The following is a 71142-nucleotide window of genomic DNA, read 5'->3' as shown; positions in this document are numbered from 1 at the left end:
TCTGACACCTTTAACCTCTTAACTCCCGCCTGAACCCAGAGCATTTTCTCCAGTTCAGCTTTACCCAAATCCTGTAGGCCAGTGTAACGCCTCATTTGAAAGACCTACAAAACTCATCTAAATGGATCTTTTTCCTCACGGCATCACATTTTTTTCCATCTTTTTTGGGGGGGGGGGTTTTCAACTCATTTTGGAACTTTATCATTTTTTCATCACTTTTTGTCAAATTTGTCATTTTTTGTCGTTTTTTGTCATCATTTAGTCGTTTTTTGTCGTTTTTTGTCATCATTTAGTCGTTTTTTGTCGTTTTTTGTCGTTTTTTGTAAAAAAGAAAAAAATGTTTTTTGTCGTTTTTTTGTCGTTTTTTTGTTTTTTGTCGTTTTTTTTTGTTTATTTTTTTTTTGTCATTTTTTGTTGTTTTTTGTCGTTTTTTTTTGTTTATTTTATTTTTTTTGTCATTTTTTTGTCATTTTTTTTCGTTTTTTTTGTTTTTTGTCGTTTTTTTTGTCGTTTTTTGTCGTTTTTGTCGTTTTTTGTCATTTTTTTGTCATTTTTTTTGTTTTGTTTTTTTTTTTTGTCGTTTTTTGTTTGTTTTTTTGTCGTTTTTTGTCGGGTTTTTTTCGTTTTTTGTCATTTTTTTGTCATTTTATTGTCATTTTTTCGTCACTTTTTCGTCAAAACAAACAGGAGACGTCACAGACCCCGCCCACCTGCAGATAAAGCCTAGTCCTGGTCCTGCTCCCGGTCTCGTACCAGTCGAAGTGGTCCCTGTAGCCTTGGATGTTCTGGTCTACCTCTGTCTCTGTTTATGACCTGGCTTTAGTCTAGTCTGGTCCTGGTCTTAGTCCTGGTCCTGGTCCTGGTCTTAGTCCTGGTCTTAGTCCCGGTCCCGGTCCCGTACCAGTCGAAGTGGTCCCTGTAGCCTTGGATGTTCTGGTCTACCTCTGTCTCTGTGTGTGGGCTGGCTTTAGTCTAGTCTGGTCCTGGTTCTGGTCTTAGTCCTGGTCCTGGTCCTGGTCCTGGTCCTGGTCCCAGTCTCGTACCAGTCGAAGTGGTCCCTGTAGCCTTGGATGTTCTGGTCTACCTCTGTCTCTGTGTGTGGGCTCTCTTTAGTCTAGTCTGGTCCTGGTTCTGGTCTTAGTCCTGGTCTTAGTCCCGGTCCTGCTCACGTACCAGTCGAAGTGGTCCCTGTAGCCTTGGATGTTCTGGTCCACCTCTGTCTCTGTGTGTGGGCTCTCTTTAGTCTAGTCTGGTCCTGGTCCTGGTCCTGGTCCTAGTCCTGGTCTTAGTCCTGGTCTTAGTCCTGGTCTTAGTCCTGGTCTTAGTCCTGGTCTTAGTCCTGGTCTTAGTCCTGGTCTTGGTCTTAGTCCTGGTCCTGCTCCCGGTCTCGTACCAGTCGAAGTGGTCCCTGTAGCCCTGGATGTTCTGGTCTACCTCTGTCTCTGTGTGTGGGCTCTCTTTAGTCTAGTCTGGTCCTGGTCTTAGTCCTGGTCTTAGTCCTGGTCCTGGTCCTGCTCTCGGTCTCGTACCAGTCGAAGTGGTCCCTGTAGCCCTGGATCCCGTGCGCGGCGCTCAGGCAGCTGTAAAGGCGCCGCGCTCCGCCGTCGCCCGCAGACGTGACTCGCTCCGGGCCGCGGCTCAGGACCACGCCCTTCCGGCTGCAGCGGATCCGCCCCGGGGTCTCGTCCACAAACATCTGGGAGGAACACGAGGGGGAGCAGATGTTTAAGTCAGGCTGGTCTCCCTGAAGCAGCTCCATCCATTTTTTAATCAGATTTTTTGATTTTTTTTTTATCACATTTTTGTCACATTTATGTCATTTTTTGTCATTTTTTTTTTCATGTTTTTGTCAAATTTTTCTCATATTTTTGTCATTTTTTTGCAATTTTTTCGTCACATTTTTATCACATTTTTGTCACATTTTTGTCTAATTTTTTAACATGTTTTTATCATTTTTTTGTTGGGTATTCAACTCATTTTTGTCACTTTTTTGTCATTTTTGTCATTTTTTCGTCAATTTTTTATCATTTTTTTGTCTAATTTTTATCAGATTTTTGTCATTTTTTGGTCAGATTTATGTCATTTCTTTTGTCTAATTTTAATATTTTTTCGTCACATTTTTATCACATTTTTGTCAAATTTTTATTATATTTTTGTCATTTTTTTGTCATTTTTTTTCATACTTTTGTAATTTTTTTGGTTATTTTTGTCATTTTTTTGTTATTTTTTGTCCCATTTTTGTCAAATTTATGTCATTTTTTCGTCAATTTTTTTCACTTTTTTTTCACTTTTTTGTCTAATTTTTATTATATTTTTGTCATTTTTTTGTCCATTTGTTAATCAGTTTTTTGACCTTTTTTGGCAAATTTTTTATCAGATTTTTGAAAAAAATGTATCACATTTTTGTCATATTTATGTCTAATTTTTATTATATTTTTGTCATTTTATTGTTGGGTATTCAACTCATTTTTGTCACTTTTTTGGTCATTTTTTTGTCAATGTTTTCTCACTTTTTCTCACATTTCCATCATTGTTTTCGTCTCAGTTTTGTTGCTATTTTCACACCTTTTTTCCAGAAGCTTTTGGATTGGGGTAAAGCCAAACTGGAGAAAATGTGCTCAGTTCAGGTGGGAGTTAAGGGGCGCCCAGAGAGGGACCTACTCTTGCGCCTCATCTGGTTAATACTAACTCTCTTCTCGTTCATTCTCAATGGTAAATATGGATGCAGTACACTTTTTGACCACTAGCGTGAAATTGGGGGCGCTGTTTCCCTCCGTTCACAAAGACACGTCGAGATAAACAGACGACAAAGGTGACAAAAATGAGTTGAATACCCAACAAAAAAATGACAAATATATGATAAAAATGAGACAAAAAATTGACAAAAAATTACAAAAAAATGACATAAATGTAACAAAAAAATTACAAAAATGTGACAAAAATGTGATAAAAAAATGGACAAAAAATGACGAAAAAGTGACAAAAAATGGATTAAAAAATTGACAAAAAAATTGACAAAAAAATTACAAAAAAAGACAAAAATGTGAAAAAAAATGACAAAAAAATGACTAAAATGTGACAAAAAATAAAAAAAATGAACCAAAAAATGAACAAAAAAATGACGAAAAAGTGGCAAAAATGGGACAAAAATGGGATGAAAAAATGACGAAAAAAATGACAAAAATGTGATAAAATGGACAAAAAATCACGAAAAAGTGACAAAAAATGGATTAAAAAATGGACAAAAAAATGGACAAAAAAATTACAAAAAAAGACAAAAATGTGACAAAAAATAAAAAAAAAATGAACAAAAAAACGAACAAAAAAATGACGAAAAAAATGACAAAAATGTGATAAAAATGGACAAAAAAATGACGAAAAATGGACAAAAAATGGACAAAAAAAATACAAAAAATGACAAAAATATGACAAAAATGTGATGAAAAAAATACAAAAAAATGACTAAAATGTGACAAAAAATTACCAAAAAAATACAAAAAATGTGATAAAAATGGATAACAAATGGACAAAAAATGACGAAAAAATGACAAAAAATGACCAAAAAAATTGCAAAAAAACGAAAAAAAATTACAAAGTAAATGACAAAAAAAAAGACAAAAATGTGACAAAAATGGGATGAAAAAATGACCAAAAAAATGACAAAAAAGCTACAAAATGAGTTGAATACCCAACAAAAAAATGATGTAAAACCAATCTGACGACGTGAGGAAAAAGATCGGTTGAGGCGGGAGTTCAGAGGTTCAGGTTCACATTTCACTAAAGTGGTTTATTCTTTGCATTGGTCAGTTTTACCGTCTTCCCCGACTCCTGTGTGAGTCTGCGGTCGCCGTGGGTGACCTGCGTGAGTGTGCGGTCGCCGTGGTTACCTGCGGGAGCTCGTGGAACAGCGGGTGCCCCTCCCTCAGCGCCCGGGACACGGCGCGCAGCACTCGGGGCAGGTCGGTCCCGAACGTGCGGAAGACGACGGCGAAGTCGACGCCCTCCGAGGTCAGATCGACCAGCAGCTGGAAGAACGAGGGGAGGAGCCAGTGGTAGCGGCGGCCATCTTCCCCCAGGACGCTCAGGTCTGGGTCGGGCTGGGCGTCCGGAGGCCAGCGCAGCAGCTCCAGATGTTCCTCCAGGACGGCCCTGAAGCGCCGCCCGGTGGAGGACGAGGTGAACGCAGGCGTCCGGCCGAACTGAGAGAAGTAGCTCACGGCGCCTCCACACGGGGGCAGCAGCGAGGGCCGGTCGCTCAGCCACTCCCACTGACCTGCACAGAAGAAGAAGAAGAAGATAAAAGCAGAATCTCACCAACAAAACAACAAACATCCTGAAAATGTAACTGAAATTCTACACCACATTTAAGACAAACTTTATGGAATCAGTTTCAGCCAAAACCTGAGCGGAAAGTTTGGTCAAAATGGAGTAAAATATGTCGACCGATATGAGTTTGTCTGAGGCCGATATTTTTCCAAATGTCGATATAATCCTGAAGCTCCTGTGCCAGTGTTGAACTGTGACAGCAGAGGGCGCTGTGTGAGAGGCAGAAGGCGGCTCCTTTACGTGAACCGAGAGGAACTTTTTCCTCACGTCAGATTTTTTTTCCATAATTTTTTTGTTGGGTTTTCAACTCATTTTTGTAACTTTTTTGTCATTTTTTAATCACATTTTTGTGTTTATTTTTTGTCACATTTTGTCACCTTTTTTGTTTGTTTTTTTGTCTTTTTTTTTTCTTTTTTTTGTCATTTTTTCGTCCATTTTTATCAAATTTTTATCATTTTTTCGTCACATTTTTATCATTTTTTCGTCACATTTTTGAAAAAGATTCGTCCATTTTTTATCAATTTTTTATCATTTTTTTGTCACATTTTTGTCCTTTTTTCGTCACATTTTTATCATTTTTTCGTCACATTTTTGAAAAAGATTCGTCCATTTTTTATCAATTTTTTATCATTTTTTTGTCACATTTTTGTCCTTTTTTCGTCACATTTTTATCATTTTTTCGTCCATTTTTTAAATCAAATTTTTATCATTTTTTTGTCAATTTTTTTATCAATTTTTAATAATTTTTTGTCAGATTTTTGTCATTTTTTTGTCAAATTTTTGGCCATTTTTTAATCAAATTTTTTATCATTTTTTTGTCAGATTTTTGTCATTTTTTATCACATTTTTAACATTTTTTCGTCCATTTTTTATCACATTTTTGTAATTTTTTGTAATTTTTTTAGTCATTTTTTTGTCAATTCCTTGTGACATTTTTGCCACTTTTTCATAAATTTTTCGTCACTTTTTTGCCACTTTGTTTTCTCACATTTCCATCATTGTTTTCGTCTCAGTTTTGTTGCTATTTTCTCACCTTTTTCCCAGAAGCTTTTGGATTGGGGTAAAGCCAAACTGGAGAAAACGTGCTCGGTTCAGGCGGGAGTTAAAGGGTTAAAGTCCTTCCTGTTTAGTTGGTTCTACAGATACAACGATCCAGGATTTCCAAACAAACATGTTATTCTTATGAGCCAAACTACAAACTTCTTCAAAGACGTGGGCGGGATCTCATTTCCCGGTGGGCGTGACTGACAGACGGGATCAGCCAATGAGAGAAGAGCTGGATCAGACACAGGAGGAAACAGGAGGAAGCTTTTTCCAGAACGAGGGCGAACTCTTTCCATCAGAAATCGGCTTTAGATCGGCCGATATTGTAAAATACCCAAGTATCGTCCGATCTCGAAGAAAAAGTGGGACGTGTAGATTTAATGCTTCTGTGGGAAGTGAATGTTTTTCACTTTTGAAGCCCTGTTCTCTGGGAAAAGGCGGAACATTCTCCTTTAGGAAAGACAAAAGACAAAGCCACAGGAAAAACAGCTATTGTTGTGTGTCGGATGCCCTCCCGCGCTCCTGTGTTTATCTGTGACGTCAGAGAGAAATGATCAAGGGAAACGTTTGAGCTGGAGGTTTTACTCTCTCCATCAAGACAGAATCATCAGCAGTGACCTCTGACCTCTGACACTCTGACCCCTGACCTCAGAGCCGGGCTGTGGCTGGACAGCTCTGGGTTTAACCTCTTAACTCCCACCTGCACGGGTCACATTTTCTACAGTTTGGCATCAAAAAGCTTCTTGGGAAAAAAGCACCAAAACAGCCACAAAAAATGAGAAGGAAACAAGGATGTAAACATGACAAAAATGTGACAAAAAATCAACAAAAATGTGGCAAAAATTCAACAAAAATTCAATAAAAAAGTGACAAAAATTCTACAAAAAATCAACAAAAAATCAATTAAAAAGTGACAAAAATTCTACAAAAAATCAATAAAAAAGTGACAAAAATTCAACAAAAAAGTGACAAAAATTCAAAAAAAATTCAACAAAAAAGTGACAAAAATTCTACAAAAAATCAACAAAAAATCAATAAAAAAGTGACAAAAATTCTACAAAAAATCAATAAAAAAGTGACAAAAATTCAATAAAAAAGTGACAAAAATTCAATAAAAAAGTGACAAAAATTCAACAAAAAAGTGACAAAAATTCAACAAAAATTCAACAAAAAAGTGACAAAAATTCAACAAAAATTCAACAAAAAAGTGACAAAAATTCAAAAAAAATTCAATAAAAAAGTGACAAAAATTCAATAAAAAAGTGACAAAAATTCAACAAAAATTCAACAAAAAAGTGACAAAAATTCAAAAAAAATTCAATAAAAAAGTGACAAAAATTCAAAAAAAATTCAATAAAAAAGTGACAAAAATTAAACAAAAAAAGTGACAAAAATTAAATAAAAATGTGACAAAAATTCTATAAAAACCTTTCAAATGAGGCGTTACACAGGCCTATATAACAGCCAAAGAGGACAGAATGCATGTGGTTCAGGCGGGTGGTAAGAAGTTAAAGTCATTTTTTCAAGTAGATGTTTTTGTTTTTACCTTTATGGACTCGGCCCCACGTGACCCCCGGGAGGTACCCGTCCAGCGCCGCCTCCGTGCCCTGTCCCGTCACCGAGTCCGACACCAGCACCGTGTTATTCAGGTCAATGTGGAGAACCAGCCTCCGCCGAGAGGACCGCGGGGACACCGGGGGAGAGGACCGAGAGGACCGCGGGGACACCGGGGGAGAGGACCGAGAGGACACCGGGACCCGCTCCTCCTCCTCCTCCCGGGCGCTGTCGCCGTTCGGCAGGTCCATAGACACCGGAACACTCGGGTAAAGTTTGAAAAGCACCGGAGAAACCCTGGTCCTGGTCCGCGGCTCGAGCTCCCGGAGAAACACCGGCGCAAACTGGTTTGTTTACTTCCGCGTTACGTCTTATTCGAGCGTCACGCGGAAGGAGGAGCTCCACAGCGCCCCCAGCGGGAACTGCAGGAACCAGCAGGAAGATACAGTGGAGACGTCACTGACACCGACACAAAGGGGAAAAGTGAAGCGAGTTTTCTGATATTTTCTGTTTTCAAATAAAAGATGTTTTATGGAGAAAATGGCCGAAATTGTGGCCAGAGGCAGGTTTAAATGTGTGTTTTTGTTTTGACATATTACTTACAAAGATTTTTTTCCCCCTAAAGGTTCAGTTTTGGAATAAAAAACAAAATGTGACAAAAATTCAATAAAAATGTGACAAAAATTCAACAAAAATGTGACAAAAATGCGACAAAAATTCAACAAAAATGTGACAAAAATGTGACAAAAAAAAGACACAAATTCAACAAAAATGTGACAAAAATTCAACAAAAAAAAGACAAAAATTCAACAAAAATGTGACAAAAACAACCAAAAAGTGACAAAAATTCAACAAAAATGTGACAAAAATTGAACAAAAATGTGACAAAAATTGAACAAAAATGTGACAAAAATTCAACAAAAATGTGACAAAAATTCAACAAAAAAATGACAAAAATTGAACAAAAATGTGACAAAAATTCAACAAAAAGTGAAAATAATTCAAAAAAAATGTGACAAAAATTCAATAAAAATGTGACAAAAATTCAACAAAAATGTGACAAAAATTCAACAAAAATGTGACAAAAGTTCAACAAAAAACGTGACAAAAATTTAACAAAAAGTGACAAAAATTCAACAAAAAAGTGACAAAAATTCAACAAAAATGTGACAAAAAATCAACAAAAATGCAACAAAAATGCAACAAAATGTGACAAAAAATCAACAAAAATGCAACAAAAATGTGACAAAAATTCAACAAAAATTCAACAAAAATGTGACAAAAATTCAACAAAAATTCTACAAAAAAATGACAAAAATTCAACAAAAATGTGACAAAAATTCAACAAAAATGTGACAAAAATTCAACAAAAATTCAACAAAAATGTGACAAAAATGTGACAAAAATTCGACAAAAATGTGACAAAAATTCAACAAAAATGTGACAAAAATGTGACAAAAATTCAACAAAAATGTGACAAAAATTTAACAAAAATGTGACAAAAATGTGACAAAAATTCAACAAAAATGTGACAAAAATTCAATAAAAAAGTGACAAAAATTCAACAGAAAAAAAGACAAAAATTCAACAAAAATTGACAAAAATTCAACAAAAATGTGACAAAAATGTGACAAAAATTCAGCAAAAATTCAGCAAAAAAGTGACAAAAATTCAAGAAAAATTCAAGAAAAATGCGACAAAAATGTGACAAAAATGTGACAAAAAAGTGACAAAAATTCAAGAAAAATTCAAGAAAAATGCGACAAAAATTCAACAAAAACGTGACAAAAATTCTACAAAAAATGACAAAAATTCTACAAAAAATGACAAAAATTCAACCAAAATGTGACAAAAATTCAACCAAAATGTGACAAAAATTCAACAAAAATGTGACAAAAATTCAACAAAAAAATGACAAAAATTCAACAAAAATGTGAAAAAATTCAACAAAAAATCAACAAAAATGTGACAAAAAAGTGACAAAAATTCAAGAAAAATGTGACAAAAAATCAACAAAAAATTACAAAAATTCACACAAAAAATTACAAAAACAAATGAAAAAAATAAATAAAAGAATAACAAAAACAAAGAAGACACAACAAGGACAAATGCCGGCAGTAAGTCAGACCTGTTCCCGGTGTGTGTGGGTCTCCGCAGGGCTGCCCTTTGTCACCAGTTCTGTTCATTACCTCATGTTTGCAGACGATGTTGCTCTGTGGGACCTTCAGCTGCCCTGGGGCGGATCTGCACCTCCAAATCCGAGGCCGTGGACCTTCATGTCAGTGTTTTCTCTTAATGTAAGTGAGTGTTCAAGGACGGGGAAACTCAGGACATGTGAGATAAAGTTTAATCATTTCCAGAGTCGTTCAGATACTTTTAAAAATCATTTAAGTGAAACAAAACAGAAACACAGCCGGTGTTTGAGCAAAGAGTTTATTTATATTAACCGTTTACGTCTCCACAGCAGCGCTTCTCCATCAGACACGTCACACAAACAAAGGAAATCATGGCAGAGCCTCAGAGTCTCAGATCCTCAGACCCTCAGACCTTCAGACCCTCAGAGTCCCGGCCCCGGACGCTCCATGCTGCGCTCGGGCCGCGGCTTCCACAGGAGAAAACTACAGGAGTACAAAAAAACGAACCAAAAAAAAACAAACGAAAACACCCAAAGAAGCTTTTCCTGCGTAAAAAAAAAGAGAAAACTCCGAACGCTCAGAAGGTTTGAAGGCGAGACGCGGCACGAGGAAATAACTCAGAGCGAAACGTCTGCTGCAGATCACGGACATAAATATGACACGACGACAAGTTTTATATAAAAATAAGGAGTTTTTAAAAGGAAAAATGGACAAAATGGCGACGAAATCTGAATAAAGTCAGAGCCGGGTTTAAATGTGTGGTTTTTATTTTATGATCAGGACCAACGGTTTGTTCAGATTTTGGATTTGGTTTAGTTTTTCAATGAATGAACTCCCGCCTGGACCGAGCACTTTTTCTCCAGCTTTACCCCAATCCAAAAGCGTCTGGAAAAAAGGTGTGAAAATAGCGACAAAACTGAGACGGAAATAAGGATGGAAATGTGAAAAAATTGAGAAAAAATTGATGAAAAGGTGACAAAAAATGGACAAAAAATGCACAAAAAAATGACAGAAATGGATTAAAATTTGACAAAAAAGTGAGAAAAATTTGACAAAAAATTGAGGAAAAAATGACAAAAAACTGACGAAAAATTGAGAAAAAACGGACCAAAAAGTGATAAGAATTTGACAAAAATAATTAGAATAATTTGATGAAAAAGTGACAAAAAAGTCACGAAAATTTGACAAAAATGAGTCGACTGCCCAACAACAAAAGTGATGAATAAAAATCTGACGTGAGGAAAAAGATCAAGTTAGTTTTGTAGGTCTTTCAAATGAGGCGTTACACTGGCCTACAGGATTTGGGTAAAGCTGAACTGGAGAAAATGCTCTCGGTTCAGGCGGGAGTAAAGAGGTTAAAACTGTTCAAAACTTTCCAATTTTCCAAACACATTTTTTCTAAACTTTGAAAAAATGTTTTCAAAACTTTAACATTTTTTCAGTTTCGAAAATGTTGCAGTTTAAAAAAAAAAAAACTCCAAAAAATTCCCAAAATTTTCAAAACTTTTTTTCCCCACATTTTGTTTGTAAAAAGTTAAGAAAAGTTTTGAAAATTTGGGAAAACATTGAAAACATTTTTTGGTTTCATTTCAAGTTTGAAAAAATGTTGAACTTTTAAAAATATTTTCCAAAATTTTCAAAACCCTGTTTCAGTTTCAAAAATGAAAAACTTCAGAAAAAAAAGGAAAATTCCCAACATTTTCCCACATTTTTTCAGTTTGTAAAAAGTTAAGAAAAGTTTTGAAAATTTGGGAAAAACATTGAAAACATTTTTTATTTCATTTTTTAAGTTTGAAAAAATGAACAAACCTTTTAAAATATTTTCCAAAATGTTCCTCCAGAAATGTTTCAGTTTCGAAAATGTTGCAGTTTTTCAAAAAAAAAAAAAAAAGAAAAGAAAAAAATCCAAACTTCTCAAAACTTTTTTTTTTCTCCCACAACATTTTTCAGTTTGTAAAAAATTAAGAAAAGTTTTGAAAATTTGGGAAAAACATTGAAAACATTTCTTGAGTTTCTTTTTAAGTTTGAAAAAATGAACAAACTTTTTAAAATATTTTTCCAAAATTTTCAAAACCCTCCAGAAATGTTTCAGTTTCGAAAATGTTGCAGTTTTTCAAAAAAAAAAAAAAGAAAAAAAAAAAAACTTCCCAAAATTTTGTAAAAAAAAAGTTTGTAAAAAGTTAAGAAAAGTTTTGAAAATTTGGGAAAAACACTGAAAACATTTCTTGAGTTTCTTTTTAAGTTTGAAAAAATGAACAAACTTTTTAAAAATATTTTCCAAAAAACCCTCGAGAAATGTTTCAGTTTTGAAAAGTTTTGAACATTTTCCAAACTGTCTCCCACAGAGGAAATGACCATATTTGGATCACGGCCTTTCCTGCTACACGTGGATACCAAACAAATAATGTAAATAATGTAAATAAAACTCAAATAAACCAATAAATCAAAGAGTTTGGGCTGTTTTTGACTCTGACAGCGTCTCGCCTTGAACCTCTGGCCGCTGCTTCTGGCGCCCCCTGTGGTCGGGTGGTTTCCTTCCTCTTCCCGCAGCAGCAGTCTGGCGCCCCCCTGTGGTCGGGTGGTTTCCTTCCTCTTCCCGCAGCAGCAGTCTGGCGCCCCCCTCAGGAGAACCGCGGCGTTTCCCCAAAGACTTATAAAAGTGAGTAATGACGAGTCCATTAATGAGTTTCCTACGATAATAAAACGGCGGCGGGAGTTTCGGACGACGAGCTTCGGATCTGGTTTCGTTAAAGTCGGTGAAAGTGCATAAACCGGAGACGCGCCGACGCCACCGGGACTTCCGGCTTTACCCAAATCTAAAGGCTTGACCGGAGCCTGTGGAGCCGGAGCGACGCCTTGTTTCAAACCTGCTGCCGTCGTTTTTAACCTTAATTCTTTGTAGTTTGTGTTGCTCATCTTTCAGGGAGGTTTTAGATTTGGGTAAAGCCAAACTTGAGTTAAAGGGACGTTTCAGGATTGTTGACACTGGGCCTCATTTCCTCGTTATCCAGAGTGTTGTGGATTTCTGGAGATATTTGTTTAATTCATGCAGTTCTTATATTTGAAGAGTTTGGTGGTGCTAGGCTAGTGCTAGGCTAGTGCTAGGCTAGTGCTAGGCTAGTGCTAGGCTAGTGCATGTCTATGGTAACTAGTCGCCTGCATTAAAAACAGTCTGACCTGAGCACAGTGCACCTGAGGCAAATCACGAGCAGTAGCACTAGCCTAGCACTAGCAAAGAAACTAGCACTAGTACAGCACTAGCAAAGAAACTAGCAAAGAAACTAGCACTAGCCTAGCAGTAGCCTAGCACTAGTACAGTACAGCACTAGCCCTAGCACTAGCCTAGCACTAGTCTAGCCCTAGCACTAGCCCTAGCACTAGCCTAGCACAGCACTAGCCTAGCACTAGCCTAGCACTAGTCTAGTACAGCACTAGCCTAGCACTAGCACTAGCCTAGCACTAGTACAGCACTAGCCTAGCACTAGCCTAGCACTAGTACAGCACTAGCAAAGCACTAGTACAGCACTAGCCTAGCACTAGCCTAGCACTAGTCTAGCACAGCACTAGCACTAGCCTAGCACTAGTCTAGCACAGCACTAGCACTAGTCTAGCACAGCACTAGCCTAGCACTAGTCTAGCACTAGTCTAGCACTAGCCTAGCACTAGTACAGCACTAGCACTAGCCTAGCACTAGTCTAGCACAGCACTAGCACTAGTCTAGCACAGCACTAGCCTAGCACTAGTCTAGCACTAGTCTAGCACTAGCCTAGCACTAGTACAGCACTAGCACTAGCCTAGCACTAGCACAGCACTAGCCTAGCACTAGCACAGCACTAGCCTAGCACTAGCACAGCACTAGTCTAGCACTAGTACAGCACTAGCACTAGCCTAGAACTAGCACAGCACTAGCCTAGCACTAGCACAGCACTAGCACAAGCACTGGCCCTAGCGCTAGTACAGCACTAGCACTGGTCCTAGCACTAGCAAAGCACTAGCAAAGCACTAGCCTAGCACTATCCTAGCACTGGCCCTGGCACTAGTACAGCACTAGCAAAGAAACTAGCACAGCCCTCGCACTAGCACTGGTCATAGCACTAGTACAGCACTAGCAAAGCACTAGCACTAGCCTAGCACTGGTACTAGCCAAACATTAACACTAGCACTAGTCTAGAACTAGCACTAGCAAAGAAACTAGCACTAGCCTAGCACTGGCCCTAGCAGTAGTCTAGAACTAGCACTAGCACTGGTCATAGCACTAGCACTAGCCTAGCACTAGCACTAGCGCCACTAAACTCTTCAAACTTAAGAACCGCATGTATTAAAAACACAAACATCTCCAGAATCCTCGACCGTCTGGAAATCGAGGCCCCGAAGATTAAAATCACACATTTGTTTCCAGAACGTGGTCACCGGACTTTTGAGACGTGGATAAACCGGAGTCACAGTTCGTTTACTTCAGCTCACGCGGCGTCGGCGCTTTTCCTTCTTCTTCTTCTCATTTTTTTTTTTACCCCAGATTCCACCTGTCGCCGAAGCGCCCCCTGCTGGACACGCGGGTAAAGCGGAGGGCGCAGGTTAGATGGGAGTAAATACAGATTGATGCCAAAGTCTTTTCCTAAAGGTTGAAACAGAAAAAAGCACCGCGTCGGTTCCTCGACAGTCCCCGCCCCCCCCCCCCCGGTCCCTGGTCCCCCCCCCCCCCCGTAGCTTTAGTGGGTTTTTAAAAGTCCCCGGTCCAGTCGCCGGTTCAGTCCACCTCCTCCATGTTGCTGTAGGACGGCTCGGCGCTCTCTCCCATCTCGGGGCTCAGCGTGGCGGCTCCGTCTGCCCCCTGCTGGACACAAACCAGGGTTAGAGGGAAATAAACCAGCGTTAGAGGGAGATAAACCAGCGTTAGAGGGAAACAAACCAGCGTTAGAGGGAAATAAAACCAGCGTAAGACCAGGAGGGACGATTAAAAACATTCTGCAGCGTCGTTTGTCAGCGTTTTATTTGTTTTCCACAGAGGTATCTTCATTATTGCATCGTTTATGTCTTCAGTCGTTTCCTCTTGAAGACGAGACGCTGCAGGTGAAACTCTTAAAGGAGATAAATGAGTTAAAATGGCTTGAATAAAAGGTTCTTTATGTTGAGTCTGTTTGGATTAATCTAAGATAAAGATAGAAAAGCTGATGCCAGTGGAGCGAGCATAGAACCCGCTTTGAAATCAGAGAAATTAACTTTTAAAAGGATTTGTTTGTCACTTGGAATTATGCAATATAATCTGAGTTAACTTGTTAAGTCCCGCCTGAACCGAGAGGATCTTTTTCCTCACGTCATCAGGTTTTTTTTCCATCGTTTTTTTGTTGGGTATTCAACTCATTTTTGTAACTTTTTAGTCATTTTTTCGTCAATTTTTTATCACATTTTTTGGTCATTTTTTTGTAATTGTTTGTCAAATTTTTGTAACTTTTTTGTTATTTTTTTCTAAGTTTTTCGTCAATTTTTCATCACATTTGTCAATTTTTTGTCACATTTTTGTAACTTTTTTGTCATTTTTTATCATTTTTTTTTATCAATTTTTTGTAATTTTTTTGTAATTTTTTTGTCACATTTTTTTCATTTTTTGGTCAGTTTTTCATCCCATTTTTGCCACATTTTTTGACATTTTTTTGTAATTGTTAGTAAAATTTTTGTAATTTTTGGGACATTTTTTATCACATTTTTTTGTCATTTTTTGTAATTGTCAATTTTTTTTAACTTTATTTTTTTCTAATTTTTTCGTCAATTTTTCATCACATTTGTCAATTTTTTGTAATTATTTTTTGTCATTTTTTTGTCAATTTTTTATCACATTTGTGTGACATTTTTTGTCATTTTTTATCACATTTTTTTTATTTTTTGGTCAATTTTTTATCACATTTGTCACATTTTTGTCATTTTTCCGTCAAATTTTCATCATTTTTGTCACATTTTTTGATATTTTTTTGTAATTGTTGGTGAATTTTTTGTAATTTTTTAGTCATTTTTTGTCACATTTTTTTCCATTTTTTGGTCAATTTTTTATCACATTTTTGTCACATTTTTTGTAATTTTTTATCAATTTTTTGTGTTTTTTTTGTCATTTTTTGTCACATTTTTGACAAAATGACTAAATGTGAAAAAAAATTGCAAAAAATTGATTAAAATTTGACAAAAAAAAAAAAAATAAGACTAAAAAAAAATGAAAAAATGAACAAAAATGTGACAAAAGTGACAAAAATGAGTTGAAAACCTCACAAAAAAATCGAAAAAAAATCTCATGACGTGAGGAAAAAGATCCTCTCGGTTCAGGCGGGAGTTAAGAGGTTACTATGCATGACGTCATCAAAAGCATCTGTATCGTCCCGCAAAACATCGCGATATATCGGAAAATCGATATCAGAGAATAAACATCGGAAGGAGTTTTTTCTTTGTTTTTTTATCTATAAATCCTTATCAGAACTTTAAAAGGCAAAAGATAAATAGAGGTTCCTGTATAGACAACAGCCTAGGCCTATATTTATTTGTATTACTCTACATTGGACCTCAGTTAATTCCATTTTGTGCAAACATTTAATACATGGGAGGTAAAGTAAAGAAGGATTAAGTCATTGGGGGAAACGTTTTCAGCTGCAGCGTCTCGATTTAACATCATTCATGATCATAACAGTTCCACACAATAAACAAAAATAAAAAGAACCCTTCACTTCGCGACACAAGCGCCTCAGGAACCAGAAAAAAGCCCTTTGGACGAGAGAAGGTCCACAAAATCATTATGAGGGAACCGCTCCTTTAGGTTTAAGCCTTTCTGCTCCACCACATTCCTCCAAACGCTCCAAAGTCTGAAGTTTATTTGTCCAAAAGCAGTGGTTTCCGACGTTTGTCTTTCAGTGGTCACCCGTGCACCCCCTACATCAAGGGTGTTACAGTTTATTTAGAAAGTAGTTACATAAAAGTGGTATTTGTGAGAAAAAGGACAATGTTGCAGTCGAAATAAACCTAGAATTCTCCCAAGGCAACACATGTTACTGAAAAATATAGCTTTCAATGATGGAAATGTGACAAAAAAGTGACGAAAAATGGATGAAAAAGTGGCAAAAATGTCACAAAAATGTCACAAGAAATTGGAAAAAAAATGGATGATTGAGGCTGTGATTTTGTATAGATCTATGAGTTGGTTTGTCTAAAAATACAAATAATCCTAATCCTTAAAGTTAACCCCTTAACTCCCGCCTGAACCGAGCACAGTTCCTCCAGTTTGGCTTTACCCCAATCCAAAAGCTTCTGGGAAAAAGGTGTGAAAATGGCGACAAAACTGAGACGAAAACAATGATGGAAATGTGACAAAAATGTCACAAAAAATTGATAAATAAATGACAAAAAAAGGACAAAAATTTATTTAAAAAAAATGACAAATATGTGACAAAAAATTGATTCAAAATTGACGAAAAAATGACAAAAATGTGATAAAAATGTGACAAAAATGTGACGAAAAAATGGACGAAAAAATGACAAAAATGAGTTGAAAACCCAACAAAAAATGTTGGGAAAAAAAATCTGATGACGTGAGGAAAAACATCCTCTCGGTTCAGGCGGGGGTTAAGAGGTGAACCATTTCCCTGGCCATAACCTTCATTTATGTCATGATATCTCACGTTTTCACAGCAGACTGTCCCTCCGGAGCAGACGATCTAGCACTAACCCTTCTTCTTCCTGATTCCATTAGTGTGTATTGCTTTCTCCGCACCGGTGGAGACACCAGGGGGCGATGAAAGACCCTCCAATCATCCCATAAACACTTGTATCACCCCCACAGGGACTACGGGAGGGTTTATTACTTAGTACTGCTTTAATCGACTACAAAATAATCGTTAGTTGCAGCCCTAGTCAAAGTACCAGGTTTCGTTACTTTAGTAAGATACTGTTGGTCACATATAACTACTTTTACTCTGTTATTTTTAAGTGAAAAGTACTGAATTAAGTTCAGACTTCGGAGCTTTATAGAAACGTGGTGGAGCAGAAAGTGTTGCATTTATCAAACAGAGCGGAGCAAAAGGAAGACGTTCAACATAAAAACTATTTAAAGCACAGATCCTCGAGTATTGATCAGATCCTCGAGTATCGATCAGATCCTCGAGTATCGATCAGTTCCGTGAAACGTCCTGAAGGCGGCGCTTGTGTCGACGATTAAGGCGAGTTTAAGGCTGCGTTTCCCTGAGGCCAAAAACACATTCAACATTTCAGATCCTAAAAACACACGACTCCTTTAAACATTTCTCAATATGGCTTTGAATGCGACGAGAACAAAGACACAAAAACACGTTCAAGTCCAGGGATTCTCAGTCGTCCGGGCAGATCGGAGTTCAGTAAATTTCCACGTGACTTTTGGTGGGAGAGGATTTAAGGATCTGAACGTAATTCTGACTTGAATTCGAACTACGCGTGTCCGTTCCTCCTTCAGTGAATATTAAAGGGCTTCGAGGCCCCGCCCGGATGCAGGGGTGAAAATCTAAAGCTTCCCTTTAAGTTTGCGGAGGCGTCGTCTTCAGCCTCTCGGACGTTTGGGACCGAGGGGTTTGTCCAGGAGCTGCAGGGCGGATTTAAAGCTTCGGGATTCTGTTATTTTTAAGTTTTTATGCAACAAATCGAGGACTTTGTTCGTGAGGCTGGACTGACACGCTGCAGGTGAAAACGGAAAATCTAAATGCAGAAATAAACATTAAACTGTTAAACATGAAACTCATTTTCAGCGGTGAAATCTAAATAATGTTCAGACATGGTTCAAACGTGTGGTTTTGTTTAGTGACACATTAGGTCCAAAGATTTGCTCAGAGGGATTTTGGATCTGGTTTAGTTTTTGAATGAACGGATGTGAGTGAAAAAAAATCTGTAAAATTCAAATTTCTCTTCTTCTTCTAGGAGTACAGTTTCCAAACTTAATCAAAGTTTTCCTTTTTTTTTTTTTCAATTTTCCCAAATATTAAAACTAAATAAAGATCCACTTTTTTCCAAATTGGTTATTACTTTTCCAAAATTTCCCCCCCAAAAATATTTTTTTTCACATTTTCAATATTTTCAAACTTCCAATTTTCTTTTTGTTTTTCAATTTTTCTTTCCACTTTTTCCCCAAATGGTTATTACTTTCCCAAAATCCCCCCCCAAAAAAATTCTTGGAAATTTACAAATTATCAATTTTTTCAAACTTCCAATTTTTTGGGGGGTTTTTCAATTTTTCTTTCCAAATTTTTCCAAAATGGTTGTTACTTTCCCAAAATTTCCCCCCCAAAAATGTTCTTGTAAATTTTCGATATTTTCAAACTTCCAATTTTTTTTTTTGTTTTTCAATTTTTCTTTCCAATTTTTCCCCAAAATGGTTGTTTACTTTCCCAAAATCCCCCCAAAAAAAAATTATTGGAAATTTACAAATTATCAATATTTTTAAACTTAAAATTTTTGACTTTTTCAATTTATCTTTCCAATTTTTCCCAAAATGGTTATTACTTTCCCAAACCCCCCCCCCCAAAAAAAAAAAAAATTCTCGGAAATTTACGAATTATCAATATTTTTTAACTTAACATTTTTTATGTTTTCAATTTTTCTTTCCAAATTTTCCCAAAATGGTTGTTACTTTCCCAAAATTCTCCCCCCAAAAAGTCTTGGAAATTTACATATAATCAATATTTTTAAACTTCAAAATTTTGATTTTTTCCCCCAAAATTTTTCCCAAATTGTTGTTACTTTTCCAAAATGTTCCCCCAAAAAATGTTCTTGTAAATTTCCACATTTTCAAACTTCCAATTTTATTTTATTTTTTTCCAATTTTTCCAAAATGGTTATTACTTTCCCAACCCCCCACCCAAAAAAAAAAGAAATCTTGTAAATTTACAAATGATCAATATTTGTAAACTTAAAATTTTCGATTTTTCAATTTTTCCTTCCAAATTTTTCCCAAATGGTTGTTACTTTTCCAAAATGTTCCCCCAAAAAATGTTATTGTAAATTTTCAAATCTTCAATATTTTCAAACCAAAATTTAAAATTTTTCAAACTTTTCTGAAATTCAAATTTTTTTCTCTCTAAATTTTCCAAATAGTTTCAAAATGTTGAAAACACACAAAGGAAATGACCATATTTGGATTACAGCGTCACCTTGGTTACAGCCTTTCCTGCTACACGTGGATACCAAACACACGTCAGTATTTGTGAATGAAAAAGCCTGGCAAAGAATAAGTTTTGTCTTTTAAACTTGAATGTTTTCACCTGCAGCGTCTCGACTTATCAATTGTTGCGAGTCGGATTAATCTGTGTACTACATTCCAGCGCCCCCTGCTGGCAAACCCCGCGGCAGAACACGATCCTCCTTCAGCCCGGTCCAGTCGTATCCAGTCGTATCCAGTCGTTTCCCGCTCAGCTCCAGGGCGCTTTGAACAGCAGCGAGTAGAACATGTTGACGAAGAGGGCGAACATGGCCGCCATGGTGGCCAGCAGCAGGTAGGGGGCGCCGGCGTCCTCCTCCTCCGGGTGATGGGACGGCCGTCTGCTCTGGGGGGCCGCTCCTCCTCCTCCTCCTCCTCCTCCTCCTCCTCCTCCTCCTCGCGCTCTTCGCCGCCGCAGCCCTGACGCCAGCGCCGCCTCCTCCTCCTCTTCCTCCAGTTCCCGCCAAATCCGAGAGGCCTGCGATTGGCGGAAACCCGGGTCAAGCTCTGCAGACAGACTACTGAGGACAGAACACTTTAAACCCAGGACGAGCTCTGAGGACAGAACACTTTAAACCCAGGACGAGCACTACTGAGGACAGAACACTTTAAACCCAGGACGAGCACTACTGAGGACAGAACACTTTAAACCCAGGACGAGCACTACTGAGGACAGAACACTTTAAACCCAGGTCGAGCACTACTGAGGACAGAACACTTTAAACCCAGGACGAGCTCTGAGGACAGAACACTTTAAACCCAGGACGAGCTCTACTGAGGACAGAACACTTTAAACCCAGGTCGAGCACTACTGAGGACAGAACACTTTAAACCCAGGACGAGCTCTACTGAGGACAGGACACTTTAAACCCAGGACGAGCTCTGAGGACAGAACACTTTAAACCCAGGACGAGCACTACTGAGGACAGAACACTTTAAACCCAGGACGAGCTCTGAGGACAGAACACTTTAAACCCAGGACGAGCTCTACTGAGGACAGAACACTTTAAACCCAGGTCGAGCACTACTGAGGACAGAACACTTTAAACCCAGGTCGAGCACTACTGAGGACAGAACACTTTAAACCCAGGACGAGCTCTGAGGACAGAACACTTTAAACCCAGGTCGAGCACTACTGAGGACAGAACACTTTAAACCCAGGACGAGCTCTGAGGACAGAACACTTTAAACCCAGGACGAGCTCTACTGAGGACAGGACACTTTAAACCCAGTATAAACTTCGTAACGTTCATTGTGTCTACTTGTGTTCTAGTTAGGGATGCACCGATACCGATGCCAGTATCGGGTATCGGGCCGATACCACATGCTTGTACTCATACTCGTACTCATTCATGAGGTCCCGATACCAGAAACCGATACCATTTGACGTGTGGCCAGCGCAGCTACGAGGCGCAGCTACGAGGCGCAGCTACGAGGCGCAGCTACGAGGCGCAGCTACGAGGCGCAGCTACGAGGCGCAGCTCTCAGCTGTGGAGAGAAGAAGCAACAAACTGGAGAATTCTTTAGTGCAAATACAATAATCCACATAGAGCTGACTTTATTACAGACTGCGCTCTCTAAATCAGAGTCTGAGCTGGATTTAACCAGCGCTTAATGTTGTTCGTGCTGCAGCGTCTGCAGTGTTTACAACATACAGGCTAACGATGCTAACGCGCTGCAGCGTCTGCAGTGTTTACAACATACAGGCTAACGATGCTAACTCACTGCAGCGTCTGCAGTGTTTACAACATACAGGCTAACGATGCTAACTCACTGCAGCGTCTGCAGTGTTTACAACATACAGGCTAACGATGCTAACTCGCTGCAGCGTCTGCAGTGTTTACAACATACAGGCTAACGATGCTAACTCACTGCAGCGTCTGCAGTGTTTACAACATACAGGCTAACGATGCTAACTCGCTGCAGCGTCTGCAGTGTTTACAACATACAGGCTAACGTTGCTAACTCGCGGCTAGCGCAGTTTTGGCCATTCTGACGCCATTTTAAGCCCAGAGGTTTATTCATCTGAAAAACTAACCCAGCGACTAAAAAGTCCTCAGAAAATCCAAAGTAAAGACATACAGCATGTTTATATTGAGGGAAAATGAGCTGCAGCAGAACAATGAAAACGCTGTAGCTTCTCGCTAAGTTACTACAAACACACGAGAAAATCTACAGGAGCTGAAGTAAAGACGAAAAGAGACCATTTAAGTAACATCTCAATACTATTGTTAAATAAAAATATATGAATAAAGCTCAGGAATTGGGAGCTTTAGGACATGGGCTTTTCTGTCTATGATGGACAGTGCAATAAAAATTAAAAAATAAACTGAATGAAAATTTAAATAAATAAATAAATGGCATCAGCACAATTCTAATATAACTGCTCTTAAATGTGTAGCAAATGAGTAAATTTACTAATTACTAGGGATGCACCGATACCACTTTTTCTAAAACCGATACGAGTACGAGTACTTGGATTTAAGTACTCACCGATACCGAATACCGATACGAGTACAAGGCATTTTCTTCAACATTCTTACTTTTATCACAGCAGATTGGTTTGTAATTAGTAAATTTACTCATTTACATTACAAGTAGGCTACACATTTAAGAGCAGTTATATTAGAATTGTGCTGATACCATTTATTTTTATTTTCATTCAATATAATTTTTTATTTTTATGTCTCTGTCCATCATAAACAGAAAAGCCCATGTCCAAAAGCCCAATGTCTGTGCTTTATTCATTTATGTGTTTTTATTTAACAATAGTATTGAGATGTTACTTAAATGGTCTCTTTTCGTCTTTACTTCAGCTCCGTGTGGATTTTCTCGTGTGTTTTGTAGCAACTTAGCGAGAAGCTACAGCGTTTTCATTGTTCTGCTGCAGCTCATTTTCGCTCAATATGGACATGCTATATGTCTTTACGTTGGATTTTCTGAGGACTTTTTAGTCGCTGGGTTAGTTTTTCAGAAGAATAAACCCCTGGTCATAAAACGGCGTCAGAATGGCCAAAACTGCGCTAGCCGCGAGTTAGCAACGTTAGCCTGTATCTTGTAAACACTGCAGACGCTGCAGCTCTAACAACATGTAGCTCTGGTTAAATCCAGCTCAGACTCTGGTTTAGAGAGCACAGTCTGTAATAAAGTCAGCTCTATGTGGATTATTGTATTTCCACTAGAGTTTGTTGCTATTTTCTCTCCTCAGCTGAGAGGTGCGCCTCGTAGGTGCGCTGGCCGCACGTCAAATGGTATCGGTTTCTGGTATCGGGACCTCATGAATGAGTACGAGTATGAGTACAAGCACGTGGTATCGGCCCGATACCCGATACTGGTATCGGTATCGGTGCATCCCTACTAATTACAAACTAATCTGCTGTGAAAAAAGTAAGAATGTTGAAGAAAATGCCTTGTACTCGTATCGGTATTCGGTATCGGCGAGTACTTAAATCCAAGTACTCGTACTCGTATCGGTTTTAGAAAAAGTGGTATCGGTGCCTCCCTAGTTCTAGTATCACTGTTTTTGTTCGTTTTGTCAGACACTAAGGTTAGAGATGTTAAAGATCTTTTACCTTTACATGTTTCGGCCGCCATCTGCAGGCCGTCATCAGAAGTACTGCAGATGGCGGCCGAAACATGTAAAGGTAAAAGATCTTTAACATCTCTAACCTTAGTGTCTGACAAAACGAACAAAAACAGTGATACTTTAAACCCAGGGTGGTTTACGGTGGGGGTCGATTGTTGACTTCAGATGAATCACTGATAAATGTGTTTAAAGCAGCGTCTTCTTCTTTCTGATGCAGCAAAGCCTTTCTCTGAATAATCACTTTAAAGTCGGCTTCTAAACAGGCTCGTTAGATTTGCTTCAGTCTTTGATCAGGCTCCTGGAGAAGAAACATCTTGGACTTTCAGACTCTTCTTGTTGAAGGCGGATTACGAGACGAGCGTGACCAATGACATAACTGACTTTTCGTCAAAGCCCCGCCCTCTTAGCAACTGTCGCTAGCTTCTTCAGAAGTGAGGTTTGACACGTTTCACGACGCGGGAGAAGAGCTTCATGTTAGTGACTGTTTTTGGGTCAGTCCCAGCGCGATCTCCTCCAGATCGAGGATAAATGGAGGATTATTTAAAACAAAAATCGTTATTAAGCTGCTGCTAAACTGACAGGAGCGGCTCAGTCTCCTGCTCCTGACTGCAGTGGCTCAGTCTCCTGCTCCTGACTGCAGTGGCTCTGTCTCCCCCGCGGCTCAGGGAGGTCACATATTAGGGGTGTAAATAAATGCCCCAATACTGAACCTAAACGGCTCAATCGTTTCCGTCAGTCATTCGATATTCTATTGGTTTTTATTTCTGGTGCATTTCTTCGTTTGCCCACAAGGTGTCGGTATTATCCCATAGTTTTTGGGGGTCTTCTTTGTTTATTGTGTGTTCGCTACACTGCCCCCGGTGGTCCTCGGTTAGTGCCAGATCGTCTGCTCCGGAGGGACGGTCTGCTGTGAGTTTATATAGATCTATGAGTTGGTTTGTCTAAAAATACAAATAATCCTAATCCTTAAGGTTAACCCCTTAACTCCCGCCTGAACCGAGCACGTTTTCTCCAGTTTGGCTTAACCCCAATCCAAAAGCTTCTGGAAAAAAGGTGAGAAAATAGTGACAGAACTGAGACGAAAACAATGATGGAAATGTGAGAAAAAAGTGACGAAATGTGACAAAAAAATTACCAAAAATTGACGAAACAATGTACAAAAAAATGTCTAAAATGTGACAAAAAATTGATTAAAAATTGATTAAAAATTGATTAAAAGTTGACAAAAAAAAGGCAAAAATGTGACAAAAAATGACAAAAAAAATGATTAAAAATTGACGAAAAAATGACAAAAATGTGACAAAAAATATGACAAAAAAAAAGATTAAAAATTGACGTAAAAATTGACGTAAAAATTGACGTAAAAATTGACGAAAAATTTGACGAAAAAATGACAAAAATGTGACAAAATGTGACAAAAAAAATACAAAAAATTGATAAAAAATGGACGAAAAAATGTCAAAAATGTGACAAAAAATTGATTAAAAATTGATTAAAAATTGACCAAAAAAAAAGGCAAAAATGTGACAAAAAATGACAAAAAAAATACAAAAATGTGATAAAAATGTGACAAAAATTTGATTAAAAATTGACGAAAAAATGGACAAAAAAATGACAAAAAATTGATAAAAAATGTACAAAAAAATGTCAAAAATGTGACAAAAAATTGATTAAAAATTGATTAAAAATTGACAAAAAAAAGGCAAAATATGTGATAAAAATGTGACAAAAATTTGATTAAAAATTGACGAAAAAATGACAAAAATGTGACAAAAAAATTACAAAAATGTGACAAAAATGAGTTGAACACTCAACAAAAAAAATTTGGAAAAATAATCTGACGACGTGAGGAAAAAGATCCTCTCGGTTCAGGCGGGAGTTAAGAGGTTTAACCATTTCCCTGGCCCTAACCTTAATTTGTGTCATGATATCTCACGTTTTCACAGCAGACTGTCCCTCCGGAGCAGAACATCCGGCACTAACCGTGGTCCTTTGCTGTAAGCAGCCGGCATAAAGTAGTGTGAGAAAAATGTCTGAAGGTGTTGACATCCTACCTCTGCTCATCTTACATCTTTGGGAAGCTACACATGCCATAATCTGTAAGTAACAAATGTGTAACTTCGATTTTCTAATGTTGTGTTGCTTTTTTGGTTACTTACTACTCCCAAAAATGACAAATAAATTCACAATGATTTACAGCTACTCAGTGAAAGAACGACGTTTGTTCATGTGTTTTATTAAATTCCACCTTTCACATAATCTAAGTCTAACAGTGATCCTGCAGTGCTGCTCGGTGGCGCCCTCACCTGGCTGGCAGCGGCTCCTGCAGCGCCGGGTGGCTCCGCCCCCATGGGCGAGACGAAGCGCGGCGGCCGCTCCACGGGGCTGTTCCTGCGGCGGTAAAACAGGACGTATGCGTATCGCGTCACGACCTGCGACTCCTCCACCATCGTCACCGTGCTGTCGTCAAACAGGCGCCATCCTGAAAACACGAGACACGAGAGAGGGTTTAGATCGAACAGGCGCCATCCTGAAAACACGAGACACGAGAGAGGGTTTAGATCACAGACATCGAACAGGCGCCATCCTGAAAACACGAGAGGGTTTAGATCGAACAGGCGCCATCCTGAAAACACGAGAGGGGGTTTAGATCTGAAACATCGAACAGACGCCATCCTGAAAACACGACACGAGAGGGTTTAGATCGAACAGGCGCCATCCTGAAAACACGAGAGGTTTAAATATCACACATCGAACAGACGCCATCCTGAAAACAAAAGAGGGTTTAGATCTGAAACATCGAACAGGCGCCATCCTGAAAACAAAAGAGGGTTTAGATCACAGACATCGAACAGACGCCATCCTGAAAACACGAGAGGGGGTTTAGATCTCACACATCGAACAGACGCCATCCTGAAAACACGAGAGAGGGTTTAGATCTGAAACATCGAACAGGCGCCATCCTGAAAACAAAAGAGGGTTTAGATCTGAAACATCGAACAGACGCCATCCTGAAAACACGACTCTCAGACTCCCTCCTCCTCTCAGACTCCCTACACCCTGATTTTTGTCATTTTTTCTGCTGGATTTTTGTCATTTTTTCTGCTGGATTTTATTTTATTTTTTTGCTGGATTTTTGTCACTTTTTTGCTGGATTAAAAAAAATAATAATCTGGATTTTTGTCATTTTTTTGCTGGATATAAAAAAAAAAAATCTGGATTTTTGTCATTTTTTTGCTGGATTTAAAAAAAAAAAATCTGGATTTTTGTGATTTTTTTGCTGGATTTTTGTCATTTTTTTTGCTGGATTTTTGTGATTTTTTGCTAGATTTTTGTCACTTTTTTGCTGGATTTTTGTCACTTTTTTGCTGGATTTTTGTGATTTTTTTGCTGGATTTTTGACATTTTTTTGCTGGATTTTTGTCATTTTTTTTGCTGAATTTGTGTCTTTTTTTCCGGATTTTTTTGCTGAATTTTTGTCTTTTTTTTGCTGGATTTGTGTCATTTTTTTGCTGGATTTTTGTCATTTTTTGGGATTTTTTTGCTGTTTTTTTTTTAAAGTTTGTTGAATTTTTGTCATTTTTCTGCTGAATTTGTGTCTTTTTTTTGGGATTTTTTTGCTGAATTTTTGTCTTTTTTTTGCTGGATTTGTGTCATTTTTTTGCTGGATTTTTGTCATTTTTTCTGCTGGATTTTTGTCACTTTTTTGCTGTTTTTTTTAAAAAAGTTTGTTGAATTTTTGTCATTTTTCTGCTGGATTTTTGTCATTTTTTTGCTGAATTTGTGTCTTTTTTTTCGGATTTTTTTGCTGAATTTTTGTCTTTTTTTGCTGGATTTGTGTCATTTTTTTGCTGGATTTTGTGTCATTTTTTTGCTGGTTTTGTGTCATTTTTTTTGCTGGATTTTTTGTCATTTTTTGCTGGATTTTTGTCTTTTTTTTGCTGTTTTTTTTGTCATTTTTTGCTGTTTTTTTGTCATTTTTTGTTGGATTTTTGTCACTTTTTTGTTGGATTTTTGTCACTTTTTTTGCTGTTTTTTTGTCATTTTTTGCTGTTTTTTTGTCATTTTTTGCTGGATTTTTGTCACTTTTTTGCTGGATTTTTAAAAAAATGCTGTTGAATTTTAGACTCCCTCCGCCTCTCAGACTCCCGAGAGGGTTTAAATCTCAAACATCGAACAGATCTGCAGCTGTTTTGGTCAACTTGGTAAAAACAAAGTGTGTAAAATGGCGGCGGTGACTGACCCACGTCGCTGCGCTGGCTGTTCTTGTCGCTGGGCAGGCGGGCGTAGGCCGTGTAGTGGCCGCCGATCATCCCGCCGTAGTGGTTGATCACGGCGTACAGGTCGTACACCGGCGGCTGCTGCAGCTCGTCCTTCTGCCCGATGCAGAACTGACTCAGGTCCAGGTTCCTGAGGGGCAAAGGTCACAGGTTTAGATTAATGTGAAACAAAAACAGGTCGGTGTTCGGGATCTTCTCCACTTCAGGTCACGCTTCATTTAAATTAGTTTCATTTGTTTGAGCTGAAACGACGAAGGCACTTCCTTTAATGTTGTCTCTGTCTCTGTGATTCATTATATTATGGCCTTGACTACAGTGAGACCAGAGTGCGGAGCTCGTCTGCTCACAGGGACCAGACTTCTCCACTGGCTCTGGATTAAAATGATACTCCTTCTTTCTAAATCTCTTCATGATCTGGCAGCTTATTTTTAAAGTGACTTGTTTGCAGACTCGGGCAGAACATGGAGCTCTTCTGACCAGTTGCTTTTAGACTTCACCCTCTGCCTCTCAGACTCCCTACACCCTGATTTTTGTCATTTTTTTTGCTGGATTTTTGTCATTTTTTTTGCTGGATTTTTGTCATTTTTTTGCTGGATTTTTGTCATTATTTTTGCTGGATTTTTGTCATTATTTTGCTGGATTTTTCTCTTTTTTTGCTGGATTTTTGTCATTTTTTTTGCTGGATTTTTGTCATTTTTTTGCTGGATTTTTGTCATTATTTTCTGTATTTTTGTCATTTTTTTGCTGGATTTTTGTCTTTTTTTTTGTTGGATTTTTGTCTTTTTTTGCTGGATTTTTGTCTTTTTTTGCTGGATTTTTGTCTTTTTTTTGCTGGATTTTTGTCATATTTTGATGGATTTTTGTCATTTTTTCTGCTGGATTTTTGTCATTTTTTTTGCTGGATTTTTGTCATTATTTTTGCTGGATTTTTGTCATTATTTTGCTGGATTTTTCTCTTTTTTTGCTTGATTTTTGTCATTTTTTTGTTGGATTTTTGTCATTTTTTTGCTGGATTTTTGTCTTTTTTTTTGTTGGATTTTTGTCTTTTTTTTGCTGGATTTTTGTCATATTTTGATGGATTTTTGTCATTTTTTCTGCTGGATTTTTCTCTTTTTTTGCTGGATTTTTGTCATTTTTTTTGCTGGATTTTTGTCATTTTTTTGCTGGATTTTTGTCATTATTTTTGCTGGATTTTTGTCATTATTTTCTGTATTTTTGTCATTTTTTTGCTGGATTTTTGTCTTTTTTTTTGTTGGATTTTTGTCTTTTTTTGCTGGATTTTTGTCTTTTTTTGCTTGATTTTTGTCACTTTTTTGCTGGATTTTTGTCATTTTCTTTGCTGGATTTTTGTCCTTTTTTGCTGGATTTTTGTCATTTTCTTTGCTGGATTTTTGTCATTTTTTTGCTGGATTTTTGTCATTTTTTTGCTGGATTTTTGTCATTTTCTTTGCTGGATTTTTGTCATTTTTTTGCTGGATTTTTGTCACTTTTTTGCTGGATTTTTGTCATTTTTTTGCTGGATTTTTGTCATTTTTTTCAGGATTTTTGTCTTTTTTTCAGGATTTTTGTCTTTTTTGTCTTTTTTTTCGTCTTTTTTTTCGTCTTTTTTTCTCTTTTTTTGCTGGATTTTTTTCGATTTTTTGCTGGATTTTTTTTTCATTTTTTTGTTGGATTTTTGTCTTTTTTTGCAGGATTTTTCTTTTATTTTTTTTAAATTTTAGACTCCCTCCTCCTCTCAGACTCCGCCTCCGCCTCTCGGACAGTGAATACCTGACGGGGAAGTCCACCATGTCGTTGATCTTGTCTCTCCAGATGAAGCTCCTGAAGGAGAAGCGCTTGAGCTGGATGATGAGGACGTTGGGCAGACGCCACAGGAGCAGCTGCTTGGACGCCTCTCGGTGCTGCTGACACTTGGGGCAGTACCTGAAACACAAAACAATCAATATTTTTAAGGTTTTAGGAAGAGAAGATCCTCCTCCTCTGCGTCTTCAAACATCTGTATAAAAGTGCAAAAGCGTGCTCCGTTACCAGGCCTCCTCGGGCGCCAGCACCTCCGGCTTGGTGAACAGGTTGAGGCACTGCTCCAGGCTGAAGTGCCCGGCCCGGGACGTCTCGCTGAGGGAGCCCGGGTCGTCCTCGAAGTCCAGGTCTTTGGAGCTGACCAGGACGTACTCCTTCAGGCGCTCGTTGTTCTTCCACACCAGCTCCAGAGACGCCTCGTCGGACAGCTCCAGGAGCCCGTCCTCTGCAGGGACACAGCGGGACGGAGGGACAGGGCGGGTTAATCCAGAACTGGGGGTCAGACAGATCCGTCTCAGGTGTAACTCGTACCTCTCTCCTCCAGACGCTGCTCCTTGTTGTTGGCGTCGACGATGGAGATGTAGAACTGGCTGAGGTGGCCCGACTGCTCGCTCGACTGCTGGTATCCCGTCACTGCGGCTGAGGAGGACACGAGCACGTCAGATGGTTTAGACGGGGGAGAACGCGCTTGAGCAAACACCTCGAGCCAAAAAGAGTCTATACACTACAAAAATCTACAAATATCACTTGAATTGAGGAAATGTTTCTTGTTTTGAGCGGTTTTCACTCATTTAGACACTTTTCCTGATCGGACCAAGTTTACTTTGCTTGTTTGAGGACATTTCAGACCAGTTCTAGGGTAAATCTCACTTGAAATAAGAAAGTAAAATTGCCAATGAGATACACTGCAAAAAGTGGATTCTAAGCAAGTAAAAAATGTCTTACTTTAAGAAATAAGTTCTTATTTTTTCACTAAAAAGTAATAATGTCTCACTGAGCAAAGTTTTCTTGAGAAAAAAAATCTGATTTTAGGAAATAAAATCTGTTCAGATAAATTTGCTAAAAACATGATAATTTTTCTTGTAACAAGAAAGAAAAACTTTTTGAATCTTCTTCAGCTTTAGACAAAGAAAAAATAAGATCACAACAACTCTAAATTTTTCTGCTGGATTTTAGTCTTTTTTTTGCTGGATTTTTGTCACTTTTTTTGCTGGATTTTTGTCATTTTTCTGCTGGATTTGTGTCTTTTTTTGCTAGATTTTTGTCATTTTTCTGCTGGATTTTTGTCAGATTTTGCTGGATTTTTGTCACTTTTTTGCTGGATTTTTGTCAGATTTTGCTGGATTTTTGTCACTTTTTTTGCTGGATTTTTGTCATTTTTTTGCTGGATTTTTGTCATTTTTTTGCTGGATTTTTGTCATTTTTTTTGCTAGATTTTTGTCATTTTTTTGCTGGATTTTTGTCATTTTTTTGCTAGATTTTTGTCATTTTTTTGCTGGATTTTTGTCATTTTTTTTGCTGGATTTTTGTCATTTTTTTGCTGGATTTTTGTCATTTTTTTTGCTAGATTTTTGTCATTTTTTTGCTGGATTTTTGTCATTTTTTTTGCTGGATTTTTGTCATTTTTTTGCTGGATTTTTGTCACTTTTTTTGATGGATTTTTGTCATTTTTTTGCTGGATTTTTGTCACTTTTTTGCTGGATTTTTGTATTTTTTTTGCTGGATTTTTGTCACTTTTTTGCTGGATTTTTGTCACCTTTTTGTTGAGTTTTTGTCTTTTTTTTGCTGGATTTTTGTCACTTTTTTGTTGAGTTTTTGTCATTTTTGTCACTTTTTTTGGTCACTTTTTAGCTTTTTTTGTTGCGTTTACATCCACATTTTCTTCTCGTTTTTTGCTTCTGTTTTGAAGAAGCTTTTAGATTTGGAGAATTTGGAGAAAACATGTTGAGGTGGGAGTTAAGAGGTTAACCCACATAAAAGTCGTGTAGTGTGAGCTAACCTTACATTAGGGATGCACCGATACCACTTTCTCTAGAACCGATACGAGTACTTTGATTTAAGTACCGAGGACATTTTAGTTGCTGGGTTACTTTTTCAGATGAATAAACCCCTGGGCATAAAACGGCGTCAGAATACTGGTATCGGTGCATCCCTAATTTAAATCACAGTAACGATAAACGCATGAATGATCTTGACAAACTAGCTACTCCCAGCACTGCCCGTGAGAACTTACCTTCTGGCCTCACCGCCTTCTCACAGGACGTCTCCTTCTCGGCGTGGGGGTCGCTGGAGCAGCAGGAGGCGGGTTCAGAGAAGCCCGAGTCTGCGGTGGAGGAGAGCGAGGGCAGAGAGGGGGAGGAGGCGAGGGCGGAGGCCGCTCCCGCGTCCCCCGCCGTCTCCCCCGCCGCCGCCTCGTCCTCCGAGCCCTCCGACGGCACGGACGGGGGCGGCAGGTCGGCGCGGGACTGCGAGCTCTCCGGAGACAAGCGTCCCGACTGGAACGGAGGCTGGAAGACGTTCACGGAGAACCTGCACAGACGGAGCAGCGGGTGAAGGGCTGGGCTGGTTCGTGGCCGATAGGCATCAAAAAGCCCTAAGATTTGGGTAAAGCCGAATTGGAGAAAATGCGCTTGTTTAACCCTTAACTTCCCCACCTGAACCGAGCACATTTTCTCCAGTTTGGCTTTACCCCAATCCAAAAGTTTCTGGAAAAAAGGTGAGAAAATAGCGACAGAACTGAGACGAAAACAATGATGGAAATGTGACAAAAAAGTGAGAAAACATTGGCAAAAAAGTGACGAAAAATTGATGAAAAAGTGGCAAAAATGACACAAAAATGACAAAAATTTGATGATAAATGTGATAAAAATGTGACAAAAATTTGACAAAAAAATTACAAAAAATGACGAAAAAATTACAAAAAATGACGAAAAAATTACAAAAAATGTGAAAAAATGTGACAAAAATGTGATAAAAAATGGACAAAAAAATTACAAAAATGTGATAAAAAATGGACAAAAAAATTACAAAAATGTGATAAAAATGGACAAAAAAATTACAAAAATGTGATAAAAATGGACAAAAAAATTACAAAAATGTGATAAAAAATGGACAAAAAATAACAAAAAATGACAAAAATGTGACAAAAATGTGATAAAAATGTGATAAAAATTAGACAAAAAAATGACGAAAAAATGACGAAAAAATTACAAAAAATGTGAAAAAATGTGACAAAAATGTGATAAAAATTTGACGAAAAAATGTGACAAAAATGTGATAAATACGTGATAAAAATTTGACAAACAAATGACAAAAAATGACGAAAAAATGTGAAAAAATGTGAAAAAATGTGAAAAAATGTGATAAAAATGTGATAAAAATGTGATAAAAATGTGACAAAAAAAATTACAAAAAATTCAGTACAAGCTCCTCCTCCTCACCTACAAGTCTCTCCATAACCTGGCCCCGCCCTCTCTCACTGAGCTCCTGCAACAACACCAACCCACCCGCCGGCTCCGCTCAGCCGACTCCAACCGCCTCACTCCCATCACCCGCACAAACCGCCGGACCTTGGGGGGACCGAGCCTTCGCCATCGCCGCCCCCGCCCTCTGGATCTCACTCCCACAGCCCATTAGAAACTCTGACTCACCAACCTTCAAATCAGTATCAAAACCCACCTGTTCAAACTAGCTTTTTCCTAAACCCCCCTTTTTGTTTTGTTTTATCCCCCATGTAAAGCGTCTTTGAGTGTCCAAAAAAGCACTACACAAGTCTGATGTATTATTATTATTATTACAAAAATGTGATAAAAATTTGACAAAAAAATGACAAAAAATGACGAAAAAATGTGACAAAAACGTGATAAAAATTGGACAAAAAATAACAAAAAATGACAAAAATGTGACAAAAATGTGATAAAAATGTGATAAAAATGTGATAAAAATTAGACAAAAAAATTACAAAAAATGACGAAAAAATTACAAAAAATGTGACGAAAAAATGTGACAAAAATGTGATAAATACGTGATAAAAATTTGACAAAAAAATTACAAAAAATGACGAAAAAATGCCAAAAAATGTGATAAAAATGTGATAAAAAATTGACCAAAAAAAATTACAAAAATGTGACAAAAAATTGACAAAAACATACAAAAATTGACAAAAATGTGACAAAAAATGAGTTGAATATCCAACAAAAAAACGATAGAGAAAAATCTGATGACGTGAGGAAAAAGATGCTCTCGGTTCAGGCGGGAGTTAAGCGGTTAAAGCAGGAAGTAAGAGGTGAAGGATGAACAAAAGCTTCTACTATAAGATGTGGTTTTGTGAGAGCAGAACGGTGCTTTCAAAGGAATGTAACCGAGCGTGTGTAGCGTGTGTGGCGTGTTGTAGAGAGCGTGTGCAGCGTGTGTGGCGTGTTGCAGAGAGCTCGTACCGGGAGTACCCCTCCAGCAGCTGCGTGAGGCGGCCGTGGTTCAGCCTGGACTCTGGGACGCTGACGATGAAGGGCAGCCCCACCAGCTCCGTGTGCGGCCGACACAGCGCCTTGTGGTTGGGCCAGTGTGTTTTCTGACACACCCTGCGGACAGAGCAGAGTCAGGGTCAGGGGTCAGGGGGTCAGGGGGTCAGGGGGTCAGGGACACTCACTGGTTGCAGTAGCCGACCCGGTAGCAGCGAGTGCATCTCTTCAGCTTGTCGTCCTCAGACACGGGCGGCTTCAGACACGCCGCGCACTTGGAGATGGGGATGTTCGGGACCTGGAGTTTCTGCACAAAACCACAAACATGTTCACAAAGCGTTATTTACACATCAACAACGAGGACGTAGCAAACCCGCCGCCCCCTTTGAGGATGACAGCACATGCAGACTGTCAAATGTAGTTATTGTCATTTAAAAACCCTAAAAAGCTGAAATCATGACGGAGAACTCATTCTGACAGACTTGGGTCGTGATTCTAGCATGTTTTCAGTAGATAAGTATTGAAAAATATTGGTTAATTTTTACTCATTATCATTTATTTGAGGTTTTGTCATTTTTTGGTCACATTTTTGTCACATTTTTGTCATTTTTTCGCTAGTTTTTTATCACATTTTTGTCATTTTTTGTCACATTTTTGTCATTTTTTCGCTAGTTTTTTGTCACATTTTTGTCACTTTTTTGTCACATTTTTGTCACTTTTTTGTCATTTTTTTGTCATTTTTTTGTCACATTTTTGTCACTTTTTTGTCATTTGTTTGTCACATTTTTGTCATTTTTTTGTCACATTTTTGTCACTTTTTTGTCACATTTTTGTCACTTTTTTGTCACTTTTTTGTCACTTTTTTGTCATTTTTTTGTCACATTTTTGTCATTTTTTTGTAACTTTTTTGTCACTTTTTTGTCACTTTTTTGTCACTTTTTTGTCACTTTTTTGTCACTTTGTCACATTTTGTCATATTTTTGTCACATTTCCATCATTGTTGTCGTCTCAGTTTTGTTGCTTTTTTCCAGAAGCTTTTGGATTGGGGTAAAGCTGGAGAAAATGTGCTCGGTTCAGGTGGGAGTTAAGGGGTTAAATGTGTTTATTCCCAATTTTCCCCACATTTGCCACAATTTTTCCCCCAAATTTGTCCCCAAATGTACACTAATCTTTCCACTTGCTTTTCCCATTTTTTTTTCATTTTCATTTTATGGGTCCCTGACGCCGCTAAAGGCAGCTCAGTGAGACACTCTGAGACAGGATTATAAAACTCACAGAGAGAAGCAGTTTATGAGACAGTCACGTGAGCAGGTGTTACTGACAGAGGCTCCGACGCAGATGTTTCCGAGCATCTGCTTCAGGAAGAGCGACACAAGCTCCGGAACGCCGAGATCTCACCTGGTGCACGCGCAGCTCCACCACGCGCTCTTTGGCCATGTCCCGGGACAGCACCTCGAAGCAGAACAGCGTGTCCGACGGCGACACCGTGTCCAGGGAGTGCGAGGGCGGGAGCAGGCGCTGGAACCGGCACTTGGACACCTGCGAAGACAGAGCGCAGAGTCTGAGGCGTGTGCGAGGCGTGTGCGAGGCGTGTGCGACCCCTGAGCCACCCCTCACCTCCGCCAGCCGCAGGTTCTCCGCCTTCACCCTGGCGCTGCGGGACACGGACTCCAGGACCTCGGCCGTGCTGGAGTTGTCTTTGCTCACGCTCACCAGGAACTGAAACACAGAGAGAAACGTCTGGTTAGTTCGGATCGTTTTCCTCGGCCCCGCCCCCCGTGGCGTCCCTGTACCTTCACGGGTTTCTTGTGGGGCTCCTTGGCGAAGTAGAAGACGGACAGAACCTTCTGCTTCTGCGGCAGCGGGACGGGCAGGTACAGGAACGGGTCGAAGGTAATGGACACCTGTGACAGAGGAGGGTCATTACATCACAGGGTCAAATACAGGGTTCATCATGTGACATATTATTACATTTCTATTCAACTTTATTATATTAGTTACAGAGATTTGCTCATTGGGATTTTGGATCTGGTTTAGTTTTGAAATAAAGTTATGAGTGTAAAAATGTAGGTTTCAGGTCTTATGTGTAACTGCAGTTTCTATATTAAGCATCGAATAAACCCCTTTCTGAGCGACAGTGCAGGATTTCAGAGGCAGTTTGCTCCTTCCACACATTAGGACATGGCTGAACATGTAGGGGAGGAACATACTTAGTTTTAACATGTTTAAACTCTGCACAGTCCCCTTTAAAGCTCAATAAATTCATCAGGAATTAGATTAGGGATGCATCGTACCGATACTGGGATCAGATATCGGTAGAGCTCACTTGGTTCCGACTGTAAAGCTCCAGTAGGGGGCGGTGGTAACATTCTGTCTTTTTTCTCTTCAGACGTCAATAGGCTTCTGCACAGTTTCCCCACATGACGTCAGCCAGAGCTGGACTTCCTGTCGCCGATCGTTTACATTCACAATTAGCAGGTCCCACACAAATATAGAGAAGCTCAGGCTCTGGTTAAGGACGAGTTACAGATGGAGTCACAGAAACGTGTCACAAACATCATGTTCACTGTGAATCTGCCCCAAAGGAAACGCCAGCGCTCGTGAGGGGCGGAGCTTTTATCTTAGAGCTAAAGGCTAGTGTTGAAAGATGATAATATAAGTAAGTAAGTAAGTAAACTTTATTTGTACAGCGCCTTTCACAGACACAGAGTCACAAAGCGCTTCACAGTGTTAAAACATAATTATAAAACAGCATATTCATTGCAATAATTCAAAATTCAGCATTCATTATACAAGTGGTGTCAGTATTGCATCAGCCGGACTCAAATGCTTTCTCAAACAGATGGTTTTTAGGTGCTTTTTGAAGGCAGCTGCTGACTCCAATGAACGCAAGTCAAGAGGAAGTTTATTCCAAAGGCTTTGAAGGAGCGGTTTCTCCCCGGGTTTTAAAGTGTGTTCGTGGAACCATCAACAGGTTCTGCCCAGAGGACCTCAGGTTTCGAGACGTGTTGTAGGGTTTAAGTAGGTCCGCAGTATAAGTGGGAGCCTGACCGTGTAGAGCTCGAAAGGTCAGCACCAAGATTTTAAACTGAACCCGATGTTCAATAGGGAGCCAGTGCAAGGACTTCAACACAGGTGTGATGTGGGCTCTTCTGTTTGTCCTGGTCAGAAGTCTTGCAGCTGAATTACGCAGATGGAAGTTGCAGTTTTTGACCAACTGCCTGACATGATGTTCAAGAGACATATTCTTATCAAGGATGACGCCAAGATCTCTCAGTAACAATAACATGTTAAATATTATTTAAACTACTAACAGGACGATTCTTTTTTGCGCAGGCTCGTTCAAAACGTTGCGCTAGTTTTATTTTTTTATTTTGTGTTCGCCGCGTTAGCTTCAAGACAAAAACATCCACGTTATGAACACGGAGTTTCCTCCAGTGAAGTCGTTATGTCTCATGTAATATTTTCTATCCTGCTCCGTCACATCTGAACTTTTACTCTCTGTCCTTTACCAAATCTAAGCTATGGCTTCATTTCTGTGGGACCTGCTCATTTTTAATGGGAAGAGATAACGGACAGGAAGGACAGCGTCTGGTTTACTGTCCAGGCGGAAACACGTGGGGTCACTGTGCATAAGCCCATTAATGATCCACAGTGAGTCTAAAAAAGCCTGAACTCCTTCAGAACAAATGCAGATGTTTTCTAAAGCGGAGCAAAGCTATAACTTACTACCACTTCAGTCGTTATCAGAGATGGCAGAGCCGCGTCTGAGCCAGGACTAAACCAGGACTAAACCAGGACTAAACCAGGACTAAACCAGGACTAAACCAGGACTAAACCAGGACTGAATAAGAAACTAGAGCTCTAAGACGAAGAGAAAAGCAGTGACAAAGAAACACATGGGCTTTAGCTTTAGCCCCGCAGAGCCTGAAGTTACTGTGTTGTTTATTTTAATGTAGCCTGTGTTATACCTGAGGATATTTAGTGTAGAAAAGTCCAGTGATCAGCGTTCAGGAGGAAGCTGGACACAGAAAGCAGAACGTACCTTGGAGCAGGTGGGACAGACCAGCTTGGACTTGAACTGTCCCTGAAACAGATCCACGATGAAGGAGTCGTTCCTCATCTTGTGCCGCTGCCAGGCCTCCTCCGCCACCACCTGAGGAACACGCAGAGCCGTTAGAGGGTCAGAGGGTCAGAGGTCAGAGGTCAGAGGTCAGAGGTCGCACCTCGTCCAGCCGCCCGTCAGAGTCCACCGTCTCCGTGTACGGCTTGTTCTGGATCCGGTTCAGGTCCTCGTGAAGTCCGTCCAGCAGGAAGGCCATGAACTCCTGCGCGTCGTGCTGCGCGTAGCCCGTGAACTGGCTGGCTTTGCTCGCCACGATCGCCTGCGGGGAAAAGAAATAATTTACTCCATTTGAAAAATAAATATAGAAGAAATAAAAAGGTTTAGAGCGATCTGTGACACTGAGGAGCAGACCGGCCCAGATGATGAGCATTAAAAGCCTTGTAAGTTAAACCTCTGAACTCCCACCTGAACGGAACCCATTTTATCCAGTTTGGCTTTACCCCAATCAAAAAGAAAAAAGCACCAAAAATTCAACTAAAATGATACAAAAATTCAACCAAAAAGTGACAAAAATTGAACAAAAATGAGACAAAAATTCAACCAAAAAGTGACAAAAATGAGACAAAAATTCAACCAAAAAGTGACAAAATTGTGACAAAAATTCAACCAAAAAGTAACAAAAAATTAAACCAAAAAGTGACAAAAAAGTGACAAAAATTCAACCAAAAAGTGACAAAAATTCAACCAAAAAGTGACAAAAAAGTGACAAAAATTCAACAAAATTGTGACAAAAATTCAACAAAAAAAGACAAAAATTCAGCAAAAATGTGACAAAAATTCAACAAAAATGTGACAAAAATTCAACAAAAAAGTGACAAAAATTCAACAAAAATGTGACAAAAATTCAGCAAAAATGTGACAAAAATTCAACAAAAAATTACAAAAAATCAACAAAATTCAGTCATTTTTTGTGTCACATTTTCGTCACATTTTTGTCAAATATTTTTTTTTATTTCTTGTGACATTTTTGTGACATTTTTGCCACTTTTTCATCAATTTTTCCTCACTTTTTTGTCACATTTCCACCATTGTTTTCGTCTCAGTTTTGTTGCTATTTTCTCACCTTTTCTCCAGAAGCTTTTGGATTGGGGTAAAGCCAAACTGGAGAAAATGTGCTCGGTTCAGGCGGGAGTTAAGGGGTTAACAAAACACAAACATATTGAGCTCAATCATGGCAGGTTTACATCTTAGGACAAACTATTTTGTTCTACCTTTTGCACATTTTACATTACCCTGTCTAAAAAGGAGAGGGGGAAGTAAACTTATCTAGTCCCACCCCTTTTAAGTACTCTCAGTATCGTGTTCTCTTCCTTATAACAATAATTTGTGATATAGATCCAAGTTGTCAGGAACACAGTGTAAATACTACCTACAAATCAACATCTGGTTTACAACAGCTGAACATGAAAAGCTGCTCGATTAGCCCGCAGTGCCCTCTAGTGGCAGTCTGGAGTATAAGACGAACCCCCTGCCGAACTATGAAAAAAGTGCGACTCATAGTCCGGTAATTATTGTGCTAATGAGACAGGTTGAGCAGGTGGTACCTTGAGCTTGGAGGGCTGGAAGGCGTGGTGCGTTCCCTTCCACAGAGCCCTGAGGAGCACAGCGAAGCCGATGGCCAGCCTTCCTCCCGTCCCCAGAGGGTTATTACAGTTGATCTCCGACTCAAACGCTCGATCTGCAACAGGAGAACGTCAGGAGAACGTCAGGAGAACGTGAGGAGAACGTGAGGAGAACGTCAGGAGAACGTGAGGAGAACGTCAGGAGAACGTGAGGAGAACGTCAGGAGAACGTGAGGAGAACGTGAGGAGAACGTCAGGAGAGCGTGAGGAGAACGTCAGGAGACCCGTGGAAGCTCAGGTCTCACCGTGGAAGTAGTCTCGGAGCTCCCGGGTGTTGGACAGCGACTGGATGACGGAGTTCATGAAGCAGGTGTTGCCCAGGTTGACCAGGCCGGTGAACCCGGGCAGGCAGACCTTCCTCTCCTCCTCTTCCTCTCGAGACTCGCTGACGGCCGGGGCGTGGGACATGGGCTGCACCATACAGGTGGGCTTCGGCTGCGCACACGGACAGGGGTTTACTTTACAAATACTTTAAAACGACATTTCAGCGCCTTTCAGGCAAATCTGACGCCATTAACCTCTTAACTCCCGCCTGAACCAATTACATTTTCTCCAGTTCAGCTTTGCCCAAATCCTGCAGGCCAGTGTAACACCTCATTTGAAAGCTAAGATCTACAACACTCATCTGAATGGATCTTTTTCCTCACGTCCAATTTTTTTTCTATCATTTTCTGTGGGGGTTTCAGCTAAATTTTGTAATTTTTTTGTAATTTTTTTGTCAAATAGTGCATTTTTTGTCACTTTTTGTTACATGTTCATCATTTTTTCATAATTTTTTTGTCAATTTTTGTGACGTTTTTGCCACTTTTTCATCATTTTTTTGTATTTTTTTGGTCACTTTCTGCCATTTTTTTTGTCAAATTTTTTCGTATTTTTGTCAATTTTTTCGTAATTTTTTTGGGTCTATTTTTGCGACTTTTTTGCCACTTTTTCATCATTTTTTTGTCCAATTTTTGTCACATGTTCATCATTTTTTCATCATTTTTTTGTCACATGTTCATCATTTTTTCATCATTTTTTTGTCAATTTTTTGTGACATTTTTGCCACTTTTTCATCATCATGTCAAATTTGTGTACATTTTTTGTCAATTTTTTGTCTGAATTTTCTCGCTTTTTTGTCACATTTCCATCATTGTTTTCGTCTCAGTTTTGTTGCTATTTTCACAGCTTTTTTCCAGAAGCTTTTGGATTGGGGTAAAGCCAAACTGGAGAAAATGTGCTCGGTTCAGGTGGGAGTTAAGGGGTTAAAGTGACTTGCTCAAATTAACCTCTTAACCCCCACCTTAACTGAGCTCATTATCTACAGTTCAGCTTTACCCAAATCCTGTAGGCCAGTGTAACGCCTCATTTGAAAGACCTACAAAACTCATCTGAATTGATCTTTTTCCTCATGTCATCACATTTTTTTCTCCATCATTTTTTGGCGGGGTTTTCAACTAATTTTTGTAACTTTTTTGTAATTTTTGTCAAATAGTACATTTTTTGTCAATTTTTGTCAAATGTTCATTTTTTCATAATTTTTTTGTCAATTTTTTGTCAATTTTTTGTGACATTTTTGCCACCTTTTCATCATTTTTTTGTTGAGTTTTTGTTTAATTTTTGTTGAATTCTTGTAATTTTTTTGTTTAATTTTTGTTACATTTTGGTTGAATTTTTGTCACATTTTTGTGACGTTTGTTTGTGTAGTTTTATTTGAGCAATTAACATTTTCTCTTTCTCCAGAGTCTCACAATCATACAGTTAATGGAAGCTCAAAGGGAGTGGACTGAAGCAAAAGCGTATAAGTGCCGACCCCTTGCTGAATTTTTGTTACATTTGTCACTTTTTTGTCGGATTTTTGTCGAATTTTTGTCGAATTTTTGTCGAATTTTGTTGATTTTTTTGTCACATTTTTGTTGAATTTTTGTCAAATTTTTGTTGAATTTTTGTCACATTTTTGTTGAATTTTTGTTGAATTTTTGTTGAATTTTTGTTGAATTTTTTGTCACATTTTTGTCACATTTTTGTCACATATTTGTTGAATTTTTGTCACTCTTAGGTTGAGTTTTTGTCACATTTTTGTAGAATTTTTGTCACATTTTTGTAGAATTTTTGTTGATTTTTTGTCACTTTTGTCACTTTTTGTTGAATTTTTGTTGAATTTTTGTTGAATTTTTGTTGAATTTTTGTCACATTTTTGTCACATTTTTGTCACATTTTTGTTGAATTTTTGTCACATTTTTGTTGCTTTTTCCCCAAGAAGCTTTTTGATTGGGGTAAAGCCAAACTGTAGAAAATGGGATCCGTTCAGGTGGGAGCTAAGAGGTTAAATATATTCAAGGCCTCCTCCCTCACCGTGGTAACCGCCGGCTCCGTCTTGATGGCCAGGTGTTCGCCGCGCGGAGCGACCGTGTCCAGGCCGCCGTCGTCCACGCGAGGGGGCGGGGCTTTAGGGGCTTTGGGCTTGTCCTCTCCTCCCCGGGCGGGCTCCTCGCTCGGGGGCAGGGGGGTGCTGGCTGCTGCCCGGCTGGCTCTTCTCCAAACAGGCAGGGCTGGAAGGCACGGCCACCTTCGCACCCCCCACTGCACCTTCAACAGGGGAGACAGGAGCTTGTGGTTAGGAAACACGGCAGGGGCGTGAGGCGAGAAGGAGGGGAGGAGGGGGGGGAGAAGGAGGGGAAAAGGAGGAGAGAAGGAGGAGAGAAGGAGGGGAGAAAGAGGGGAGAAGGAGGGGAGAAGGAGGGGAGAAGGAGTGGAGAAGGAGGGGAGAAAGAGGGGATAAGGAGGGGAGAAGGAGGGGAGAAGGAGGGAGAAAGAGAGGAGAAGGAGGGGGGAAGGAGGGGAGAAGGAGGGGAGAAGGAGGGGAGAAAGAGGGGAGAAGGAGGGGAGAAGGAGGGGAGGAGGAGGGGAGAAAGAGGCGAGAAGGAGGGGAGAAGGAGGGGAGAAGGAGGGGAGAAGGAGGGGAGAAGGAGGGGAGAAGGAGGGGAGAAAGAGGGGAGAATGAGGAGAGAATGAGGAGAGAAGGAGGGGAGAAGGGGAGGGAGAAGGAGGGGAGAAGGAGGGGAGAAGGAGGGGAGAAGGAGGGGAGAAGGAGGGGGAGAAGGAGGGGAGAAGGAAGAGAGAAGGAGGGGAGGAGGAGGGGAGAAAGAGGGGGAGAAGGAGGGGAGAAGGAGGCGAGAAGGAGGGGAGAAGGAGAGGAGAAGGAGGGGAGAAGGAGGGGAGAAAGAGGGGAGAAGGAGGGGAGAAGGAGGGGGGAAGGAGGGGGGAAGGAGGGGGGAAGGAGGGGGGGAGGAGGGGAGAAGGAGGGGAGAAGGAGGGGGAGAAGGAGGGGAGAAAGAGGGGAGAAGGAGGGGAGAAGGAGGGGAGAAAGAGGGGAGAAGGAGGGGAGAAAGAGGGGAGAAGGAGGGGAGAAGGAGGGAGGAAGGAGGGGAGAAGGAGGGGAGAAAGAGGGGAGAAAGAGGGGAGAAGGAGGGGAGAAGGAGGGGAGAAGGAGGGGAGAAGGAGGCGAGAAAGAGGGGAAAGGAGGGGAGAAAGAGGGGAGAAAGAGGGGAGAAGGAGGGGAGAAAGAGGGGAGAAAGAGGGGAGAAGGAGGGGAGAAGGAGGGGAGAAGGAGGGGGAAAGAGGGGAGAAGGAGGGGAGAAAGAGGCGAGAAGGAGGGGAGAAGGAGGGGAGAAAGAGGGGAGAAGGATGGGGAGAAAGAGGGGAGAAGGAGGGGAGAAGGAGGAGAGAAAGAGGGGAGAAAGAGGGGAGAAGGAGGGGAGAAGGAGGAGAGAAAGAGGGGAGAAAGAGGGGAGAAGGAGGGGAGAAGGAGGGGAGAAGGAGGGGAGAAAGAGGGGAGAAGGAGGGGAGAAAGAGAAGAGAAAGAGGGGAGGAGGAGGGGAGAAAGAGGGGAGAAGGAGGGGAGAAGGAGGGGAGAAAGAGAAGAGAAAGAGGGGAGGAGGAGGGGAGAAAGAGGGGAGAAGGAGGGGAGAAGGAGGGGAGAAAGAGGGGAGAAGGAGGGGAGAAGGAGGGGAGAAAGAGGGGAGAAGGAGGGGAGAAGGAGGGGAGAAGGAGGGGAGAAAGAGGGGAGAAGGAGGGGAAAAAGAGGGGAGAAGGAGGGGAGAAGGAGGGGAGAAGGAGGGGAGAAGGAGGGGAGAAGGAGGGGAGAAGGAGGGGAGAAGGAGGGGAGAAGGAGGGGAGAAGGAGGGGAGAAGGAGGGGAGAAGGAGGGGAGAAAGAGGAGAGAAAGAGGAGAGAAAGAGGGGAGAAGGAGGGGAGAAGGAGGGGAGAAGGAGGGGAGAAGGAGGGGAGAAGGAGGGAGAAAGAGGCGAGAAGGAGGGGAGAAGGAGGTGTTGGTGTGGGCATCAGCAGGAGCGCGGCAGCAGACCTTGTGTGGCGGGCGCCTCCAGGCCGCCCCAGCGCTGGCTGTGCCTCTTCTTCAGAGCGATGTCCAGCCGGGACGGGGTGAAGGAGTAGCTGCACTGCTCGGGCTCGATCAGGTTCCTGAGTTTGACCTGCCACCTGAACACCGTGTTGGGGCCACAGCCCGAGTGCAGCCGCAGGAAGTTGGCATCGCTGCAGGAAACGGAGACGACAGGTGGTGAGGAACCTCGTCATTATGTGGGATTCATGAATTGTGTATGAAAAATGTATGAAAAAGTGGCAAAAATTTTTTACGAAAAGGTGGCAAAAAAATGTACGAAAAAGTGGCAAAAATGTCACAAAAAGTTGACAAAAATAAATTGACAGAAATATCAGAAAAAATTGACCAAAAAATGACAAAAAATTGGCAATAATGGACAAAAAAATATGAAAAAAGTACGAAAAAGTGGCAAAAATGTCACAAAAAGTTGACAAAAATTGACAAAATTGAAAAAATGTCACTAAAAGTTGACTAAAAATTGACAAAAAATTGACAAATTGACAAAAATGTTACAAAAAGTTGACAAAAAATTGACAAAATTGACAAAAATGTACCAAAAAAGACAAAAAAGTGACAAAAAAAAGACAAAAATGTCACACAAAAAATTATTAAAAATGTACAAAAAATTTACAAAAATGTACCAAAAAAGTGACAAAAAAGACAAAAAAATTACAAAAAATGTACAAAAAAATTACCAAGAATTTACAAAAAACTTGACAAAAATGTGACAAAAAAAATGACAAAAAGTTACAAAAATGAGTTGAATATCCCCAAAAAATGATGGGAAAAAAATCTGATGACATGAGGGAAAAGCTCCATTTATATGAGTTTTGTAGATCTCAGCTTTCAAATGAGGCGTTACACTGGCCTACAGGATTTGGGTAAAGCCGAACTGGAGAAAATGCTCTCGGTTCCGGCGGGAGTTAAGAGGTTAAGACGTGCCTTTGCTGACGACAACAACCTTTGCAATAAAAGTTGGAAAACACAGAAACACCACAAAAGTGTTTCCTTAACTATGTGAAAGGAGTGAAACAGCGCCCCCAATTTGACACTGGTGGCTAAAACGTGTACTGCATCCATATGTACCATTGAGAAAGAATGGGAGAGAGATAGTAGATATTATCCCCTGGGTTTTGCCCGTGTGGCGTGTGCGGCGTGTGCGGCGTGTGCGGCGTGTGCGGCGTGTGCGGCGTGTGCGGCGTGTGCGGCGTCCGTACCTGGTCTGGAAGATGAGCGTGAAGTCGTGCTCCCGGAACAGCACGCGCGCCGTCTCTCTGCACACGCCCTTCAGGTAAACGTTCACCACCATCAGGTCCGTGCCCTTCTCGTACGAGTCGTTCTTCACCAGCGCCAGCGTCACCATCTGCTCCGGGGCTGAGGACAACACGCCACAGGTCACTCAACACGCCACAGGTCACGCAATAACACGCCACAGGTCACGCAACAGGTCACAGGTCACGAAACAACACGCCACAGGTCACGCAATAACACGCCACAGGTCACGAAACACACCACAGGTCACGAAACACACCACAGGTAACAGGTCACGAAACAACACGCCACAGGTCACGAAAAAATACGCCGCAGGTCACTCAACACGCCAAAGTTGACAAAAAATTGACAAAATTGACAAAAATATCAGAAAAAATGACAAAAAATTTACAAAAAAAATGACCAAAAAAATGACCAAAAAAATAACAAAAATTGGCAAAAAATGACAAAACATTTACAAAAAATGTATGAAAAATTTACGAAAAAGAGGCAAAAATCTCACAAACAGTTGATAAAAAGTTGACAAAAAATTGACAAAATTGACAAAAATGTCACAAAAATGTATAAAAAAGTGACAAAAAAGACAAAGAAATTACAAAAATGACAATAAAATATTTTAAAAATGTCAAAAATGTACAAAAAAAGTGACAAAAAAAAGACAAAAAAATTAGAAAAATATGACAAAAAAATGATTTCAAAAATGACAAAAAAAATTACAACAAATTTACAAAAAATATACAAAAAGTGACAAAAAAAGTGACAAAAAAATTACAAAAATATGACAAAAAAAATATTTTAAAAAAGTGTCAAAAATGCCACAGGTCACTCACAACACGCCACAGGTCACTCACAACACGCCACAGGTCTTATGCTGTAACCCCGGGGCTCTGTGCCAGGTCATCATGTAAATCTACTTTAGTAAAAGCACCTTCTTGTTTGAGCGTCTCTGCAGGAGGCTCCTCTTTGGACTGGTCTCTCTTCTCCTCACCGTCGCTGCTCCGTTTGGGGGACGGGGCTCTCTCCTCGGCCTGTCCCGGAGCCTCCTCCACCGGAGCCTCCTCTGCTGGAGCCTCCTCCACGGGAGCCTCCTCTGCTGGAGCCTCCTCCGCTGGAGCCTCCTCGGGCTTTCTCTCACGCTCGCTCTGGGGAACCGGGTTTTCCGCAGCGTTCATGTGCGGCTGGAAAAAATGACACAAATTAATATCTCATGTGCTGGAGACCTGCAACCCAGCAATTCTCCCACATTTATTTTCTTCCTAACATTTCCCAAAATGTCTCCCCATTCTCAACATTTCCCCCAAAAAAATTATTCTCTTATTTCTCAACACAGGAGACAAACACAGTATTATAAATCTATAAACCCACCTCTGGGCTGGCGCTGCCGGGCAGTTCCTGTGTCGACGCGGCGCCCTCTGGTGGTGATGGCGTCGTCCACTCGTCGGGGTTTGGAGGCGCCGTTACCTGAGAACACAGAGAACACGTTACGGATCAGGACTCCACACAGATCTGTTTTAGCAGAACTCTTCATTTGAGTCTTGTTGTTTATGTGTTTTTTAAATGTGTTTTTTTCTTTTTTTTAAATCTCTTAACTCCCACCTGAACGGATCCCATTTTCTCCAGTTTGGCTTTACCCTAATCAAAACGTAAAAATGTATTTTTTGTTGAGTTTTTGTCACATTTTGTTGATTTTTTTGTCACTTTTTGGTTGAGTTTTTGTCATTTTTTGTCTTTTTTTTTGTTTGTTTTTGTTGAATTTTTGTCACATTTTGGTTGAATTTTTGTCACTTTTTGGTTGAATTTTTGTCACTTTTTGTTGAATTTTTTTTTTTTTTTTGTTGAATTTTTGTCACTTTTTGGTCAAATTTTTATCACATTTTTTTTGTTCATTTTTTTAAATTTTTTTGTCACATTTGTTTTATTTTTTCATCAATTTTTATCACATTTTTTGTCATTTTTTGGTCATTTTTTGTAATTGTTAGTCACATTTTTGTCATTTTTTGGTCAAATTTTTATCACATTTTTTTGTCATTTTTTGTCACATTTTTGTCATTTTTCATAAATTTTTTATCACATTTTCATCAACTTTTTATCACATTTTTGTCACATTTTTTGACTTTTTTGTCATTTTTTGGTCATTTTTTGGTCATTTTTTTGTAACATTTTGGTCATTTCTTTGAGAAAATCTGCTCTGTTCAGGTGGGAGTTAAGGGGTTGAGAGAATAATGACTCGTTCCTTTGGCGATAAGATGTTTTATCTGATCTAACACCAGACCAAATCTAAACCAAAACTTTTCTCTTAATCCAAGTAGGTTTCTGTCATTCCTTCTATCATTTTTTATAATTTTTTTCCAGTGCACTTTCTACAAATGCCAGAGTTGTGCATGATTGACAGTATTTAACCTTAAAAATGTTAAAGCACTTTCAGATTTGTGTAATAATGTTTCTCAAAATCACCTTGAGGGCCTGATCTACGATACATCGGCCATCTTAACATGTGACACCGACCTGAGTGTTGTTACCGCTCCGTGTGGCGGGCGGCTGCAGGGGGGCGGGGCCGGTCTCCCTCTGCCTCGCTGTGACTCCTCCCCTCGCGGTCTTGTTGTCTGGACGGACTGGGGCGTCGCCGGCCGGCTCCTTCTCGGCCGCCGCCCGGCTGTGGGGGCAGCGTTTGGGTTTGCCGCCGGGCCGCGCCTCGCTGTGGGCGGGGGAGGAGGGCCGCGGGGGCGTGGCCTGCCGCGGCTTAGGCTCCTCCCTCGTCTCGGCGGGGGCGACCTTCTTCGAAACGCTCGGCTCGTTCGGCGGGGCTTCTTTCTTTTTGTTGGACTGGAAGAAACACAGAGGAAAGTTTGAAAACACAAAACAGATCAGAGATAAATCTAATGTAGAGAAAATCCATTTGAGTCACTTCCTGGATAAATCTCAGGCTCGAAGTCACAAAAGGATTATTAGATAAGATGAATCCCTGTGTCCCATTAACCTCTTAACTCCCGCCTGAACCGAGAGCTTTTTCTCCAGTTCAGCTTTACCCAAATCCTGTAGGCCAGTGTAACGCCTCATGTGAAAGCTAAGATCTACAAAACTCATGTAAATGGATCTTTTTCCTCACTTCAGATTTTTTTCCATCTTTTTTGGGGGGGGGGGTTCAACTCACTTTGTAACTTTTTTTTATCATATTTTTGTCACATTTTTTGTAATTTTTTGTGTCTTTTTTGTCACATTTTTGTCACATTTTTGTAATTTTTTTGTCCATTTTTGTCTTTTTTTGGGTCATTTTTTGTCTTTTTTTTGTGTCATTTTTTGTCATTTTTTTGGTCAAATTTGTCATTTTTTTGTCAATTTTTTGTCATTTTTTGTCTTTTTTTGTCCATTTTTGTCCATTTTTGTAATTTTTTTGTCCATTTTTGTCTTTTTTTGGGTAATTTTTTGTCTTTTTTGTCATTTTTTTGTCATTTTTTGTCTTTTTTTGTCCATTTTTGTCTTTTTTTGGGTAATTTTTTGTCTTTTTTTAGTGTCATTTTTTGTCATTTTTTTGGTCAAATTTGTCATTTTTTTGTCAATTTTTTGTCTTTTTTTGGGGTTTATTTCACTTTTTTTTTCATTTTTTGTCAATGTTTTCGTCTCAGTTTTGTTGCTATTTTCACAACTTTTTTCCAGAAGTTTTTGGATTGGGGTAAAGCCAAACTGGAGAAAATGTGCTCGGTTCAGGTGGGAGCTCCCTTAAAGGGGTGAGTGTGTGGTACCATGAGCGAGGAGCACCATGAGCGAGGAGCTCCCGTAAAGGGGTGAGTGTGGTACCATGAGCGAGTGCCAGCTTTAAGAGCTTCCTTAAAGGGGTGAGTGTTTGGTACCATGAGTGAGGAGCTCCCTTAAAGGGACGAGTGTTTGGTACCATGAGTGAGGAGCTCCCTTAAAGGGGTGAGTGTTTGGTACCATGAGTGAGGAGCTCCCTTAAAGGGACGAGTGTTTGGTACCATGAGCGAGGAGCTCCCTTAAAGGGGTGAGTGTGTGGTACCATGAGCGAGGAGCTCCCTTAAAGGGGTGAGTGTGGTACCATGAGTGAGGAGCTCCCTTAAAGGGGTGAGTGTGGTACCATGAGCGAGGAGCTCCCTTAAAGGGGTGAGTGTGGTACCATGAGTGAGGAGCTCCCTTAAAGGGGTGAGTGTGGTACCATGAGTGAGGAGCTCCCTTAAAGGGGTGAGAGTGTGGTACCATGAGTGAGGAGCTCCCTTAAAGGGGTGAGTGTGGTACCATGAGCGAGGGCCAGCTTTAAGACCTCTCTTAAAGGGGTGAGTGTGGTACCATGAGCGAGGGCCAGCTTTAAGAGCTCCCTTAAAGGGGTGAGTGTGTGGTACCATGAGTGAGGAGCTCCCTTAAAGGGGTGAGTGTTTGGTACCATGAGCGAGGAGCTCCCTTAAAGGGGTGAGTGTGTGGTACCATGAGTGAGGAGCTCCCTTAAAGGGGTGAGTGTGTGGTACCATGAGTGAGGAGCTCCCTTAAAGGGGTGAGTGTGTGGTACCATGAGTGAGGAGCTCCCTTAAAGGGGTGAGTGTTTGGTACCATGAGCGAGGGCCAGCTTTAAGAGCTCCCTTAAAGGGGTGAGTGTGGTACCATGAGCGAGGAGCTCCCTTAAAGGGGTGAGTGTTTGGTACCATGAGCGAGGGCCAGCTTTAAGACCTCTCTTAAAGGGGTGAGAGTGTGGTACCATGAGCGAGGGCCAGCTTTAAGAGCTCCCTTAAAGGGGTGAGTGTGGTACCATGAGTGAGGAGCTCCCTTAAAGGGGTGAGAGTGTGGTACCATGAGTGAGGAGCTCCCTTAAAGGGACGAGTGTTTGGTACCATGAGCGAGGGCCAGCTTTAATAGCTCCTTTAAAGGGGTGAGTGTGGTACCATGAGCGAGGGCCAGCTTTAAGACCTCTCTTAAAGGGGTGAGTGTGGTACCATGAGCGAGGGCCAGCTTTAAGAGCTCCCTTAAAGGGGTGAGTGTGTGGTACCATGAGCGAGGGCCAGCTTTAAGAGCTTCCTTAAAGGGGTGAGTGTGGTACCATGAGCGAGGGCCAGCTTTAAGAGCTCCCTTAAAGGGGTGAGAGTGTGGTACCATGAGCGAGGGCCAGCTGTGCAGAGGGATCTTCTTGTGCAGCACCAGGTGCAGGAGCCCCGCCTTCTCTTTGAACAGGACTCTGCTGCAGGACGCCTCGATCTCCTCCTGCAGGGGGCAGCACCACTCGCGTCCGTCTGAAACAGCAGCACGGAAACGATGATGATCCTCGTTAAAGGGGCGTGTGTGTGTGTGGTTAAAGTCTCACCGGGGAAGCTGACCCGGGCGTGCGTGTCGCTGAAGCTCGTCCTCACGTCGTCGGCGCTCTGCACGCCGTCTCCGCAGCGCAGACGCACGATCACGTCGCTGGCGTTCTGCTTCCAGTCCAGAAACACGTCTGCAACGAGAATAACGTTTTGAAATGGGCTTCCGTGATCCCGAAAGCCCGAAAAAAACAAGCGTCAGACCCGGACAGTAAATGATTAGATACTATTGGTGACTGTATTAACCTCTTAACTCCCGCCTGAACTGAGCATTTTCTCCAGTTCAGCTTTACCCAAATCCTGTAGGCCAGTGTAACGCCTCATTTGAAAGCTAAGATCTACAAAGCTCATCTAAATGGAACTTTTTCCTCCCGTCATCAGATCTATTTCCATATTTTTTTTTGGGGGGGGGGGGTAATTTTTTTGTCACATTTTTGTCAATTTTTTGTCGTTTATTGTCTTTTCTTTATAATTTTTTTGGTAATTTTTGGTATTTTTTGTGTCTTTTCTTTGTAATTTTTTTGTAATTTTTTGGTTGATTTTTTTTTATTTTTTTGTAATTTTTGTAATTTTTCTTGTCCAAGACATCAAAACACATAATACAAAATCCATAAATAAAGTTGGTCAGCTACTCCGCAGTGCAGTGTTAATTTTGACAACATATTTTATTTCAGTTTTAGTCTTTTGACTAAAATGTAATTTTAATTTTAGTCGAGATTTAGTCAAAAAAAAACTTTTCAATTTTAGTCGAGTTTTAGTCGACTAAATTGCATGTCAATTTGGTCGACTAAATTTCAGACTAATTGAGTGGACTTTGCATTGATAATATTGATTCTAATCATGTTTAATGTTGTTCCTCTGCTTCATGTTTCTGCTCCACATGAACAAAGCTCAGAGCTGATCCTTTAAACATGATCTGAGGCTCTTTCAGACGCTCAATACAAGTTTGGATGATTTTAGTCTCTCCTTTTCATTTTTATTTAGTCTGATTTTAGTCGACTCAAATATCTGGACATTTTAGTCACAGTTTTAGTCTCATGAGAAACTTTTCATTTAGTTTTAGTCCAATTTTAGTCACAAAAATATCGCTTTGACTAAAATTAAGACTAAATATTTTAGTCGACGAAATTAACACTGCCGCAGTGTCATATTTTCGTAACATTGATAATTTGACATATTTCTTAAACACATCAATGGACTTAGAAGTTTTAACTTTACAATCGAGACTGTTCCACAGACTGAGAAACATCTTTCCTTTGCTGCCGATTGAAACCTGGGTTTTGTAAAAACCTCAGTACCTTTTAGTTCACATCTGCTTTTTCTCTTATTGAATCTGTTTTGTAAATTATTTGGTAAACTTTCCAGGTGAGCTTCATACATGTTTTTTAAAAGGTTAAACTCTACTAATTCACAGAATGTCAGTGTTTTTAGTTGTATGAATAAAGGATTGGTCTGGTCTCTGTATCCACTTCCACTGGAGACTCTAATCGCTCTTTTCTGTAGCAGAAACATGGGATTAATGTATGTTCTGCAGGCACTTCCCCAAACTTCAATGCAATAGGTCAGATATGGAACAATTAATGAGTTATACAACAAAAACAATGCATTCTTATTGAGAGAATCTTTGACTTTATACTGATCGAACATATTAGTTATGCAAGTAGTAATAATCAAAGCCATTTATATTGATGTGACCTAAATCAATAGCCTATAATTGATGACTTTGTTGATCTCACACTGGAGGAAAAAGGACCAACTTTTTCCCTTTTTTGCAACGACTTTAAGAAAGTGTATTGGCATCAGTTAATATCGGATATCGGCAGATACTCACACCCCCAGTATCGGACATGAGTAAAACCCTACAGCCCTGTGATCATTATAGTTAAGACTAACGACAAAACTGTATGAAAAATCTCCTGTTTTCTCCTGTATCACCTTGCTTTATAATGACCTTTAAGGCGTCCATTTTGGCAGTTACTAAACGCTCCGTGGGAACCCTGTGCAGGTAGCGAGGCTGCTCCTGCTCCTGTCAGTCTGAGCTCGGGTCTACGTGCAGCATTTACCTGTAATTGTGTTCAGAATGTGGTAATTGCAGAGAGTCGTCACAGAAGGATCAGGCTGTGATCACGGACTCTGAAGGAGCGTCTCTGAAGAGCTCACGTCAATCACACTTCACACGCACCGTTCACCTGCTTTAAAGTGACGCAAACTCAGAAAGACTGTTCTCAGAAGCAGCTCTTCAAACTCTCAATCCTGACTCAGCAATTAGAGGTGAATTACTTTAACACGTTCTTTTAAAGCCGCACCGTGGAACATTTCATCCAGTAAATACAGTATCGGGGCTCCAGACTAACTTTTACTTTAGTAGCGCTGGTGCTAAGTTTTCCATTTGGTCGCACAGACTCGAGACACAATATCAAAATTCACCATTTTAATCAATTAAAACAAGGACAATTATGAACATGTTCGAAATCACTTATAATTGATCTTATTAATGACTAAAATAATGTTAAAACTTTAAAAACTTTTGCATTGTTTTGCTTTAATTTTGTGTTTTCAAGCCATTATTATTCATCTTCCTTGACAATTGTTTGCCTCACTGTCACTTACAGGATATTTACTTAGAAAATTATGTATTAAAGCCAATTAAGACCGTGTTAATCACAGGCAAAAAGTACCTGTTTTAGCCTAAAACCTAAATAAAATACAGGAGCTGAATCTGCTGCGGCTGAGGGAGAGGGCGGGTCATAACAGCAGCTGTTAGCTCTCCGTTAGCTTTATGTTAGCTCTCCGTTAGCTTTATGTTAGCTCTCCGTTAGCTTTATGTTAGCTCTCTGTTAGCTTTACGCTAGCTCTCTGTTAGCTTTACGTTAGCTCTCAGTTAGCTTTACGTTAGCTCTCCGTTAGCTTTACGTTAGCTCTCCGTTAGCTTTACGTTAGCTTTATGTTAGCTCTCCGTTAGCTTTACGTTAGCTCTCCGTTAGCTTTACGTTAGCTCTCCGTTAGCTTTACGTTAGCTCTCCGTTAGCTTTACGTTAGCTCTCCGTTAGCTTTACGTTAGCTCTGTTAGCTTTACGTTAGCTCTGTTAGCTTTACGTTAGCTCTGTTAGCTTTACGTTCGCTCTCTGCTAGCTTTATGTTAGCTCTGTTAGCTTTATGTTAGCTCTGTTAGCTTTATGTTAGCTCTCTGTTAGCTTTATGTTAGCTCTCTGTTAAGTTTACGTTCGCTCTGTTAGCTTTACGCTAGCTCTCCGTTAGCTTTACGCTGGCTCTCCGTTAGCTTTACGTTAGCTCTCCGTTAGCTCTCTGTTAGCTTTACGTTAGCTCTCTGTTAGCTTTACGTTAGCTCTCCGTTAGCTCTCTGTTAGCTTTACGTTAGCTCTCCGTTAGCTTTACGATAGCTCTCCGTTAGCTCTCTGTTAGCTTTACGTTAGCTCTCTGTTAGCTTTACGTTCGCTCTCTTAGCTTTACGTTAGCTCTCCGTTAGCTTTACGTTAGCTCTCTGTTAGCTTTATGTTAGCTCTCTGTTAAGTTTACGCTAGCTCTAAGTTTACGTTCGCTGTGTTAGCTTTACGCTAGCTCTGTTAGCTTTACGCTAGCTCTCCATTAGCTTTACGTTAGCTCTCCGTTAGCTCTCTGCTAGCTTTACGTTAGCTCTCTGTTAGCTTTACGTTAGCTCTGTTAGCTTTACGTTAGCTCTGTTAGCTTTATGCTAGCTCTCTGTTAGCTTTACGTTAGCTCTGTTAGCTTTATGCTAGCGCTCTGTTAGCTTTATGTTAGCTTTACGTTAGCTCTCTGTGAGCCTTATGCTAGCTCTCTGTTAGCTTTACGTTAGCTCTGTTAGCTTTATGCTAGCTCTCTGTTAGCTTTATGCTAGCTCTGCTAGCTTTATGCTAGCTCTCTGTTAGCTTTACGTTAGCTCTATTAGCTTTATGCTAGCTCTCCGTAAGCTCTCCGTTTGCGCTCTAAAACAAGCTTCTTTCTTTTGTTTTTGCTCGCACATTCTCTAAAAATAGTCGCATATGCCAGCATTTTGGTCGCAGTCGAGAGCCCTGAGTATAATTGTTAATACTAAACTACATTTATAAAACAGGACAAAGGGACTGACCTTTCTTGACCTCGGCGATGACCCGGTCTGTGGCCGACGCCCGTTTGGCCTCTCTGCTCTCCTGGTTCACTCGGTCCTTCTGCTTCTTTTTGCTGGAGCTGTCCGTGGCCCCGGCTCTGTGCCCCGCCCGCCCGCCTCCTACGGGACACACAGCGACAGTTCAACAGCGAGTGACGACCACGGGAGGTTCTTCATCACTTTGCAACACGTTCTGAACCAGCACACGGTGGACTCTGCTCAATATAGAGCAGAGTCCATTTTTGTCATATTTTTGTTGAATTTTTGTCACATTTTGGTTGAATTTTTATCACATTTTGGTTGAATTTTTGTCACTTTTTGGTTGAATTTTTGTCACATTTTGGTTTAATTTTTGTCACATTTTGGTTTAATTTTTGTCACATTTTGGTTGAATTTTTGTCACTTTTTGGTTGAATTTTTGTCACATTTTGGTTGAATTTTGTCTTTTTTTTGGTAGAATTTTTGTCACATTTTGGTTTAATTTTGTCTTTTTTTTGGTTGAATTTTTGTCACATTTTGGTTGAATTTTGTCTTTTTTTTGGTTGAATTTTTGTCACATTTTGGTTTAATTTTTGTCACATTTTGGTTTAATTTTTGTCACATTTTGGTTGAATTTTTGTCATTTTTTTGGTTGAATTTTTGTCACATTTTGGTTGAATTTTGTCTTTTTTTTGGTTGAATTTTTGTCACATTTTGGTTTAATTTTGTCTTTTTTTTGGTTGAATTTTTGTCACATTTTGGTTGAATTTTGTCTTTTTTTTGGTTGAATTTTTGTCACATTTTGGTTGAATTTTGTCTTTTTTTTGGTTGAATTTTTGTCACATTTTGGTTGAATTTTGTCTTTTTTTTGGTTGAATTTTTGTCACATTTTGGTTGAATTTTTTTCATTTTTTTTGGTTGAATTTTTGTCACATTTTGGTTTAATTTTTGTCACATTTTGGTTGAATTTTTGTCATTTTTTGGTTTAATTTTTGTCACATTTTGGTTGAATTTTTGTCATTTTTTGGTTTAATTTTTGTCACATTTTGGTTGAATTTTTGTCATTTTTTGGTTTAATTTTTGTCACATTTTGGTTAAATTTTGTCACATTTTGGTTTAATTTTTGTCACATTTTGGTTTATTTTTTGTCACTTTTTGGTTGAATTTTTGTCAAATTTTGGTTGAATTTTTGTCACTTTTTGGTTGAATTTTTGTCACATTTTGGTTTAATTTTTGTCACATTTTGGTTTAATTTTTGTCACATTTTGGTTTAATTTTTGTCACATTTTGGTTGAATTTTTATCACATTTTGGTTTAATTTTTGTCACATTTTGGTTGAATTTTTATCACATTTTGGTTGAATTTTTGGTTGAATTTTTGTCACATTTTGGTTGAATTTTTGTCACATTTTGGTTGAATTTTTGTCACATTTTGGTTGAATTTTTGTCACATTTTGGTTGAATTTTTGTCACTTTTTGTAGAATTTTTGTCACATTTTGGTTGAATTTTTGTCACATTTTGGTTGAATTTTTGTCACTTTTTGGTTGAATTTTTGTCACTTTTTGTAGAATTTTTGTCACATTTTGGTTGAATTTTTGTCACATTTTGGTTGAATTTTTATCACTTTTTGGTTGAATTTTTATCACTTTTTGGTTGAATTTTTGTCACATTTTTGTAGAATTTTTATCACTTTTTGGTTGAATTTTTGTCACATTTTGGTTGAATTTTTGTCACATTTTTGGTTGAATTTTTGTCACATTTTTGTAGAATTATTGTCACTTTTTGGTTGAATTTTTGTCACATTTTGGTTTAATTTTGTCTTTTTTTTGGTTGAATTTTTGTCACATTTTGGTTGAATTTTGTCTTTTTTTTGGTTGAATTTTTGTCACATTTTGGTTTAATTTTGTCTTTTTTTTGGTTGAATTTTTGTCACATTTTGGTTGAATTTTGTCTTTTTTTTGGTTGAATTTTTGTCACATTTTGGTTGAATTTTTTTCATTTTTTTTGGTTGAATTTTTGTCACATTTTGGTTTAATTTTTGTCACATTTTGGTTTAATTTTTGTCATTTTTTGGTTTAATTTTTGTCACATTTTGGTTGAATTTTTGTCATTTTTTGGTTTAATTTTTGTCACATTTTGGTTGAATTTTTGTCATTTTTTGGTTTAATTTTTGTCACATTTTGGTTAAATTTTGTCACATTTTGGTTTAATTTTTGTCACATTTTGGTTTATTTTTTGTCACTTTTTGGTTGAATTTTTGTCACATTTTGGTTGAATTTTTGTCACTTTTTGGTTGAATTTTTGTCACATTTTGGTTGAATTTTTGTCACATTTTGGTTTAATTTTTGTCACATTTTGGTTTAATTTTTGTCACATTTTGGTTGAATTTTTATCACATTTTGGTTTAATTTTTGTCACATTTTGGTTGAATTTTTATCACATTTTGGTTGAATTTTTGGTTGAATTTTTGTCACATTTTGGTTGAATTTTTGTCACATTTTGGTTGAATTTTTGTCACATTTTGGTTGAATTTTTGTCACATTTTGGTTGAATTTTTGTCACATTTTGGTTGAATTTTTGTCACATTTTGGTTGAATTTTTGTCACTTTTTGGTTGAATTTTTGTCACTTTTTGTAGAATTTTTGTCACATTTTGGTTGAATTTTTGTCACATTTTGGTTGAATTTTTATCACTTTTTGGTTGAATTTTTATCACTTTTTGGTTGAATTTTTGTCACATTTTTGTAGAATTTTTATCACTTTTTGGTTGAATTTTTGTCACATTTTGGTTGAATTTTTGTCACATTTTTGGTTGAATTTTTGTCACATTTTTGTAGAATTATTGTCACTTTTTGGTTGAATTTTTGTCACATTTTGGTTGAATTTTTGTCACTTTTTGGTTGAATTTTTGTCACATTTTTGTAGAATTATTGTCACATTTTGGTTGAATTTTTGTCACTTTTTGTTGAATTTTTATCACATTTTGGTTTAATTTTTGTCACTTTTTGATTGAATTTTTGTCACATTTTTGTTGAATTTTTATCACATTTTTGTTGAATTTTTATCACATTTTTGTTGAATTTTTATCACATTTTTGTTGAATTTTTGTCACATCTTTGTTGAATTTTTTACATTTACATCCTGGTTTTCTTCTAATTTTTTGTGGCTGTTTTGGTGCTTTTTTCCCAAGAAGCTTTTTGACTAGGTTAAAGCCAAACTGGAGAAAATGGGATCTGTTCAGGTGGGAGTTAAGAGGTTAATATGGTTAAATCTGGTGTTATAATTGATTTGCCTCAGGTGCACTGTGCTTTAATGCAGGCTACTAGTTACCATAGACTTGCACTAGCCTAGCACTAGCACTAGCACCACTATTCTGGGCCGTACCTCCTCCTCCTGCTGCGCCGCCGTCCATCCTCAGGCACTTGGCGCTCACCGGCCGCCCGTCGCCGCTCTCGCTTCCGCTGCTGGGCTCTGAATCCGAGGGGTGCCTCTTCCTGCCCGGGCCGGCTATTTTGGCGATGATTGAGGTCGGAACTCTCCCAAAGCGGAATCAGGAAAGCGAACGAGGAACGGGGTTCTGGAGGTGGAACAGACACAGATAAAGAACAAGAATCGGATTACAAAATGGCGTACTTCTGCGTGACCTTCGATGTGATCAGGGAAAGAGTTCTGGATTGAATACGATAAATTAAACCAGAACATCCAGCCACAAGAGAGGGGATTTCTTATTCATATTATATGGATGGTAAACTGCGTTAAACAAGGTAGAACTACATTTCCCATGATGCACCACACGGTAGAGCTAATGCCACTGCGGACGCGAGAATGACCACATCAGACAGGGGCATATGTCCGTTCTGGAAGAGCACAGAAGGGCCACCGGTCCCGCCTCAACCGAGCTTTACCCAAATCTAAAAGCTAAAAAGAAAAGCATCAAAATAGCGAGAAAAAGGGGATGAAAAGTCAACAAAAACATGTGAAAAACACTAAAAAAAAAAACTACAAAAACGTGAGAAAAAACAAAAAATGATAGAAAAAATGATTTAAAAATGAACAAAAATGTGACAAAAAATGAACAAAAATGTGACAAAAAATGAACAAAAATGTGACAAAAAATGAACAAAAATGTGACAAAAAATGAACAAAAATGTGACAAAAAATGAACAAAAATGTGACAAAAAATCAACAAAAATGTGACAAAAAATCAACAAAAAAGTGACAAAAATCCAATAAAAATGTGACAAAAAAATCAATAAAAATGTGACAAAAAATCAATAAAATGTGACAAATTTCTATAAAATTTGTCACATTTTATTCCATCAATAACCTTTAGGAGTTACTGCGCGGACGTTTTACTCCTCGTATCATTACGCCTCACAATATAGTCCCCCTTTTTATCTGCTTATAAAATCGACATGTTACATTTCTGTGTAAACATACTTCGCGTGAAAACACTTCACGTAACTTTATTTAAATAGGGAACACGTGGAAGAGCTTGGTAGCTTCTATCGTGAGCTTTTTTGGAGCTATATGACATGTGGGAGAGGCTGCGTATGTGTGAGCGCACGGACAAAGACCAGACGGGGATATATTAACTCGGCTAAAGTGAGGTAAGAACATATCTCAGTATGTAAAAACGGTGGCCTATTCCTTTAAGTATTTGATTAAAAGTCTTGAGCCTCGCTACAATATCCCATCACGTCCGCACTTCAGCCAAAAAGTTATACCAGCACTTCATGAAAAAGCTCAAACTTAATGCAAGAATTCTATTGTGTATTGGCAGCTTTTCAAAAGAAAAATTGTGTTAGTTCTAGGGCTGCTCGATTATTGAAAAAATAATCACGATTATTTTTGTCATAATTGAAATCACGATTATTCAAACGATTATTTGTTGCCTTTAAAAAAAATCCAGCAAAAAAGTGACAAAAATCCATCAAAAAAAATACAAAAATCCATCAAAAAAATGACAAAAATTCTGCAAAAAAATGACAAAAATCCATCAAAAAAATTACAAAAATTCATCAAAAAAATTACAAAAATCCATCAAAAAAGTGACAAAAATCCATCAAAAAAATGACAAAAATTCAGCAAAAAAAGACAAAAATCCAGCAAAAAAGTGACAAAAATCCAGCAAAAAAATGACAAAAATCCAGCAAAAAATGACAAAAATCCAGCAAAAAAAGACAAAAATACATAAAAAAAAGAGAAAAATCCATTAAAAAAAAAAAAGACAAAAATCCTGCAAAAAAAGAGAAAAATCCAGCAAAAAAGTGACAAAAATCCAGCAAAAAAGTGACAAAAATACATAAAAAAAAGAGAAAAATCCATTAAAAAAAAAAAGACAAAAATCCTGCAAAAAAAGAGAAAAATCCAGCAAAAAAGTGACAAAAATCCAGCAAAAAAGTGACAAAAATTCATCAAAAAAAAGACAAAAATCCATCAAAAAAGTGACAAAAATACATTAAAAAAAGACAAAAATCCAGCAAAAAAGTGACAAAAATCCCAAAATTAAACATTTGAAAAAAAAAAAGAAAAAAAAATTATAATCGATTTTTTGCGATTATGCTAATTTTGTAATCGTTTACTGTTGTAATCGAAATCGTAATCGAATTTCGATTAATTGCACAGCCCTATGTATTGGCAGCTTTTCAAAAGAAAACATTTGTTAGTTCTTATTTATTTGTACCGAAAATTAACCGAACCGAGCCCTCCTGAACTATGAACCGAACCGAATACAATTTTAGCGTACCGTTACACCCCTATTATTTATTGCGTTTTCATCCTTGTTTTTGTCTCATTTTTGCTGCTCTTTTGTCGCAAGTTTTTTTCAAGAAGCTTAGATTTGAGTACGGCCAAACTGTAGAACATGTGCTCGGTTCATCCGGGGATCAAGAGGTTAAAGTTCAAACGTTTGAGTCAAAAAGACACCGGTTATACCAAGATATCAATACATCTACTGTCCTCCATTCACCGCAGAAACTCTTTCAACATCCTCTCGTCCACTGTGCCTCCATTTAACAACAGAAACGTCGCATGAGTCACGTAATAATGGACACGAACAACAAGTTTTTTAAAAGAATAACAATATGGCTGCGGTGACGCCGGATCGAATTACTTACACTTTCGTTTCTTTAGCATAAAACGGGCCACGAGCTACGCAATAACAAGAAATATGCTTAAAAGATATGCAGACACTAAAAGCACACATTAATAAAGATGTAACGTGAGTGAGTGAGTCAGTGTGGCTTTTACCAGAGCGTTGGTTCAAGTTGTAACAAATAAACAAAGCTAAAGCTAAAGCTAGCAAGCCCAGAGATCGGTTTGTTATGACTCACACCGGGATAAATAAACACGTAAATGAAGACACGACATTATTCTTGCCATTATTTTAAGTATTATAATCAACATAAAGGATTTTGTGTGTCAGTCCCGAACATTAGCATCAAATGTGAGCTCAACGACCTGCTGTGTTTAGAACTGACACCTGATACACCGACACAACTCTGTTACAAACAACGTAACGCTAGCCTTATATGACATTAGCGTAAATGTGTCACGATTGTAGAGTTATTTATTTAAATAAACCGAGTCAGGCGGTCCAGTTTAAAACACACACCTCGGGTTAAAGTGCGTCTTTAGCGGAAATGAAGGTGTTTTGGTCCAAACGCCTTTTCCTCCTGAAGCTAGCGCCAGTGCTAAGTAGCGTTAGCCTTAAATCAGTGACATTAGCGTAAATTTGTCAAGATTAGCGAGTTGTTTTGTGAACTAAACCGAGTCAGACGGTCCGGTTAAAAACACATATCCCGGGTTAAAGTTTGTCTTTCCCAGAGATACGTGTTTTTTGTTCTAAACGCCGTTTCCTCCTGACGCTAATGTCATTCGCCGTGTGCTAGCGCTAACAGCTAACAGCTAGCAGATGCTAATGCTAACGCCGCGGTTCGGATAAAAGTCCGTTTTTGATGAACATGAAGCGGTGACAGCGGTCGGGACGAGGCTCCTGAAACGGGCGGGTGTCACTCACGGGGGGGGGACGGGGGTCCAGAGGAGATACCGGACCGGCCGAGACAAAGGCCGGTGCCGCAGACAGGCTTTCCCCGCAGGCCGCAGCTCCTCCGCCGGCCTCGGCTGCTTCTCTTCCCCGCAGGCCGCAGCTCCTCCGCGGGCCCGGGTTGCTGCTCCACACCGCTGTCCGCTCCTCTCACCCGGGGCTCAGGTTCGGCCGCGGGAGCGTGTGCATCTTTATTTTTAATCCAGAATGTAGCGCTAGTGTTGTTCAGGTCAGCTTGTGGAGGCTCTCATTCATCCAGGTCAGTGTCATCTGGTGCGCGTGACCGTGCACCTGCTGCGGGGACGCGCGTTCACAGCTTCTTCTTCTTCTACTTGCAATTTCCGGCAGATTAAACACCTGGAGGCGCAATGCTGCCCCCATCCGACTAATTTAAGGACTACAGTTCAAGCTTATTTATGTTTTTTAATGGTTTTGTTTTAAACTATTTTATCTTTTTAGCTGAATGTCTAGTTTGGCCACACATTTTTGTTGAATTTTTGTCACATTTTTGTTGAATTTTTGTCACATTTTTGTTGAATTTTTGTCATTTAAAAAAAAAAATGTGTCACATTTTTGTTGAATTTTTGTCACATTTTTGTTTGATTTTTCTCACTTTTTGGTTGAATTTTTGTCACATCTTTGTTGAATTTTTGTCACATTTTTGTTGAATTTTTGTCACATTTTTGTTGATTTTTTGTCATTTAAAAAAAATAAAATTGTCACATTTTTGTTGAATTTTTGTCACATTTTTGGTTGAGTTTTTGTCACTTTTTGGTTGAGTTTTTGTCACATTTTTGTCACATCTTTGTTGAATTTTTGTCACATTTTTGTTGAATTTTTGTCACATTTTTGTTGAATTTTTGTCACATTTTTGTTGATTTTTTATCCTTTATAAAAAAAAATGTCACATTTTTGTTTGATTTTTGTCACTTTTTGGTTGAATTTTTGTCACATTTTTGTTGAATTTTTGTCACATTTTTGTTGAATTTTTGTTACATTTTTGTTTGATTTTTGTCACTTTTTGGTTGAGTTTTTGTCACTTTTTGGTTGAATTTTTGTCACATTTTTGTTGAATTTTTGTCACTTTTTGGTTGAAATTTTGTCACATTTTTGTTGAGTTTTTGTCACATTTTGCATGATATACGTCCTTTAAGTCTTTTATCAAACATAAAGGCACAGATAACTCCTCCTCACTCTTCTTTGTGTAAATAACAATGTTTTTTCTCCTCTAATTGTAGAAGTAGAACCAAAACAAATGGCTGTTGTAGCTAACATTAGCAAATGTAGCATGAATCTCACTTTTACTTCCTGGTTAGCATAGATACAGACAGCAAAGGGGGAAGTAAACATCTCATGGGAATCACAGTCTCTTTACTGTATCACTCTTCACTGTCTCACTCTTTACGGTCTCACACTTCAGTCTCACTCTTTGCTGTCTGAACAGATGTCATGTTTGCAGTTGTGAAGAAGGAGCTCTTTCTAACCTACTCTGGACACGCCTGTTCTTTTTCTTAACGATAATGTGAGAGAAAAGCACTTTTGGCCACGAGGACTTTATTTCCTTCTCGCCAGAAGTTTGGATTTCTTTCCGGGATTCACCTTTAAAACAACCTTAAGTTGAGCGCCACCCGCCATTAAATCCTCAAAAGAAGAAGAAAGAAGTCTCTTTTACACTGCTGGGGGGTGAGGGGGGGGCCTCCTCTGGTTACTACACCCTGCGGCGCCCTCCTCTGGCCCCGCCCCTGACTCCCCCTGATTTGCATATTGTCCCAGTGTCGTGTGAGACGCTGAAAGAACATTCCAGTCTCCTACAGCTCAGTCACGACCTCCTTTATTCACAATGAAACCCGTCATTCCCCATTTTTCTCCCTCATTATCTCCTGTCTGAGCTTTTGAAGAACAAAATATGACTCAGTAAAGATGATGATGCAAAGTTTGTCTGAAGGAATCTTAGTCCACTTCATTTACATGTAGTTGAACTAAAAAGCTCCACGTTAGACGATAAAAGAACAAATCAGCTGATCTCAGTGTCAGGAAGCTCGTTTTGACCCCCAGCGTTCACTCGCCTGAGTTCCCGAGGACCACACGAACGCACCATACGTGGTCGGGGAAACCGGAGGAAAGAAAAAGCGTCAAAAATGTGATAAAAAATTTAGAAAAAGAAATGGAAAAAAAATTTGAAAAATAAATTTAAAAATAAATTTAGAAAAAAATGAAAAAAAAAAATTGGGGAAAAAAATTGGAAAAAAAGCTAAATTTGTTTTAGAAAAAAAAAAATTTTAACAAAAAAAATTGAAAAAAAAAAATTAGAAAAAGAAATAGAAAAATAAATTGGGGAAAAAAAAAAAAGTAAATTTTTTTATTTTTTTATTATTATTTTTTTTAAATGAAAACAAATTTAGAAAAAGAAATTTAAAAAGAAATTTAAAAAAAAGGGGAAAAAAAATTTAGAAAAAAAAAAATGAAAAAATTTTTGAAATTTTTTTGGGGAAAAAAAAGCTTTTTTTGGGGGGGAAAAAATAAAAAATGGAAAAAAAAATGTGTAAAAAAAAATGTAAAAAAAAATGTCGAATTTTTTTTTTTACATTTTTTGGGGAAAAATAAAATTTAAAAAAAGAATTTTGAGAAAAAAAAACACGTTTCTTTTAGATTATGCTAATTTTGTAATTGTTTAGTGTAGTAATCCAAATCGTAATTGAACTTCGCTTAATCGCGCAGCCTGACTCTGAGATCTGCTCGTTTTTCATAAACATAAATAATACGTGTTGTTGTCTTTTCGAATCCTGCTGCGGCTCATTCCAAACCCGTCCACAAAGTCCCCGGCCCTCGCACTGAGCCCTGAGGCGCCTCCCCCCCCCTCCTCCTCCCCCCCTCCCTCCGTGAGACTTCATGACATTTAAGTCCCGGCTTTTGTCGTATCAGTTCTGGTCCTGCAGGTTTCAGCGCATTTTGATCATTTTGGAAAAAACCTCGACTTCGAACGAGACGAAGACCCAGAAGTTTAGCTCCAGCTCCGGCTCCGGATCAGGTAAGACTCCGCTCTCCGGGGTTTGTCGTCAGCGCAATGACTGGACTTTAACTGGACTTGAACCTCTGAACCCTCACATTGACTTCAGCTTTACCCAAATCGCCTCATTTGAAAGCTCAGACCTACAAAACTTCTCCCTCGTTATGAGCATCACAGTTTTCATGTAGCCTCGTTTTCCACAATCTTTCCTTATTTTTGCCACAATTTCTCCCATTTTCCCCCCAAAATTATTCCCAATTTCTTCATGACACTGGCAGATCTTCCACATCATTGTCTGCGTCGGCTCTCAGTCGTACAGGAGTTGTCCATCTTCAATGAAGGTTCTTGAGTCGATATCGGAAAAAACTGTGGCAAAAGTCGGTCTTAGCTTTCAAATAAGGGGGCTACTGTGGCCCAGAGGCTGCAAAGTCCAGTCGAGAAGCTTTTAGATTTGGAGAAAGTACAGACACTGGCATTGAAATGTAAAGCACGTCATAAAAGGTACGCAAGTAAAGTTAAAGAACCTCAAATGTGTATTTTTTTTTACTTTTTACTACATACTGTATAAAGTAAAAAACCCTGATCTTCACAGTCACATGTTTCATTTTCTCTGTTTCTCCTCAGATTTATTTGAGGCCGTTTTTGTCACGTTGGTGCGACGACATTAACGCGTAAGTCGTTCCTGTGACTCGGACTCCTCCATGTTCCTCCTGTTTGGGACTCACTGATGGTTTCAGTGTATTCTCGTTTTTTTTCTTGCTTTTTTGTAAAAAAAATTGTATTTTTAGTCCTTTCTTTGTTATTTTTAGTTGTTGGTCAATTTTTTTATTTTTTTTTGTCACTTTTTTGTCAATGTTTTTCAGATTTTTTGTCAATTTCTGTCTTTTTTGCATTTTTTTATTTTTTTTTTGTACATTGTGTAAAATGTTGTCGTTTTTTGCATTTTTTGTCCTTTGTAGACGTGGTTCTTAATCCTGTGTTTTCTGTCCTCAGCTCTGACTCATGTTCCTCCTGCTGACGCTCGCGGCGGTGCTCGCTCTGCACGCAGGTCAGCCCTGGTCCTCACGGGGAACAAACGGGGAATAAACAGGGAACAAACAGGGAATAATCAGGGAATAAACAGGGAATAAACAGGGAATAAACGGGGAATAAACGTGGAATAAACAGTGGATAAACGGGGAATCCTGCCAGTGTGAAATGTGCCTGATGAATAACCTCGGTTTGTCTGTCCTCCAGGAGCGGCGCCTCAGGACCTCTCGGCCTGTCCCGTGGTTTACTTTGGGGAAACGTTCTCCAAAGTGGAAGTGAGTCCGAGTCATTGTTCCGTTCAAAGTCCTTCATTTGTCGCTTTCCTCGAGTAAAAGACGAGCGCTGGTCCTTTTCCCTCCGCAGATCGTCGAGGGGCAGGACAAGCCGCTGCTGTGTTTTTATGCCGACGGCGCCGAGAGCTATGGAGGAGACTGTATCGCTCTGACCCGCCCGGGAGAGGTCAGGGTCTCCACGGCCTCCGAGACCGACGGGACCGGGAAGTCCATCTGCGTCATGACCATCGATCGGGACGCGGTGAGTGGAAGAACATTATTGTTACTTTCTCAATGTCATTTTTGTGTCATTTTTGTTGTCCTTTTTTGTCTTTTTTTGTCATTTTTTTAGTCATTTGTTTGTCATTTTTTTGTCATTTTTTTGTCATTTTTTTGTCATTTTTTTGTAATTTTGTGTAATTTTTTGGTCAATTTTTTGTCCTTTTTTGTCCTTTTTTGTCTTTTTTTAGTCATTTTTCGTAATTTTTTTGTCATTTTTGTGTCATTTCTTTGTCATTTTTTGTCCTTTTTTTGTTCTTTTTTTGTCATTTTTTGTCATTTTTTGTCCTTTTTTTGTTCTTTTTTTAGTCATTTTTTAGTAATTTTTTTAGTCATTTTTTGTCTTTTTTTTGTCATTTTTTCGTCAATTTTTTGTAATTTTTTTGTAATTTTTTCGTAATTTTTTTGTCATTTTTTTAAAATTATTTTTTGTTATTTTTCCGTCATTTTTTGTCATTTTTTTTGTAATTTTGTGTAATTTTTTGGTCAATTTTTTGTCATTTTTTGTCTTTTTTTAGTCATTTTTCGTAATTTTTTTGTCATTTTTGTGTCATTTCTTTGTCATTTTTTGTCCTTTTTTTGTTCTTTTTTTAGTCATTTTTTAGTCATTTTTTAGTCATTTTTTAGTCCTTTTTTAGTCCTTTTTTAGTCATTTTTTAGTCAATTTTTCTGTTTAATTTAATTTAATAAAACATTTTTTTTTTTTCATTTTTTCACCCCAATTTCATTTTAAAATAGTTTTTCCCCTTTAATTTATTCATTTATAAAACTTTTTCACACATTCTTCCCTATTGTCCCAGCCCTTTAGTTCTTTTTTTCCAAATGCTTTTTTTCCCCAAATTTCCCCCATTTTATACATGTATATTTTTTTCTTCCATTTTTCCCAATTTTTATCCAGATTTTATTTTAGCCCAATTTTGTCGTCCTATTATTTTATATCGATCTTTGTCCAATTTTTTTCACAGAGTTTAACCCCTTAACTCCAGCCTGAACCGAGCACATTTCCTCCAGTTTGGCTTTACCCCAATCCAAAAGCTTCTGGAAAAAAGGTGTGAAAATAGAAACAAAACTGAGACGAAAACAAGGATGGAAATGTGACAAAAAAGTGAGAAAACTTTGACAAGAAAGTGACGAAAAATTGATGAAAAAGAGGCAAAAATGTCACAAGAAATTGACAAAAATATGACACAAAAACAAAAACAAAAAACAAAAATGTGATAAAAATGTGACAAAAAATTACAAAAATATGACAAAAAAAATAACAAAAAATTACAAAAATGTGATAAAAATGTGACAAAAAATGTGACAAAAAATGTGACAAAAAATGACAAAAATTCGATAAAAAATGACCAAAAAAATTACAAAAATGTGATAAAAATGTGACACAAAAATGCCAAAAAATTGACAAAAAATGGAGAAAAAAAATGACAAAAAAATGATTAAAAAATTGACGAAAAAATAAGAAAAATCAGACGTTAAACCCGGGCCTTTGTTGCTTGTTTTTCAGATAGCGTTCACCGTAAAACTGGAGTCGGACGGAAACAAAGGCACTCTGAAAATGGAGTCTATGATGTCGTCTGCGGTGAGTCACTCAGGACTAACAATACACATAATTATACATTTTATTTTTTGTGGTCGCCTCACAAACAGCATAAACACAGGATAAAACGCCCAATACAACACACGGCCCAGAAGGTCTTAAACAATCACAGAGTTGGGCGATATATCGATATTTAAGATACATCATTGGTCTCAAAATGGCCGCCTTAGCTTTGGGCGACGTCGCTGGAAACACGTTTATGGATCTGTGTCTGAAACAAAATGGCCGCCGTAGCTTTGTCGCTGGAAACACGTTGATGGATCTGTGTCTGAAACAAAATGGCCGCCGTAGCTTTGTCGCTGGAAACACGTTGATGGATCTGTGCCTGAAACAAAATGGCCGCCGTAGCTTTGTCGCTGGAAACACGTTGATGGATCTGTGTCTGAAACAAAATGGCCGCCGTAGCTTTGTCGCTGGAAACACACGTTTATGGATCTGTGTCTGAAAAAAATGGCCGCCGTAGCTTTGTCGCTGGAAACACGTTGATGGATCTGTGTCTGAAACAAAATGGCCGCCGTAGCTTTGTCGCTGGAAACACGTTTATGGATCTGTGTCTGAAACAAAATGGCCACCGTAGCTTTGTCGCTGGAAACACGTTTATGGATCTGTGTCTGAAACAAAATGGCCGCCGTAGCTTTGTCGCTGGAAACACACGTTTATGGATCTGTGTCTGAAACAAAATGGCCGCCGTAGCTTTGTCGCTGGAAACACGTTGATGGATCTGTGTCTGAAACAAAATGGCCGCCGTAGCTTTGTCGCTGGAAACACACGTTTATGGATCTGTGTCTGAAAAAAATGGCCGCCGTAGCTTTGTCGCTGGAAACACGTTGATGGATCTGTGTCTGAAACAAAATGGCCGCCGTAGCTTTGTCGCTGGAAACACGTTTATGGATCTGTGTCTGAAACAAAATGGCCACCGTAGCTTTGTCGCTGGAAACACGTTTATGGATCTGTGTCTGAAACAAAATGGCCGCCGTAGCTTTGTCGCTGGAAACACACGTTTATGGATCTGTGTCTGAAACAAAATGGCCGCCGTAGCTTTGTCGCTGGAAACACGTTGATGGATCTGTGCCTGAAACAAAATGGCCGCCGTAGCTTTGTCGCTGGAAACACGTTGATGGATCTGTGCCTGAAACAAAATGGCCGCCGTAGCTTTGTCGCTGGAAACATGTTTATGGATCTGTGTCTGAAACAAAATGGCCGCCGTAGCTTTGGGCGACGTCGCTGGAAACACGTTGATGGATCTGTGTCTGAAACAAAATGGCCGCCGTAGCTTTGTCGCTGGAAACACGTTGATGGATCTGTGCCTGAAACAAAATGGCCGCCGTAGCTTTGTCGCTGGAAACACGTTGATGGATCTGTGTCTGAAACAAAATGGCCGCCGTAGCTTTGTCGCTGGAAACACGTTGATGGATCTGTGTCTGAAACAAAATGGCCGCCGTAGCTTTGTCGCTGGAAACACACGTTTATGGATCTGTGTCTGAAACAAAATGGCCGCCGTAGCTTTGTCGCTGGAAACACACGTTTATGGATCTGTGTCTGAAACAAAATGGCCGCCGTAGCTTTGTCGCTGGAAACACGTTGATGGATCTGTGTGTGAAACCTCTGCAGACGCTGACGCTCTACACCGGAGAGAACGTGGTGTTGAAGACGGTGGAGTACGCCGGCAACAACGCGGTGACCGAGGACCTGACCGGCTGCAGACACGACGGTAACCGGGGAAACGAGCACCGAGAACGTCAAACTATCAGAGCCGATACTGAAAAAGTGTGATATCGGGCATCGGCTGCATTATCCAATACTGAGCCGATACCAGTTTAAACTCTCATTGAAAGTTCTCCCAATATCACCTGTAGCTATGATTAAGCAGGATGTAATATATTCAAAAGTCACTCCTACCTTAAGACAACTTTACATTAACGGTGTTGATTTTGAGAATTACAAATGTAACAACAAACATATAAGAAACTGTTTACTTAACGGTCAAACGAGCTCTATCTAAAGAGATTATATTCTTCAAGACTTTGGGAAGGAGATTGTAAAAAAGATTAGATACTTCAAATTCCCAGTCCTGCCAAAGATGAAAGAAATTCAATTTAAAATAATCTATCCAACTAGTAGTTTTTTTTAAAACAGAGATTTAAAATGGATGTAGGAAACTGTAGCTTTTGTGAAAGTGAACCAGAAGATTTAGATCTTTTTTGTTTGTGTGAAGTCGTCCTAAGGTTTTGGCTGGACCTTCAACAAAGGAACTCAGATTATCAATCTAACAATTAAAGATATACAATATGGGATTTTTTCGCAATAATCAATGATTTTGGTCTTATTATTTTGTTAAAGCAGCACTAAGTAACGTGTTTACCTTAATAAACCCTCCCCGTAGTCCCTGTGGGGATGATACAAGTGTTTATGGGATGATTGGAGGGTCTTTCATCGCCCCCTGGTGTCTCTGGACAGAAAACCATGTTTGCAACTTCACTGCCACCGGACCGGAGCCACCAATACACACTAATGTAATCAAGAAGAAGAAGCTAACATGCTAATGGGCAAAGCTAACTGCGGCTAACGTCACTTTAAACAGTATTTACAGCCAAGTTTGAGTGAAAAAAAAAAATCTCCATTGTATAATTGGATGCACAGTAACCCTCTGTCCCTTCGCCTTTACTGTCAGCGTAGTATTTACTCTCCAAGACAATTAATAAATTAAAAAATCGTAACTTGCTACGACACCTGCAGTTGCGCTTATGGCCTCTAGGGGGAAGAGTTACTTAGTACTGCTTTAAGCAAACATTATATACATGAAGACAAAACCTAACATTACTCACTGTGAGAATCAGGTCTTACATTAAGAGTTGTTGATCTTAGTTTTTCTTAAAATAAGAAAAAATATTCTTTGTCTAAAACTGAAGAAGATTCAAAAAGTTTTTCTTGTTCTTTCTTGAAAAATTAGCAAGTCTTTTAGCAAATACTGGATATCTGAGCAAGAAATGGCTAGATTTCATTTCCTAAAAGATAAAATAAGATTTTTTTTTCTCAAGAAAACATTATTACTGTTGAAAGAATTGGGAGGCTGGAGTGCTACTCGGATGTAAAAAGTTGTATAAGTTTAGTCTCTTGGATGCTCTTCAGTGCAGGGATTCGTTTCAGCAAAAAATCAAACAAACTGAGGCGCTCCAAAGGTAGAAATATTAAAAAGCCTTTATTTAAACATGGCTAGATTAGGCTGTGCAGAGGCAGCCATCTCGAGCTCGCCCTGAGGACGGCCTAGAGCCCAAACGCCATGTTTAAATAAAGACTTTTTAATATTTCTACCTTTGGAGTGCCTCAGTTTGTTTGATTTTTTGCTGAGACATTATTACTTTATGGGGAAAAAATAAGAACTTATTTCTTAAAGTAAGACATTTTTTACTTGCTTAGAATCCACTTTTTGTTTCAGGGGGGGTCCTGATGCCCCAGCAGAAGACCTGCACTGAGGGACTGAAGTACAAGGTCTGCTCCGCTGAGGGGAACCTGGAGGACGGGGACTGCTCCGGTCAGGGAGGGGTCTGCAGGATCGACCCCAGCTCCAAAGTCACACAGTAAGGAACCCTCAGCTCAGAGTGGGACGAGCGGAACATTCGTCTGTAATGTGCAGAGCCGTGGGAAGATGTGTTAGTTAGGGGGCGCTGAGGGACAAAATGTACCCCCCAAAATACTTTTTCTGTGCTTAAATCCTATTGATTAACC

General features: G+C 39.2%; 3 protein-coding genes across 3 annotated transcripts in view; 1 reads left to right on the top strand and 2 right to left on the bottom strand.

Annotated features, from left to right (window-relative positions):
• Nucleotides 1-7237, bottom strand: part of LOC306981206 (uncharacterized protein) — a gene marked incomplete at its 3' end in the record, with an annotated part of 11195 nt that extends 3958 nt beyond the window's left edge. Inside the window, exons 1-3 of the mRNA XM_079580769.1 lie at nt 6917-7237; nt 3888-4273; nt 1530-1696 (exon numbers count right to left, since the gene is read on the bottom strand). Coding sequence (XP_079436895.1) covers nt 1530-1696; nt 3888-4273; nt 6917-7175 — 812 coding nt within the window. The 5' untranslated portion in view covers nt 7176-7237. The remainder of the gene's footprint in view (nt 1-1529; nt 1697-3887; nt 4274-6916) is intronic.
• Nucleotides 7238-19445: 12208 nt separating this feature from the next.
• Nucleotides 19446-61610, bottom strand: usp19 (ubiquitin specific peptidase 19; the record flags this gene model as incomplete). The annotated part of the gene is given in 29 exon segments (XM_079581211.1): nt 19446-19732; nt 25147-25322; nt 27084-27250; nt 28891-29043; nt 29149-29365; nt 29452-29559; nt 31154-31449; nt 33357-33500; nt 33569-33687; nt 34779-34919; nt 34998-35099; nt 35174-35284; nt 37426-37536; nt 37607-37765; nt 39051-39184; nt 39374-39563; nt 41463-41615; nt 41617-41696; nt 43473-43660; nt 44726-44882; nt 45709-45958; nt 46146-46241; nt 47286-47603; nt 49875-50011; nt 50083-50211; nt 54186-54334; nt 57566-57758; nt 61203-61418; nt 61514-61610. Coding segments are annotated over 29 exon segments (4758 nt in total). The 3' UTR covers nt 19446-19465.
• Nucleotides 61611-65778: 4168 nt separating this feature from the next.
• Nucleotides 65779-71142, top strand: part of LOC306981601 (uncharacterized protein) — a gene marked incomplete at both ends in the record, with an annotated part of 19845 nt that continues 14481 nt past the window's right edge. Inside the window, 4 exons of the mRNA XM_079581210.1 lie at nt 65779-65799; nt 67324-67398; nt 69028-69127; nt 70853-70994. Of these exons, the coding sequence (XP_079437336.1) occupies nt 65779-65799; nt 67324-67398; nt 69028-69127; nt 70853-70994 (338 nt within the window). The remainder of the gene's footprint in view (nt 65800-67323; nt 67399-69027; nt 69128-70852; nt 70995-71142) is intronic.

Source organism: Gobius niger, assembly GCF_951799975.1.
Source record: "Gobius niger genome assembly, chromosome: 22".
Lineage (NCBI taxonomy): Eukaryota > Metazoa > Chordata > Actinopteri > Gobiiformes > Gobiidae > Gobius > Gobius niger.
This window is presented reverse-complemented; position numbering and strand designations above follow the sequence as displayed.